The sequence below is a fragment of the Panthera leo genome, chromosome F2 (genome assembly GCF_018350215.1).
Source record: "Panthera leo isolate Ple1 chromosome F2, P.leo_Ple1_pat1.1, whole genome shotgun sequence".
Taxonomy (NCBI): domain Eukaryota; kingdom Metazoa; phylum Chordata; class Mammalia; order Carnivora; family Felidae; genus Panthera; species Panthera leo.
The window spans coordinates 38,622,486-38,694,574 of record NC_056695.1 but is presented as its reverse complement, the minus strand read 5'-3'; the positions used below and the strand labels follow the sequence as shown (position 1 = coordinate 38,694,574).

Sequence of the window (72,089 nt, the reverse complement as noted above, 5' to 3'; positions counted from 1 at the left end):
TTCTAACCACTGGTTGAATAAGCAACTCTTTCAAAACAGGTAAAAACCAAATCTCAAGCAACAATCAAAGGAACCAAGTTTACTGATGGGCAAATTATGATATATTATTAATTCTAAGTCCCAACATCCTCATTCTTATCAAAAGAATTACTTATAAGGCCAGTTGGGAGAAATAAAAAGCAGAATTTTCCCCAAATGTCCCCCAAATGTTTCCCAAATGTTGTAGAGAACCCACAAAGAGAGCTCCTTAAATGTTTGTCTTCCCATCAGAAAGCTGTTATAATACTCAATGCCAGATATTCAAACAAAATAAGCTCCTCCCAAATTATTCATAATTCGACATTTTCCAAATTCCCAGATATTAAACATCACAAAGATTCAATTAAAATCTGTTTACCTCCAAGTTTTCTTTTGGCATTGATTTATTAAACAAGAAACTGAGAAAGTCATTGAAAACAGTAGCAAAATGAAGTGCATTATTCAACTGTCAGCAAAACTGCCAGTTTTCTCATTTGTGGGGAAAGGGAATAAAAATAATGTAGGAGACAGAGTTTTCATTACTTCCATTAAACTGTTGCTTTTCTTGTTGCCAAATCATACTATCTGGAGGCAGTGCGTGGAAGGCGGAGTAGACAGGAAAGATCCACATCAGCAGCCAATACTCCGCCCCGGATGTTTCCACCCTCTTCTATTCATGGCTGCACGTGCAGTTCCCCTCTTCAGAGTAGTAAGATCAGTGGTGGATTTTCTGTTGCTGTCAACAGGGATAGCCCCGGAGGTTTATGTTGGACCCTGGAAATCAATGTTGGCGTTGAAAAAGATGTCTTTTAGACAATGTAGGGAGAAAAAAAAAGTCAGTTGTATCCTACGTGTATGTTGTCCAGTTTAAATAGCAGGGCACATTTTACCAGTGTAAATGCAACCATTGGGTTTCTCTAGTGATGACAAGGTAATTACTTAATCCTTGTGAATATCTTAAATCACTAGACTGAAGATGCCACTTTAATGAAACGACCCTTTATCTGGAAAGAAAGTGACATAACATAAAGTAGCCTTAAGAAGTGCAACATCTACACTTTTATGCAATGTCTTTGTTCTGCGACCTGATGCTTTCAAATCTGTGACTATACTCCTGCCATAAGTTAAAGATATAAGATGACTGTTGCAGTTAACTCTTGGTTATTCTTGAGAATAGGAGGGTATGGATAAATAAAACCCACAGATAACACAAAATGTCTCTCACAGTCCTCCCTCTGGGGAAGAAGCTGATGGATGGATTGTTACAAGGTCTCATTTGGAGCCTGAGCTGAGCTATGCTAATTGGTGAGCCAGGCTGCCAGGATTTGATTGACAAGAGGAAGAGGGATTTGGGAAGTATTCCACTGGGAGGCATTATTTTTATCTATTGCTATGTAACAAACTATCACAAATTGAGAGGTTTAAAACGGTACACGCGCACTATCTCACAGTTACCGTGGGTCCGAAATTCGGACACAGCTTCTCAGGTCTTCTGCTTCAGTTTCCACAAACCTGCAATTAAAGTGTCAGCCCGGGGTGAGGTTTCATCTGAAGGCTCAACAGAGGAGAGATGTGTTTGTCGGTTCAGTGGTCGTGGGCAAGATTCCGTTCCTAAAGGGCTGATAGACTGAGGACTTTAGTTCCTCACTGGCTATTGGCCACAGGTCATCTAATTTCCTGCCATGTAGGCCTCTCCGCATGGCGACTTGTTTCATCAAAGTTGCAAGCCAAGAAAACAATAAAATCTGCTAGCAAATTGGAGGTCACAGCATTTTACAGCCTCCACATGGAAGTGGCATCCCATTACCTGTAAGGTGTTCTATTGGCTAGACATAGACCATTATGTCTAGCCCTCACCCAAAGGGAAGGTATGACATTTGGGCATGAATAACAGCAGGAAGGCCTTACTGGGGCCAATCTTATCTGCCTACCTCAGGATGGTTGAGGACAGAGAGATTGGGATGCGAGGGAAGTTGTGTGTCTACCCCAGATGGTGGCTTCTGGACCTGTATGTCCCCACGTTCTGAGCTGAGGCCCTCAGTAGGCTGGAATTGGAGGGACTGTTTTCACCTAGAAGGATTCAAAGAAACCAGAGAGTTGTGGCTTTTTCTGCTGTGTGACAACATGTGACACTGGATGGATATAAAGAATATGCTCTTCTTTTCTGCATGCACCACAGCATTGCTTTGTCCTTATATAGCCTGTGTTCTCTACAGCAAGAATGCAGGGGGTGGAGCTTTAGTGCCTCAAGACTCTGAATTATGAGAAGTGCTGGGAGATTGTGTCCTTGGGTTTTTATGCAACTGTAAAAGGGAATGTTAAGCATTGCAAGAATGGATGACTCTTGTCTGAGCAGCCTTGTACATACTGGATCTGGATATGTGGGTGAACACTTAATTATTTTCAGGAATATATGTGCTCTGTTTTGTAGTTCTTCCATTTTCTTACCTTCCTTTCTTCCTTTGACTCAGTGATCACACTTTCTGGAGGTTTTAAACATCCTAATTTGTATCTAAAAATAATAAGGAATGGGGCGCCTAGGTGGCTCAGTCCGTTAAACGTCCAACTTCGGCTCAGGTCATGATCTTATGGTGCGTGGGTTCGAGCCCCGCGTCAGGCTCTGTGCTGACAGCTCAGATTCTGGGACCTGCTTCAGATTCTGTGTCTCCCTCTGTCTCTTCTCCTCCCCCACTCATGCTCTGTCTCTGTCTGTCTCTCAAAAATAAACATTAAAAAAATGAAAAGAAATAATAAAAATAATAAGGAAAGCCAAATTCTTAATTCTCTAAGTTAATTCTCTAGGTTTCACAGCAGAAGGCTGAGGGAGAAGGCAGGCTGGTGATGTCTGCTACCCTGACCTCTGATCTATATCCAGAGGCATGCTTTCACTTGATATTCCTGTATTATTTTGGATAGGTAAGTGGATATGTCAGCATACTAATACTGTATGTTGTGAACCATATCCTGGCCACTAAAATGTATCCATTTATCCACCCACATGCTAGATACACAAAGAGGGTATAAATGTTGATACCTGTCAAGAAATACCAGGCTAAAGCAGAAGGAGAGGAAGAGAAATGTGAAGAGAGTAGGTTTTTTCCTCCGATCGTGTTTATCAGATCTCTTCTGAAAGATACACTCCAAGGGCCACCACAGAATGTTCACGCACTTTGTTTCTCTTGAACAAAGCACCTTCAGACTCCTCCTGGAATGAAGGGAAGGACTACAGGAGGCAGAAATCTCAGATTTGTCTATTGAGATGGCTCTATAATTTATTTTGTAAATAGTTTCATAATGAGCTTATGATGGACTATGTTGTCTGAAATCCTACAGATTTCAGGATGGTGTTTCAGGACCACCTTATGTCTAATATTTATCAAAACAGGAGAGACTAAAGGATTAAAATGTCTAAACGTTATCACACATGTGTGTCTGCGGGCAAGACTATAGAACAGTTGTTCATATTGAAAATGAGATGAAAGATGTTCTAAATTTATCTTATCAGCGCTGTCTTTCAACATAATGATACTTACTTGACACTATCTCATTGCTTTTCAGCCAGTTGCAACCAAGTCTTCAAAAGACACACATTCATTCAGAAGTCATGGCTCAGAAATAGAGAGTGATGCCAAATGAAACAGATAAGTGTTCATTCACCTGGGAACCATATTTTGACTGTGCAAGTTGAAAAAAAAAAAGGAAAAAGCAATGTTCACATCAATTTAAAACTCATACTTAAAAGACCTCAGATGGAAACCATATATTTTTCCAATATCCATATATAAATTAATACGTACCATCTGGGTTACATCTGGCAACATAAAAATGTTGTCTTAAGAACACTAAAGGTGTGAGAACCATCAAGCAGAACCAAGCTGATTTGGCACATTTGTTCACGAAAGGAGGCAGTTCTTTATGCGGCAAGATTTAACCCAGAATGTAGAGGTTTAAGAACTCATCCCAACATACACAGTTTTATAAAGAATATAAAGAAATGAATTTCATTAATATTCATTAGATAACCAGATTGCCTTCTACATTAGAAGATTATAGATTTCATTTTTTTAATATTTATTCATTTTTGAAAGACAGAGAGAGAGAGCACAAGCAGGAGTGGGGCAGAGAGAGAAGGGAACACAGAATCTGAAGCATGCTCCAGGCTCTGAGCTGTCAGCACAGAGCCTGACACGGGGCTCGAACCCACAAACCACGAGATCATGACCTGAGCCGAAGTCGGACACTCAACCGACTAAGCTACCCAGGTGCCCCTACATTAGAAGATTATAAAAAAAGAAGAGTGCATTTTGGAAAATAAGTCTGCTTTGGGGTCTTTTTATCAAGGGTGGTTGGCACTCAGTTTAGAAATATAATATTGTATACAGAAATTGTGATTCTCCTAAGAAGGAAAACCAAGATTTAGCCCTCAGTCTGTCTGTCTACAGGTTTGTGCCCTATGCTATATGAAAGGTCAAAGCTTCCCAATATATCGTATATGCTGGCCATCACACTGACAGTCTCAATTTCAACTCTACTCTAGTACGAACATTAAGAAAAGTGTTTAATATGTTGCCTATATTTTACTGTTGTTTGGAAAGGAGCATTTATGAATAGGTTACTAAAATGAAAACAAGATTCTTTCCAAATTAACACATTACTCTCATTTGTTAGGAGATATCCAGGCTAAAAGCTAATATGCTTAACTAAGGGCCTTTATTCAATATGACTAACAAATAGATAAAATAAGGGAGAAAGAGGTCTATGATTTAATATACAAAGGATGACGCTAAAAAGTGCCTGGGTGGCTCTGTCGGTTAAGTGTCCGACTCTTGATTTCATGCTCAGGTCATGATCTCCTAGTTTGTGAGTTCGAGCCCCACAGCAGGCTCTGTGCTGACAGTATGGAGTCTGCTTGGGATTCTCACTCTCTCTCTCTCTCTCTCTCTCTCTCTCTCTCTCTCTCTCTCTGTCTTTCTGCCCCTCCTCTGCTTGTGCTCTCTTTCTCTCAAAATACATAAGCATTAAAAAAAACAAAAATTTTAAAAATTGAGTTAAAAGAAAAGAATGGTGCTAAATAATTATTCCACAGGGGCTGAAATTATGAATGGGAATCTGTTAAATTGCAAATGGGATAATAACTGTGATATTACTTATAACTGGAAGCACTTATTCCATAGAATTGGCAAAGTTGTAAGAAAAGCAAAACAATCAAGTAATAGAATATAATATACTCAGCTTTTTCAATCTGAAGGCTAGAAGGAAATCTTCCTGTTGGTCCATGCCTTTGTATCTGCCCTGCGATGTGGCCCTGGGTGACCAGCTGGAATTATACAGCTCTACAGGGTGGAGAGTGGGGCAGAGAGAGCAAGAAGCAGGGAGGCATCTGGGAAGTGCTGGGAACATAGCTCCTGGGTTTCCCTGAGCCTGTGGATCTGGCTGTATTTCTGGGACCCTCAGCTGCGTGCTCAGGCCAAGCCAGACTATTGGGGAGGGTCACAAATCACCTGCAGGAACTTCCTTTCTTTTTGTCTCCCCAGTATTTTTATGCAGGTTAAATCTGTTCACAGTTAGAGCCAAGGGAAACAGGAAAGGAAAAAGAAGTTAAAAAAAAAAAAAAAAGATATCATAGGAGTATCAAAAAGTAACCAATCCCCCTCACCTAGTTTGTGTTCGTTTTTTTTTTCAAGTTTATTTATTTATAATAAAGAGCATGTGAGCGCTCCTGTAAGCGGGGGAGGGGCAGAAAGGGAGGGCGAGAGAACTCTGGCTCCAGGCTCCCTGCTCTCAGCACAGAGCCTCACCGGGGGCTCAAACTCATAAACTGTGAGATCATGACCTGAGCAAACTATTCCCTGGCAACACGAAGCTTCCCAGGTGTCTCACAGGCTGGCAGCGCTGTGTGAAGGTCACCATAATCAAAAGCCTGAGCACCACAGCCATGCAGACTCAGAAACCCAATTTTGGCTACACCTTGAGAAGAACTGTCTTCTGAGGCAGACTCACATTAACTAAATTCATAAGCCTGACGAAGGCAACAGGAATGTCATTACAGGCATTCAAGAGCCAACAAGAGTCTTTCTGCCTGTCTGCATTCCTCCTTATTACCCTTCTGAGCGAACATCCTTCTACCCTACCCCTTGCACACTGTGCTCGGGCCACTCTGACCCCCATGATCTTCTTCAGACACACCAGACATGTTCTTTCTCCCAGGGCCCTTGTCGTTACTTGTCTTCACAACTGGATCCCTCACCTCTTATGGCCCATTTCACAAATGCCAGGGACTCATGTCCCTGTTTAAAATTCCATGTCTCCCCCACCCCACCCCATTCTCACTGCTTTCCCTTCTCTGCTTTTTTTTCCGTAGCACCATCTGATGCAATTTTATACTTTACTTATTCGTTTTGTTTGTTTTTATTTACTAGATATGAATTCTGCTTATTTACTAGAAGGTAAACATGACGGCAGGGGCCTTTGTCTCCTTTATTCATAGCTGTATCCCCAGAATCTAGAACACTGCCTGGAACATAATAGCTATTCTATTAAAAGTACATTTAATAAACCTAAAATGGGGACCCTCCCCAAACAAAACTCCCCAAAAGCAGTTCCCCTCCTCGATCTTACCGTAAGGATGGGGGGGGGGGGCAGGGAGGTATTGGTAAATTTCAAAGTACTCCTGGTACTCCTATGATAGGACAGGGTTTAGAGCTTTAGTTTTAAAAACAGCTTGGCGAGTGAATATGTTTGTGTGTAAATAAAAGCAAAAAAGGAAAAAATGCATTTAATTATTTAACTGACTTACAGAGAAATATATAACTAAAACTATGTTTATCAGGGTCCTCCAGAGAAACAGAACCAAATGGTAATTTATGTGTGTATGTATATGTATATAGGGAGAGAGACAGAGAGACAGAGAGATTTATTATAATTGGCTCATACAGTTATGGAAGCAGAGGCGTCCCTTGATCTGCCATATGCAAACTGGACAGCAAGAAAAGCTAGTGGTGTTATTGAGTCTAAGTCCAAAAGCCTGAGACTGGGGGATCGGGTAATGGTATGGGTCCAGGTCTGAGTTCGAAGCCTGAGAACCAGAAGCACTGATGTCCAAGGCAGAAGAAGATGAGTGTCCCAGCTAAAGCAGAAAGAGTGAGCTTGCCCTTCCCCTACCTTTTTGTTCTATTCAGACCCTCAAGGATTAATGGATGCACACATGCGTGAGGGTGATCTGTCTACAGATTCAAATGTTAATCTGTTCCAGAGACATCGTCACAGACACAGCCAGAAATAACGTCTTACCAGCTAACTGTGCATCCCTTAGTTATTATCCCTTAAAATTACACTGATAATTTTATCAGTCAGGTTGACACGTAGAACTAACCATCACACTATGTAAAAATATAAATATGACAACTTATGTTACGTGATATATGGCATGATAAATATGGTGCTTTGTTACATACAAAATATAAATAGGATACTCATGTACAGTTTGACTCCCGTGTTTACTCAGTAGACAGTGGAACGTGGTAAGAAAATTAAAAATTTGGAATTGTTTGGGGAGTATGCAACCAGGCTAAGACAATTGATTACACACGTAGTAGCAACTAACTCTCAAATCATAATCTTGGGTATGCTCCTCAAAATAAGTAATGTCATTTAATTGCATTTAATTTTTAGCTTGAGTCCCATTCTGTCTGGTAGCAGAATCACTTAATTTCTAACAGTTAAACATACTCGATTCAAGGTAGACTCAGTCAATCCAGAATTGTTCTTCCTCTTTTGTGGATTTCTAAGTCTTGGGAAGTTTACTTAGTGTCAGGGCACTGAGGGCAAGGGCCACCTCGTCTTGGCTCACCGTTTCCTACTTGGCTGGCATCGGCTCAGCCTGCCACATTCCCACGCCCCACCCCCACCTCCACCCCATGTATGCCTCACGGTAGCACTCCATGGCTTCCCTTCATCCTACTCTGGGGGCCTCTTCACATCTCCCAGCTTTCTTTCTAATACCATCGTGCTCTTCTGGAAGAGGCTCTGCAGGTACACAAGAAAAGTTCCTGTGCTCTCCCATACCGCTCTGGAGGCACAGCAGACTTCCAAGGAGGGTACCAATGAGGGAGTGCTGGGTAGGGGATGTCTTTGAACTTCTGTGACTACTCAAGCTACATTTCTTCTTGACTGCTCCTTCATCATTTTAGCGTGCAGAATCCCCTCAAATCTTGCCACTTTTCAGAGCCACAGATGGGAAATGGGGTACATGTTGATTTTGTCCTATAGCCCGAACCTACATGGTAATTAGTGGCGGAAATGGCCAGCTTTCCACCAAAATGGCATGCTTCTCCTTCCATAGTATGGAATAATTGCCGCGTCTAGACTGTGTAGCCAGGGGCTGTATTCCCAAGTTTTTGCATCAAGTTGCGGGTATGTAATTCAAATAGTTCTTGCCAACTGAATGAGAGTAGGGGTGACGTATGCCATTTCTACAGCAGGGTTTATAAAAAGTGGGGGTGGCTTTCTCACCTTCTCTTTTTTTCTTCTGCCTGTTGGATGCTAAGTTTCCAAGGAATTGAGGAAGTCCAAGATGGGAGGAGCTGGAGTACATGAGTCATCAGATGGACAACAGCTGCCTACCGATCAGACCAACCTGCTTGGACACTTGCATTAAAAAAATAAAAAATAAAATACTACTGAGGTAAGCCTTCAAAATTTGGTGATAGCAGCAAATATTACCTTAACAAATAGAGAGTTCTGTGGTCCTCCAGAACTAGGTCTGGGGATAGAGGGTAGATCCTTTCATAGCACACTCAGGGGTATCTGCCCTGTTTCCTTTCACATATATGCTGATCCTGGCCCATGGGATCTTCATCTCATCTGAATTCACAGGAAGAACTGTTTCTGGGTGATATTTATTCTTCCATGAATATTATTTAGCACAGGGCCAGGCCTGTCTGATGAAACCAAAGTCTCGTCCTTGGGTTTCAAATGTATGCTTAGCAATTTAAAGTTGAGTTTGCTTGAAGCTTAGTCTTTGCATTCTGACTGTTATAATTCTTCTGAGGCCCCGAATGCTTCTGGCTGAATGAAAGTTAGTGAGGTTAGCCTCTAGTTTGGGTAGTCTGAGTAGAGAAGGCGAACTTCAATTAAGATAATGTCTTCTTATCTCCTGTATTTATACAACATGACATCAAGATGGACTTTCCATAAGATTGTATAGGAAGTACGTAAAGTCTAAGAATTGAGATTTACTTTTCTCTAGAGAGCACCTTAGATGAGCTCTGCCAACATTTTCCTTGGTGGCCTTCCTTCATCTACACTTACTTGGCCAATCCTCACTTCTGACCAACGCATGATTTCTTTGGATGGCTCATGCTCGCAGACTGTCTTCACGGCTGATGGTTGGAGTCATTTGAACCTTTCAGGTGACCGCAATTATCCATGTTCTTGCCAATTGCGTATTTCTTTTAAGAAGCGTATGTTGGAGAATGACCAGCTATTCCTTAATTCTAAGATTTGGGGAATGGCATCTGTCTGCCCACTCTCCACATTCTCAAACACCGGGTTTTGGGGGAGGCCTTTCTCCTCTTGCTGTTTGGCAACCAAGTTACACTTTCTGGGAGGCCAACCGAATCCTGTCCCCCTAACCTGATTACCAGGCAAAATCTCTGCAGTTACAGAAGAAGGTCTTCCAAATGTGAATGGGTTGAAGAGTTGTGGATATATAGAATGCATTTTTGGAAAGAAAAGAAGTCGTGGCAGTAGATCCAGGCGGCTGAGATCCCATGCTGAGACCCTTGGCTGTTTCAAAACTACGCTTGCTATCACTCGGCACAAGGGTTCTGTTAGGACAGTGCAAGTTCGACATTCACAGAATGAAAGATATTTGTAGTTGATTTTTGAGTGCAGATGGTGAAATTTTGGGTAATAAGGATGATCTTTATTTCCATGTTCTTCTTTATAAGGAAAAGGTTCTACTAGATTCTCTCAGTGGGCATTCTACTAGATTCTTCTTGTTATGTTGACCAATGTCTTCCTATTCACTGTGGAGATAAGGCAATAAACTTAGTAGCGTATTAGGAATTGTTCAAATGTCTGCATGATTAACAGGAACTTGAACATCATGGACCTTATGGAAATGGATGTATCTTTTCTAGAACTGGGAGGCATCACCTCATGCTTTCCCTGTACTTCTCAGATAATAAACTGAGATTCGGAAAGGTAACACACTTTCCTCAAGTTATCCTTCTTTGTACAGAATGAGATAGAACCGTAAAGAAATGCATGCTAGCCAGGAAAGGATAGGAAACATGGAAACACTGTCGATGACAGGGGATGTGTTTTTAACATAGCAAATAAGACACACACACACACACACACACACACACACACATATTTGCTTCATTAGGCAAGAAGCATGGAATACCAGCATATTAAAATGCAAGAAACAGCATACAAATTTTCTCTATTTTTAGAATGCTGTTATTTGTTAGGGATACATGTTCAGAGGCCTTGGCAGCTAAACCACCTTCTAAATTGAAAACAAGTAAATAAATGAGGTGCTCAAATAGGCACACCAAAGCAGTTTGAATATTCGAGGCAAAAGTTGTAGAGATGAACCAGATTATAAGAGCTGCTAATATACTAAACTTGATGTTCACTGAGTTATTGCAACAACCTGATGACTAGTATACGTTTTGCCATTGTAAAGATGCAGAAACTGAGAGGCTCAGTGGGATTAATGGAACTTTCTACACAACAACTAAGCAGCAGGGCAAAATTTGAACACAATTTTGTCTCGCTCCAGACTCTTTCCTCCCACTATAACTCATGCCTTCTTAGCCATCCAAAGAAAAGCAAGTTTAGCTATTTTCTAACTTGCTTTGCCCCTTTCTGTCTGAATCTAACTCTTGCTCCAATGGCAGCTTTACTGCTGCACTTGTCCCAATGTTTGTTAGGACCCGTGTACACATCCAAGGACTCACTGCCCTCTAGTGCACATCAAAGGCGCTCAAATAAATAGGAAATCATTTCCTCTTGTAAATCTTGTAGACTAGAAGTTCAATACACAGACTAAGGGAATTTTCCATTGGAAAAAAAAAAACTTTCAAAATCCAGTGGTTCATAAAAATTAAAAAATTCTGCCTCAACCATCTCTTTACTGGTCCCCAAAGAGCCATAGAGTGAAAAGGTGTGGCCGGCAGTAACATACAGTAACTTGAAAATTATCTTTTGAAATACCGATCGCTGGTGATGCCCTTGCTGCTGCTGCCCCTTCTTTGGTTTCTTAGTGTGATATGCACGGCTTTGTGAGTGGTGCTAAAACTTGAGGTCGGGCTCACAAGCGAAACTCCTGTCTGGGCAGAATGAAGGCTTCCCAACCTTGCTTCCACACGCCCCTCACCCATTTCAAAATCTTCTCAGACAACGCCCCTCGGTCTCAATCAGCATCTTGATTTTTTTTTTTTTTTTTTTTTTTTTTTTTGCTAGAAGGTAAGCGGAGGTGGAAAAAAGACTGGGACCCACACCCTTTTCGTTCAGACAGGCAGTACGTAGTCACAGCGTGCTGGTGAGGTGTCGTACCTCTTGCCCAGTCAAGGAGCACAAGGAAGGATCATGCAAGGCCGTGGACCTCAAGTTGCTTACAGTCCAGTGGTCTTTTATGCTCTTTTTTCGGACTCACATTCCAGTGGTTGAACTGGCATCTCCAAGGTGGGATCAGCATTATGGGCTCGGGTAGATAATTCTGTGAAAGAAATGGCAGCGTGGAAATTCAAAGGCAGACACAGAAGACCGTGAACTCATGCAGATTAAACTTCCTAACTCCAGTGCTTTGGCATCTCAAGAATCACACACTAATAGCCAATAGCACGTTTCACATTCAACTGCTTTCTAGACGCTGGTGTCTGCTGGAAGATGGAGTTCAGAGGACAGACTTTTATCGTTATGACACATTTGTACAGAGACTCTTCCAGACGAGTAAACATTCCCAGGTTTAATTTGGTCCCTTCACTGACCATCAGCTTTAATTATGTCTCTGGACCATTTGCGTGGTGTGTTTCATGCAAATGCCCTTATTAGAAAACGAGGTATCGCTTCAAGAATCGATCCGATTTCCTTCTCTGTCTGTAGCCTATAGCTTTTGACTTCAGCCCACAAACTCTGTTCTCCACCCACATGTCACCCCCCGCCCCCCCATCACAGGGAAATAGAAGCTCTGAGTGCATGAATGTCAAAACAATGTGCTAATGTGGAATCCGGCCACCAAGTTCGCTCCGAGCACAGCTATTGCGAAATCCAATCTATTTTATCACTCTGTCTTCGTGCTGGATTTAGCAGCTTCATAATTCCACACCTCTGTCAACGAGACCCTCATTATGCAGGCTTCTAAACATTTTACTTGGGGAAAGAATAAACAACATATTTAGTACTAATGAGGTGAGATATTGCTTTTTTATTTGCATTACTGTTTAATGATTGTGATATCTCCAGCACTTTGAGCTCTGGAAGCTTGTTTTGATTGATGCGATTTTTCAGCGAGCATCTCTTGCAGACAACTAGTTACTTGCACAGTACAGTTTGTCACATGTTCTGGATGTGTGGCCTCAGGATTACAGCAAAATGGAGTGCCGTCTTCCACTCACTGTGGTTGCTATACAGGTAATAATGCTACTCATTTTGTTTATGTTTCAGCATAAACATTTAAAATGGAATGTTCACCAACCAGAGAAATTTAATCATAACATTTTTTCCGGTATTTTTCTCCTTCTCCTCTCTGCTGTGCAATGGCTGTGAAATGCCAACAATTTTAAATGTTTTCTCTGATCCTAATTCATCTTGATTCTTCTTATTTTAATGTGTCTTTCAAAGATCATTTACTACAACGAAACGTTCTTTGGTCTATCTTGTAAAATAAAGTTAAATACTCCATACCCGCTCTAAACAAAGCATGACCGATAGCAGCAACTGTTGGTGTCTAAATGGGGAGAGTTTGGGAGCAATTAGAATAATGGCAGAATTAACTTCAGGACAGGCCAAATGCAAAGGCCAGAGGAAAAGAATAGAAGCTTTGTGACCAGGCAGTGCCGGGTTTGAATCCCATCTGGGCTACTTAGCAGCCTGTCCCAGTTACTTAATAGGATACTCAGGTTCTTTATCAATAATGGGGATTTTTAAAAGACCAAGGAAGAGCATCTTTTCTTTCTCTCAGTGTTTAATCCTTGAACTTTGAAAACATAGGCTACTCTCCATTTATACCCAAACTTTAGTATGCCTAGGGGACATTCAAGAATTTCCAAACTATTCCTTTACCAGGAGGGAAAGAATCTATTCTATTATGAGAGGCAGTCCTCAAAAAAAGCAAGAGAGTCGATGCCTTGCAACATGTTCCTAAACCCCAGTGGAAGCCACGTGAGCCTACTAGAGATCTTTATCCAAAGGAAGAAGTAAGAAAGGCCTAGAATTAAGCTGGGAAACTCGTAGCTGGGAACCTCTTCCTTCAACAGATACTTTTTCTGCCTCTCCACGTGGAGTCTGAAGACCCGGATCAAATTCTGATTCTATCACTCCCCAGTCTATAAAAGAAAACTCTATCCTATTGACATCAAGTAAAGTGAGGTAACGTAATGGAGACTGCTTCGCAAATTCTAAGACACTTTTTTTGTATGCTGGGTACTGTGTTCACTAGCTGAGATGGAGAAAACAAGACGCTAATTAGAAATACAATTTAAAGTTATTTGTGGTTTTCCTTAATCAGTAAATGTAAGGCTGAGGAGTACTAAATTTGTTTTTTTTTTCCTAAATGCCTGCGGTGAGATGTCAATGTTGACATCATTAGACCAAGAGCCTGGAGAGCAGACCACACTCAAATATCTGTGGATCTCTTTAGTTACAACATTTATCCAGAACACCTCTGTGGCCCATCGGGTGTCACAATAGAGAAAAGAGGATGCTAGGAATTGAGTTAAAGGAAGGTTTCACAATGGATGAGCAGAGTTTCAGAAATGTTTTAAATCCTACGTGGATAAGACTTGGTGAGTCTGGCCTCAATGGGACATCAGAATTCTTCCCTCAGGAAAAAAAAAATTGATGGTATGAGTGCCTAAAGGAAATGATGCACATTTTTATTTACTGCCCAGAATCATTCTATTCCTCTTTATTTCTGCCATGTAATGTCACGAGACAAAATATACTCATCGATATAGTTAGCATAGAGCTAAAACATGATCATCAATTTTTTTTACTTGCTCGACCATTCTACATCACATCTTCTCCTCAAATTTGCCTCTAAACACGTGAATCACAGAAATGTCTCAAGAAGCACAGTCTAATTTCATTTTAAAATTAGCAATAGAAACCATTATCTGGAGTGCAACAAAAAGTTCTTACCAAAAAAAAAAAAAAAAAAAAAAAAAAAAACCCAAAAAAAAGCTTCTTGATTTAGGCCCGGTTTTGAGAAATCCCCAAATATAATTTAGACTCTTTCTCTGATTCGAATGGTATATTTATTTATTCCCACGTGTTCAGTGAATCCCTTCTGTGTTCCAGGCACGTGCTAGGGCCTGGGGTAATGACATGATGTGAGTCAGACATGATGCCTGCTTCTGTACACAGGCTGGGCTGCTGGACCCAGGGCATGGGGAGCCTTGTCAGAACCCCCACACATGGCGCGGAGGGGAAGCAGAAGCATGGAGATTTGAGAAAAGAGTGGGGAGGGCATGTATTAGGAAGACTGACTTAGAGAAGAAATGGCAGAGGTTTGAGGCCTCCCCAAACTCTCGCTGAAAAAGAATTTCAGATGTCATTGACTTTCCATAAATAACTGTTTATAGGTGAGTTTTAAGTTTTTATAGCTCCAAGGAGATGCCAAGTTTAATGTTTCATATTATAGAATACACAGTGAATTGCTGCATTAAAATAAGGATTGGCTAGAGATTCGAAGTTGTGAGGGCGCGTTTTTATGTCTTTATAATGTTTTGGTACACAGCAATCAAGCTCTGCAGTGAAAACAGGCTAAAGCACACCTTTTATAAAGGGAGAATTAAATAAAAATTTTGGTACTCAGAACTATAATTACAAAGGATTAGGTAGGTGTTTGAACTTGGACACTATGGAGAATTATTTTCACATATGCTTGGTTAAATACACGCAATGCTGCCGTAATTTATTGTGATTACAACCAACCTGGTGGGCATTCCATAAGCTAGAAATATGGGTTGAGGCACGACTTGACTTAAATCTTTTCCAAGTCAGTGGCAATGAGTTGCCACTTCTAACTCAGAGAAAAGACAGGAATTAGTTCAAAGAGATTACTCACAATCCATCTGAATGTTATTGTGTTAAAAACACATACTGGGAATTTACTCATTTTATGGAATTCATTTCTTTCCCTATAACATTAATCAGTAACAGATAGAGAATCTGGGTTCCTTTAGTAAAATATCACGTGTGTATCTATAAAGGCACGGAGAAGGCATGGAAATCAACTTTTCTGAGAATTAATTCCTTTCAACCCCTCCAGCTTCCATGCATTGTCCTTTTATGAGCCATCTTTCTGCCCCTGCCTGAGGCAGGGTCATAGGGAGATAGTGACACTCTCATGCCGAGAATAGCTGTACTGCTGTTAGCAGAACATTTTTCATCTCACACGTGAATCTTGACAAATATAGCTACTTACTGGTCTAGCGTCTCTTGATTCTCAACCCGCTCTCCATTTCTTTTGATGTCTACATACATCGAACCTTTCTTCTTTTTACCAGCGGTGCCCACTGGGGCTCACTTAAATATGCCCACATTTGAACCCAAGCCTGAGATGCAAGTTTCCATTCAGCCCCTCTTCTCTGTGATTCTCTGGATACCTGGGCAGGAATGATTACATGTTGCCTTTTGGAGGAAATAAACTAATGGTAAAAGGCTTGTACAGAAATTACAGGCTCCCACAGAAGTTAATACTTCTGTTAAGCCTGTTTTCTGCAGACAAATAGAGCTGCATACTATAAGTGGTGAGGAAAGTACCAGATCTGATGAGAATCATTAGCAATCTTTTAAATACACTAAATGCACCATGAATGCATTTCACACAAGTCAGTGTGATGTATTATAATTAAACGGGCAGAGCACTGCACACTTTGGGTTTAAAAAAAAAATCAATTTGCCCAGGGACGACTCATCGCATGTAAACTATGAGAGAAGAGGAAAGAGGGGAGAAATGGAGAGGAAAGCCCCTTTTTGGTCCTAGCTCAGTAGAAGTAACTACTAACTATTTACAGTGGACATTCATTTCTTGCTGACTTTTGGGGTTTAGGATGGGTATCTACACAGAAAATGCGTCTAAAAGCTGAATGTGACTTTCTGTCTGGTTTTAATTTATTAATGTGCATCAGTAGACTCACCTGTAGTTTGAATGTTAAGACCGTACACTGAGCTTAAATTGTTCACATGTTTTTCATACCCATAAACAACATAGGAGTCAGAATTAGACAAGTTCTTGGGATGATCTAGTCTAGATCAGATTGGGGTAAAGCCAAGCGACAAAAAAAAGTTGATTAGTTTTAAGTACATATACATGAAAGTCTAATTCCCTCGCTGTACATTAGATTCACCTGGAGAGCTTAGTTTTTGCTGTTGTTACGTTTGTTTGTTTGTTTTAGTTTAATTTGGTTTGGCTTTTAAAGTCCCTAATTCCTGGGTTCCATTCAAACCAATTTAATGGAATATCTGGAGGCTGGTCTCAGGCGTCAATATTCATTTAGAAACTCTCTAGGTGATTCAAATTCACAGGCAAAATTGAGAGCCACTAACCTAATGCTCTGCATCCTGAAAGTCAACTTCAGTCTTTTAGGGAAAATTGAGAAAAGTCATTGACTGGACATTCTAGTATAATATGAAATGAGGGAAGAATAATTACTATTTATAGTTACTATACATATCCTTCATTATGTTAATGAACTCATCCAATAAGCATTTATTAAGTGGCTACTCTGTGCCAAGCACAGGTACTAAGGGTAAGTGCAAACAGCAAACTCACAAGCAGAGACTAGTTCTCTGTCTTTTAAGGAAGCCTGAAACACATGACTCCTCTCTACCTAGGGGCCAGTAAAAGGAATCAGAGACAGTTCAAGGTCATTTCAGGAATTTCCCCGGACCTCTTTGCTTGCATCCTGGTGTTTCACAGATTTCATCTGCTTCGCTTGAGATCTTCTGCTCAGTGACTCCGATTCTGCCTGTGGAACTGTGACCCTGGTATTTACATATGATCTCTCCATTTCACTTTTAGATTCCTCTAGTACCTTTATCTTCACATTGGTGTCTGACTCTTCCTACTCCAGGCTGCCTTAGATAGGTTTTTGCTCTTCAAAGAATAATCTTTTTTATAGTTCTAGTTCACAAGTAAAACGGGAGAATTCTGATTTATGCATATTTACTCCTATATCCCAAGAAATAACAAGTTACATTGAAACTATTTTTAAAAAAAAAACAGCATTTTCTATGTTCCCAGTGTAAGAGACAACTCAATGTCAAGCATACCCAAATCCTAACTGATCAATTAAGTATACATTAAGTGCCACAAAGTTTCGGTCTCTTAAGAAGTGATTCTCAAATTTGGCTCTTGGTCAGGATCAACTAGCATTGAGTGTGTGGGCGGGCGGTTGAAAACAGCATTCTTAGGTACCGCTCAGAGTAACTGAATCAGAAGCTTGGGGGAAGGATGATGGAGGACGGACCCCTTGCTTTTTACAAGTTTGCCAGGTAACATTGAGGCATGATGAGGGTTAAGAACCGCAGCTCTAAAAGAACGTATGACAGTGGAAAGAAACCCATCTCCAGCAGCTTTTGTTAACTCACCGGGAACCCCAATAAAGTATGTGCCTTTCTTGTCTTCAGAGCCTACAGGAAGCTAATAAAATTAATTCCACTGACCTTTCATAGAGAAGAGGAAGAAAAGGAAACTCAACGAAAGTGCACTGATTTTGCCAGGGGGCCATGGCTTAGATTACTACCTCAAAGTTTCTGTTTGGCAGGTACTTTGCCCAGGCATTTTCATCTTTTAATGACATACTCTTGGTTGAATTATTTTAAAGACACTTTATTCTCCAAGACCATAACCATAAGCCCTCCCTTCAAAAACCATTCTTCTCCCCAAACTTACATGGCTTTTGAAAAGAAAAAGAAAACAAGGTAATATCAAAAACAGATCAAGCAAGAGTCAATAATGGATCAGCACTTTTAGTCTGAAAAGAAAAATCAGTGTCATCCACTTCTAAAGATTAACAGGTACCCTTTAATTTATCTTGAAAACCTGGCGACTAGTTGTATAACTCCATCACATCTCCCTAAAAGTATTTGTGTTCTCTGTGGACACAGTATGGGGTTTCTCAATCTTTCCAACATCTCTCTTTAATTACACAGCAGGCCATTGTGTGCTTCACTCTCATACACAGACTCTCCAGCTAGTGGTACCATTGTGCTGAACACAGTATGGGGCCTCTCCATTTCTGCAAAATAGCTTTCTCATAGAAATTTCATCCGTAGACTAATGGTTTCACTACAGATTGTCTTTCCCCAAGTGGAAATACCACATTTTTGCTGTTAGACTTTTTCTTCTTCCCTTTACCTCAGTCACAAATCCCTTCCTCTGCGGGGAAGTTTTTGAAAGAAACAAGTGCATTAGGGAACCAATATCCTCTTTTTGTAAGAACAGACTTAAGAAATGTTAATCCGTTATGTATCAGAAATTCCAAACCATTTTTCTTATCCTGACATAAAAATTTCATATTTCATTCCTTTAAAATTCTTTTTTTTTTTTAATTTAAAAACTAGGAAGTCTTCTAGGATTTTCCTAACTTGCACATGGCTTTAAATTTAGACGTATTCATGTTTGGAATCCAGTCTGAGTCAGTATTTTTATCCTGAAATTATAGAAGGGAAACACTTTTTTGAAAAAGCCATGAACAGGCTGGCTTGTCTAAAAACTCATCTTCACATTTTTACTCAAATCACCAGTGCACATGGCCTCAATTTATTAGCAGGAAAGGTATGGTTGCATCAGAATGTATGCTAGTACCCTTGTGTTTTTCAGTCATTCTTTTCTTTGTTAATCAACTACTGTTACAAGGCATTTTGCTACAATTGCATGTAGACAATACAAACATGAGTAGCACAGGACTGTCTGGGTGGCTCAGTCCATTGAGTGTCCTGATTTTGGCTCAGATCATGATCCCACAGTGGTGGGATCAAGCCTTATATCTGGCTCTGCACTGAGCATGGAGCCTGATTGGGATTCTCTCTCTCTCCCTCTGCCCCTCTCCCCTGTTCACACACACACACACACACACACACACACACACACTCTCCCTCTCTCTCTCTCTCAAAAACTTATTTTAAAGGAGTGCACATTGTTTCTGTCCTCAGAAATCTTGAAGTTTAAGTGGTGTGAAAGGGATGGAATTATTGAATCCAATAATGTTGTCAGAATCTGATAAACGTCACAAGAGACATACAAAGTGCTCCGCAGGTTCTGAGAAGGGACACTAAACACTCGATTAGGGTACAGGGAAGTCTCTGTTTTTCCACTCGTTGAAGATTGTCGACTCGACCATCTTTCGTGAATATAGTGAACAGAATATCTTTAAGCTGCAGACGTATTCCTCGGGTGCAATCCATGCCTGCTTTACAAAAGTAAATGACCTTTTCCCACAAAAGAACCGGGCGCACGTACACATGGCTGGCTCTATTCTCTGCTCAGGTCCCCGAAGGTGGGGCATGGATGGCTGAGGACAGCCTGTCCTGCTGGCACAGATATGCTGCTTTTAGTTTGCACCACGACTGTCACTTCGCATCCTGCCAGCTATCTTCACAGACAGGGAGGGACAGGCCAAATTATTCTTATCCAAATTGAATCTTAGACTTATTAAAAAGTAGGCCAATTTATCTTCAGAATTTCAGACTGTGCTTTCTGGATCTTCTTCGCTCCTATTTCATACACTCATTTGCACCAACTTGCCTCGGAAATCCTGGGATACAGCCTATTAAAATATACCTGTAGGTCGCTCCAAAGCACAGGAAGACATGAACGACTGATAGTGTGCAAACAGATGCTATCAGCAATTAAAAGAAATCACCAATGACAGTAAGAATCACTCATCACTTTCGCGCGGGGGGCTATCGTTTGCGATACCCTTTTGCCTTTCTTTTCTCATTTGCTCCTCGCAGCTGCTCCGTGAAGTAATCATGCAGGTATTATTGTCTGTATTTTACAGGCGGAGAAAACGAAGCTAAAAGAGATTGTGTGGTTGTTCAGAGCCACACAGTGATCCAGTGCCATTGCCCTCACTCAAACAGCAGCGCCGTGAGTCTAAATCCATTGCTATACACACAGGTAATAGAAGTTCAGGCACCCACTTTGTTCTGAGGGAAATAGAAGCTTTACCAGTTTCTGAGACAGTAGACCAGAAAGACGGCTGCTTATTCTGCCTTCGTATTTGACCGCCCCTGGCTATATTACCCGGGACAGTAAGCTTTCTGATAATTTTCATTTTTTCCATTAAGTTACATCTACTGTTTGTCATTCAGAATGCATTAAATCAGAAGAAGAAGAAAAAAACCTCATAGGAAATCAACATTTCAAACATTAAAATTCAAGACTGGAGCATGATTTGGACAAACTGAGGATGCCACGTGATTTCTGCTGGTACCATAGCTGTCACTCAATGGCTTTCTCAGGATTCTCCTCTCCAGCAGCAAAAAACAAAGTGTCTAAGCTCAGCCAAAGGAGGACCAACGATGATATGAAATGACAGAGCTTTCACTGCACGGGAGACAGCTTAGCTAGCTCTTGCATTGGACTCCTAAAAGATGCATATGGAACACTCAGTCTATGAAGGAAGCATGTGTGATCTTCAGGGAGAGCCGGCCAAAGTGCCAACGTGCATGGATTTTAGATAAGTCAGTGTGAACATGTGGCGCTGTGTGAATAAAATGTGATTGAGCCTGTATCATATTCTTACTTGACACATGAAGCAAAGCTTTTAGTTCTGGGCGTGCTGGTGATGGAATTTTGTTCACAATTGTCTCATGAGAGCTTGTTCAGGGATTTTAAAACCGAAATCTCTTTATCTTCCCCCTCAGGAAAGACCTTAAAGGGAGCACCATACACTTAATAGTGGACTCTGTCCCTCCAGGGTTGAGAACTCATTTTTTTTTTTCTCATCGTCAACCTAAAGAGCTCAGCCTGTTGAATACTCTGGCCGGTGTTACGCTTCACGTAGAGAACCTTTTCTTTCCACGGCCCAATCAAAAACACGGGACCAGGAATTACGTATTTCAGTGGCGACGCCACATTCTTGAATTACAATTCTCTGGTCAGACGTAATAAGGGGGATAATCGCGAGCACGTGTCTACTCCTCCACTATGTTTGTTCGTATCTACTGAGCTAAACAGATGGAGGGAGTGCCTATGTTTTTATTTGTTTCTATCTTACTTTGAAATCTCTAATGTTGTTGACCGATATAATTCTTCACCGTACCATTCATGGGTCGTCTCAGGGTCAGGGTGTCTTAGACTGGGTTCCCCAGAAATCAGGACCTAAAACCAAGTGGGAGTGCTTTATTGGGAAATACGATCCAAGAAGAAGAAATGAGAGACGGGGGAGTGAAGAAGGGAAGAAGGGAGAACCAATTCAAAGACGCCTCCCCGAGTTGGCCGTTGCTATGGTGGTTCAATGCCATACGGCCTCCCGAAGAGCTTTAGAAAGCACATCTCAGGACTCCTATTGGAGGAGGACAGCAGGAAGCTCCTACCCATGCGCTCCTGTCTCCCACCAGTCAAAGCAGCTCCAAATTACATGTGAGTGTTCCGAGGGTTTCCTTACTCCACGGCTGTACCACATGGTGGGCTTGCAGCGCCGGGAGGGTTTACCTGGACACGACTAGCTCGAGCCAAAGCAGAACCGGTTGTTCCTGTGGCTGCAACAAGAGAGAATCTGTGGTGGTGCCTAAGAGGGGTCTGATACATGAGGGCTCCATGATGGATGGAGAAACCACCTTCCCAAAGTTTATTTGTAAGGCTGCCCTGTGACTGTTTTCTTCCTCACACTGTTTAAATCTCTACACCCTTCTCTTTCTATAGACATATATAAAGACATCCTCAGGGTAATCCATAGAAGCCCGTTTAACCCACAGAGATAAACATATTCACTTTTTTCCCCCCCAAATGAAAAATTGTGCCGAACAATACCGCTATAACTCTATAGCACATTGTTTTAGCAAAACGATGCCCTTAGACATCTAGTAGCTCATGGAAAATGGCTAATGGTCTCAGCCGAACCAGGCTGACTTCAGAAATTCATTCTCACTAGAGTAATAGTGAATGATATCAGATCAGTATGACTGGTGGGGGAAAAAAGAAAAAGAAAAAAAACCCACGAGAGTGAAGTAGTGAGCGAGAAAATTGGCAAAGGTGAAATTTTCCTAAATTGCTTTGAACAGACTGCTTCCCAACTTCTTTCCTCTCACAGCTTTGCATCACATACATTGTTTCTATATTGCTCCTGCTCTGACCACAACTTTCCAGTCTGGGTCTGCAAGGCAATTCAAAAGAACATGCTGTAAATCAACAGTCTTTTATTTTTCATTCATTAATTGTTATGCCATTATTTGAATGGATAGAGAAGGAAAAATGGGAGAGAGTACTGAGCCATTTTGTACTTTTATTATGTTTGCAAATCAAGCCATTAAAATTGGGGGATACATCTATTTTTATTGCGACCAAACTTTATTCCTGAATTCTATGTCTTTCTTGTTTTTCTTTGCAGAATGGAAAAAAGTCTGAAAAGCAATCTGGTTTATTATTTTGAGGTACTTCTCAAAAATTCTTTTAAGAAGAGGTGATTTTTCTTAGGAATCTATCCACAATTACCCCAAGAGGAGAGACCATCTCTTTGACGTTTCGACTCCATGCTTAATCATTTGATTATGAACAAGCAACGAAAGCCATAAAAAAACGTATTGAAGAGTGAGTGATGTCAGTGCAAACAGTGGAGTAAGGAACTCCAAAAGTCCATCCCTCCAAAAAAGCAATGAGAGATGAGAAATCTGGCAAAAATGGCCAGAATCAACTTTTTTTTGAAACTCTAGAAACCAATCAAAAGCCTTTCATAACCAAGGCAAAACTGTATCAAGAAAAACAAAGTAAATCTTACTAAGAAAAGCGAGAGTTGTGACATTTAAATTTCCCATGCCCCATCTCTCACTCCCCCAGGGAAGCGGGGATCTTAGACAGAATAGCCTGCATTTCTGGTACACAGAGGGAGCAGAATGAACCACATTTACCAAGAACTGTGGTTGTTTGTTTTGACCTGTCTTGTGGCTCCATGGGAAGGCCAGCTCAAAAGCGATTACTTTATCATACCTAATTCAGGACTCCACAGTGCTGAGGGGGCATTTGTCAAAACATTTGTAGGCAAATGCATTAGCTGTTGCTAAATATAGCAATGGATAACAGTTGGGGCAAATGATAGACTAACCAAACCTGGGGAGGATAGTCTCAGGGATTAGGTGCTTTCAGGAAGAAGGCTATCAAAAACTCCGACGTATTCCTGGAAATCTAGAAGTTCCTACACATGCCCAGGCTGAGTATATGCACAGGGGGGAAAAAAAAAGCAACAACAACAACAACAACAAAATACACACACAAAAAAACAAGAAAGCCCTATGTTGTCACTTCTGGTTGACCTTCAAGCTTTGTGCGAGTCAGAAATGAAGTCTAAAGCAGAGTGGTAAATGGCCAATTTGTGTGTTGAAGATGTGTTGCAACACACACACAGAGCCTACCGGCCAAAACTGGAAGATATTTTTGTTTCCAGGTGTTTGAGGTAGTATCTGTCCAAACACTGGCTAACCCCAAAGCTAACAAAATAGAGACTTCAGTCATTCCCCACCACCAAGAATGTCGACTTTAAAAAACAGGTCCAGTAGACAAATCTAGAACCACCACCAAGGCAAGGTCAAAAATAAACCCTAGGGGAATAAAATAAAATAAAGGAAATAAAAGTTTAAGAAAGTAAACCCTGGGTAGGAGGTAAAATCTGTTTCCCAGAGTTGGCACATAATAATATTCAAAATGTCCAGCTTTCAACAAAAATATATGAGGCAGGCAAACAAATAAGACAGCGCGACCCACGTATAAGGGGGTAAAAAGCAAGTAATAGGAGTTTTCTCTGAGGATGCCCAGACCCTGGATTTACTAGACAATGACTTTAGAGCACATATTTTAAGTATGTGCCAAGGGCTAAAGGAAACCATGACCAAAGAGCAAAAGCAAACTATGAGAACCATGTGTCATCAAATAGATAATGTTACTAAAGAGGTAGAAACTAAATTATTGCTGTCCAGAGTCTGGGAAGAGAGGGGACTGGAGAGTGATTATTAGGTCCAGGGTTTCTGTGGGTGTGATGAAATGTTCTAGGATTAGTTGGTGGTGATGCCTGTGCAAAATTGCCAATATACAAAAAAAAAAAAAAAAAAAAATCACTGAATTGTATACTTTAAAATGATTAAAATGGTGAATGTGAATTATGTATTTTGTCTCTTTAAAAATCTAAATTTATTACAGAAATATGTCAAATATATTTTTTGCACTCTTAATTAACAGAATTACAATGCTATATTAAGTTATAATACATCCAATAAGCATATTTCAATTTCCATGAGTAAAGTAAATAACACAGTTCTTAATTCTGCCACACCTAGGATATTTTTTCTCAGTAAATATAAAGAAATGGATGCTAGGGTTGTTTAAAAATCCCTCCTAGGCAGCTGCCTGAAGAGAAAGAAAAAGTAGGCTTTTCTGTTTAGTATGAGAACCGGGCTATTTCTTTGAATTAAACAAATGTAAACATTTTTATCTCAAATCATTGGATTCCCAGGAATAATGGACTTTAACTATAGCTTCCAGTTATATTCATTTAAATTCAAATTTGGGACTAAAATCAAAACTCTTTCAAGTAAATTAAATAGACACACAAATTTATGTCTATGTCTCTAGCACTGGAGGTAGAGCTCCTTGATGTAATTAAATCCTTCATCATTTGGAGCCATTCTAAGAGTGCACTAATTGTACGCACTGAAACTTTCAGGCAATAAATCAGGAGCGAGGGCTCTCTTCCCCCAGTATGATTACAGCAATGCTTCAGCGGGAGTGCGCTTTCTCTCAGGGCTCGCTAATGCCTTCAGTTGTATCAAATTCCTTCTGAGCCAAATGGTAGTGGAATGTATGGTGCATCCTTCAAGATGCATTTGTTTGGGGGCACCTGGGAGGCTCATTCGGTTAAGCATCAGGCTTCCGCTCAGGAAGCATCAGGTCATGATCTCGGGATCCGTGGGTTCGAGCCCCGTGTAGGCGTCAGGCTCTGTGCAGAGGGCTCAGGGCCTGGAACCTGCTTCAGATGCTGTGTCTCCCTCTCTGCCCTTCCCCTGCTCACACTCTGTTTCCCTCTCTCTCAAAAATAAATATTAAAACAATTTTTTTTAATGCATTTGTTTCAAGGAGAGGCTGGATAAAACAACGTCGATAAAATAAACACTAAAACTTATAGTGTCTGATATTAACGATTTTTCATTACTATTCGTTCACCTGATGGGCACTTATTTAGCAGTCATTCATTTGTTAGCTAAGCGCTGCTCTTGACAAGGAATTGAAGTTTCACATTCACTGCTTTGGAGGAGGCCGCAGTATCTTGGGTGATCTAGAGACAAAACTACAAATAATGATAATTCAATGTTGGCAGGTCCAATGACAGAAACATGCCAGAGCGAGAACCCAGAAGAAGACCACACAGCATAACCTGGATGATGAGGGAAGGCTTCCTAGGGGAGTAAAGTCTGTTTCTCTGGGCAACACAGATGACTGGAGAAAGAGGAAAAAGGGAAAGGAATTCTGGGCACAAGATAATAATTCATGAAGATGCACAGGAAAGAAACAATGTGGAGTGTAAGTCAAGTGCAAGATGTTTTGCCTAGAAACGGTCAGATCAAGAAAGGCTTTGGATACCACATGAAGGAGCTTAGATCTGACCATATTGGTAGCAAAAAGCTGCTACAGAAGCAAAGTACAAGATGATTTGTATCTTGCACAGTACACTTTTGAGGGAATATGCAATTTTAGGGGACATACTAGAAAATGTTAGAGTGAATCATCTGTAGGACATATACTCTATGCATCGTAATAAAAATTTACAATTTCATGATATATCTTTATTGGAGAATAAAGAGGACTTTTTGGCACATATGGGTATAGGTTTAGAAACTGAGTAAGAATGACACTTGTAAATCTAAGTACTATTTCCTCAAAAAAGAATTTTTCCTGAGTCAAGAGCAGATATCAAGAAAGGGGTTAGAGTTTAAGCCTAGGATCAGGGTTTGGGTTCGACCAGTGCTATCGTGAAAGTCCCAGTCTTTTGCAAGACCTGAAAAGCAAGGAATCCTAACCCTCACATATTAGGTCCCCGATACTTGCCTTCAGTCTTATTTAGAGATTCCTCAGTTCCAAAACAATGTCCAAACCAACAAATGACATTTGACTGAACATTTTTCAGTAAACTTGAAAAGTTAAATAAAAAAGTGAAACAGAACAATCAATCAGATCACCGCAAAATCCAATCAGCACAGAACTTTTTGTTTTGCTTCGTTTCTAGACAAGTTTTTAGGGACTGTCTAGATTGACCGTCAATCTGATGATTGTAAAGACCACAATGCGTGGTAAAGACCCCAGTGCACAACCGTTCGCAATGCCATCAATTACTCTGCAGTAAATTGTGAATATTTACACAGATGGATATGTGTAAATCCATATGTGTAAATGTGTTTATGGATATGGCCAGAGGACAAAGCAGAAAAGAGTTGAGACAAATCCCAGATAAAGCATAAAAGCTGAGACTCCTCTTTTTTTCCTCCCTCTCTCTCTGAAAACTTTCATCTCGTAAATCGAAACAGTGTCTTATTGTCCTGAACAAAATCCCTCCTTTCTCAGAGGAAAAACACCATGAAAATTAACGTCCACTAACATCAATGTTTGTTTGAAGTAAAGAGTCTATTATAACTCCATTAGAAGAGAATTGCTTGTGGCACCAAATTACTGTGGGAAACCAGTTCATGCTCCGCCTTCCCATACACACATTGCTAAGACCCCGTAGAGAATCCATTAGTGGGACCCAGAGTTACACTAGCCTATAATTTTTCTTTGCCTTGGGAAAACAGTAGCCTGTAATTTTTCTTTGCCTGAGGTTTTAAAAAGGCCGTCCCTGGCTGTCTCATGCATGCTGTCAGAGTCCCCAGTCCAACTCATATCCAAGTTACCGTCTGGACACCTTCTCAAGAAAAGAAGACTCAATGGAAACAGCTTTTCTTGTCTTACGGTTTGTCTAGTGAGCAAAGAATCCCTTTTAGCCCAGTTCTCTTTCTTGATTTTCCATTGCAAATTTGATTTTGATTTTATAAAATAAAGTTCGCAAATATTTGGTTTTAGTTTAATATTAGATCAAGTCTGTCATCAAAAGTTTGCGTTTGATTTTGTAAGCTTTATACTGATACGAAAATCTACACTGTGCTAAAACAGATTCTTGGTCATTATGGAAGGCCATATTTTTATGAGCATAGTGTAATGCTGAAATATATTATACCAAAGTATCTCAGCCTGACGTTACTTTAACAGATGGCATTTATCTCGTTATGGACACAAAAAGTTAAAATAATTGTGAGAGTAGGTCAAACATGGATTATGTTTACTCAAAGATACAATAATTTCTTAATTGTTCAGGTTAATGGAGAAAAAATAGACATAAAGCTTAGATAAGGACAGTCTCTATATTAAAAGGCATAATTTTAATTCAGTAATTTTATAAAAACCTCCCCCCAAATCTGAGTAGAATTATTTGCATCTTCTCTAGGTTAGTTCTTCTAAGAACTTGGACTAATGATAAAGCAGCAATGTCTTCCCCAGAGGGAAGTTTTAGATACTTTAATATTATACAATGTTGCTCTTTTCACCTATAATGATTTTTACATAGTGGGGGCGGGGATAGGAGGAAATATCACCAGACACATTGCTTTAGCTGTGGGAGTATTACCACCTATATAAGATTGCATCTCCCATGACCATTGAACCTTGCATAGCTTCTCCTTTTGAGCAATATGGTCTTGTTATTCAGGATGCAGGTACTGATTTTATAGTAAATAGACTATGATTGTAAAACCAACAATGGAAAGGAAAATTCTAGAGAATTTACATATTATCATGTATTCAGCCAATGAATAGTTAATATCAGAAGCGTTTGTCATAGCGCATCACTCCATTCTTCTGGAACTACATCCTTCTCTTGACTCTTTAGGTTCTCTTCCTACCTGATTGCTCACTTACTCTCCTCTTTCTCTCTCGTCTCCAACTTAGCTTTCCAAACTGTGAACAATGGAATGTCTTAGGACTCAATCTTGGTATCACTTTTTAAATCTACATACCGAGAAACTCTTGGCGGCCTCGTCTTGTCCCATGGTTTTAAATACCACCTTTATGTTAAAAACCCTCAGGTTCACAAACCCACTCTGATCTCTCCTTGAAATGTATCCATTGGCTCATATCTAATTCTCTTCTTGACACAAATTCTTAAGTGTATGAAAGGCATCTCAAAATCAACTCTTCTAAAACTTTCTCCCTGTAAACTTACTTTACCTTCATTTGCCCTGTATCAATAAATAGCAATCCCATTCTTGCAACTGTTCAAACCAAAAGTGTTTTTGTCCTCCTTATTCCCTCTCCTTTCACAGCCCAGATCTGAGCCGTTAATACAATCAGTTTTACTTCAAAATATTTCCAGAATCCAACCTTTCCTCACCAATACCATTCTTAGCCCCTAGTCCAAGCCACCATTATTTTTTTTTTTTGCCTGGATATCACAGTCGTCTGCAATTATCATTACTGCTTACTCTGCTATTGTTTATTTCTTACAAAGCAACCAGAATTGATCTCTTTACCAACAAGCTCAGATTCTTCAGCTCAAATTTTCCTGTGTCATTTCATCTTATTCAGAATAAATCCCCAAGTTTGATTGTCACTTACAAGTGCCTACATGATCCGGCCCTGTTCATTTCTCTGGCCTCATTCCTACTAACTGATTGCTCTCTCTGCCCTGCTACTTCACTATGTTGTCTTTCTGGCTGCTCCTGGAATGTTCCAAGCCCATTCTCACCTCATGGCCTTTGCCGTGGCTGTTGTTTCTGTCTGGAGAATTACCTGTATCTATGTATTCATGGATTAATAAATATCACTGCATCACTTCATACAAGTTTTTATTCAAATGTTACCTCAAAAGGAGAGACCCTCCCTGACCACTCTGAGTGGAGGGGCACCCTCATCCATTCTCTGTCCATATTTGTTTAACTTGTTTATTCTACCTAACAGTACTTCAGAGCACTGACATTATATGGGTTCGTTTATTTATTGTCTACTGCCCCTTACCTGGAAGTACATTTCTTGAAGGCAGAGATAGTTTTATTCTCTAAAGAATCTTCATCGACTTGGGCAGTATGTAGTAAGTCCTTCGACAATATCTGAGAGTCAACGAATTTGTTATGCCTTCTACTAGGGAACATGTTTTCCTGACTTCATGTTAAAAGTAATTTTAAAAGTTTTCCCTGTTTTGGAGAAAGAAGTGTCAGCTTCCCAAGCTGTCTTTCAATTTCTCAAAAACCTGCTTAAAATATAAATGATTACATAAGCTTTAAAAACAAGCCTGCTACTTTGGCAAAGAAACAGCCATGGAATCTCTTGCCATTTATTTGCTAGTGCTGAATTTCTCTTCTTCAAACTATTAACTCACTTTGCTGGTAAAAATATTCTGATAGAATCCCTCTCAGTCTTCAAACATTTGTTCAGTGTTCTGGTCTGTGACTGCGGCCATGTGTACATCTTAGCATTTGCTCTTGAAAGCTATTTAAAACAAAAATTAAAAAATAGAATAAAAAAAAGCTTCTATGATTTGGGGGAAATATCTTATTTATGTGGGCACTAAGACTGAGCAGAGACGAGTTCTCATCCAGCGTATGGTCCTTGGATTAAAGGTTTCAACACATTATGAATTTCACTTAAGGTCAATTTTATTACTTATTGCAACCAAACAAGGCAAATACATAGACATCTCCTTGTGAGATACACATTCTACAAGAATTCGACTTGAAAGAATTTCCCAAATCCATCCAGAAGGTAAAAGGGATAAAAATATGTGCAAGAGTTTTACATTATCACACACACAAAAAAGATTCTGTAAAGCATTTGGGATTTTCTCATAAGGAAGTTGAAGGCAACGCTCCTAGAATTCTCTGTCCCTTGGATATTCTTAGTTACAGATACTCTTACTTGTTGATGGCACCTCCCTGGCATTCATCACACTGTTAGAACTCTATTCTCCCCACTTTTGTTAAGTGTGGGAAAAAGCAAACTTTGACTTCCTTTCCAGGGTTCAAATATTATGTACTGTTTATCAAATAGCCGGCTTCAGCACATATTTTCCCCCAGGTATGTTTCAGTCAAACCTAATATATCTGCTTACTGTTATCCATCACAACAATATACTTGGGTTTTTTCCCATATATACATTTCGGAATCAAACATAATTTGGATTTGGCAGATGGTGAGTGGTATGTGGTCCAGATTTTTTAGAGTGCGTTCTTTTGGTGGTGGAGGAACTAAAAAATCCTTCTTATTGAATGTTTCCCAATAATAATACCTTTTCCGATATGCCCATGTAGGGACATGCTTTTCTGGCATAGTTTCTTTGGCATGTTATGAATTCATGTGTAATATATGGCAGCAGTACACAGCAATATGTTTTTCTGCCTTCCTGATCTTTGCCCATTTTGGTCAATAATTTTACTTCTATATGTATTATGTATTCCCACTATACGTTGTTACTCTTTTTGCTTTCCTCAGTCAAATATATCACAACGACGTTTTGAGACAAGAAGTAATCTTTTGTGTTTACCCACAATTTTACTATTCCAGGCTATTCCTTTCTTTGGGCAGATATGAGTTTCTATCTGAAATCTTTTTCCTTTAGGCTGAAGAATGTTTTTAAGTTCTTTTAATGAAGGCCTCCTTGTAACAGATTCTCTCAGACTTTGTTATTCTAAAAAGGTCCTATTTTACTTTCATTCTTGGAGGTTATTTTTGCTGGATATAGAATTCTAGGTCAATTTTTTTTAATCTTTCAACTCATTAAAAATATCATCCCATTTTCTTTCTGGCATGCATTATGAGTAATGAGAAGTCAGTTCAATTCCTTATCTTTGCTCCCTTATATGTAATGTATCATTTTCCTCTAAAAGCTTTCTTGTCATTATTGGTTTTTAATAGTTAGATTATGATATGTCTATGCGTGGTTTTATTCATATGCATCCAGTCTTGGTTTCATTGAGCTTCTTGAATTTGTAAATTTGTTTTATATCAAATTTAGGAAATTTTCAGCAGATTCATTCAAAATTAGTTTATGCTTTTTCTTCTTCTCCATCAAAAACTTCAAATACATGTGTGCCAGAGAACTTATTAAGTAGGCCACTGAGTCTCTGTTTACTTTTTCTGTTTATTATTTTTCCTCTCTGTACTTAAGTTTTGAAAAGTTCTCGTGCACTGATTCATTGTACGAAACATTTTCTTTTGTGGTATCTAACATGTAGTTACATCAGCCAATGACTTTTTTTCTCAGATCTCTATTTTTCATCCCAAGAAGTTTCATTTCCTTATTTTGCCAATAGGCTTCACTTTTTCTCCTAATTATGTTTATATTTTCTTATAAAGTTTTGAGCATATTAAGCCTATTTTAATTTTGTTCTCATTCCATCACTCTATATGAAGGTTCAGATATTCTAGCCCATGGGACTGTTTTATAAGGTCCATGAGCTAAGAATAGTTTATATATTTATAAATAATTATAAAAATGCACACATAAATACACAATACAACATAACAAAGAAAAACATGTTACAGAAACTATATGAAGACTTCAAAGCCCAAAATGTTTATTTTCTTGTCCTTTACAGGAAAACATTGTTGTCTCAACCTACATCATTTCTGAATACATTTCTTTTTTTTTTTTTAATTTTTTTTTAAGGTTTAATTAGTTTTGAGAGAGAGAGACAGAGAGACAGAGAATGAGCAGGGAAGGAGGAGAGAGAGAGAGAGAGAGAGAGAGACAGAATCTGAAGTGGGCTCCAGGCTCCAAGCTGATAGCACAGAGCCCGACACAGGGCTCGGACTCACAAACTGAGAGATCATGACCTGAGCTGAAGTCAGACACTTAACCGATGGAGCCACCCAGGTGCCCCTGAGTACATTTCTGCTGACTGACTTATCTTCTGGCTATGGGCATCATTACTTCTTCAATGTATAATAATCTTTGATTGCATGCTGGGTATTACATTACTTTGCTGGTTGCCTGGATTTTGAAGTCTTTAATTTAATTTAATTTAATTTAATTTTAATTTTAATTTATTTTTGAGAGAGAGAGACAGAGACAGAGTGTGAGCAGGGGAAAGGCAGAGAGAGAAGGAGACACAGAGTCCAGAAGCAGGCTCCAGGCTCTGAGCTGTCAGCACAGAGCCCGATGTGGGGCTCGAACTCACGAACTGTGAGATCCTGTCTTGAGCAGAAGTCAGACACTTAACCTACTGAGCCAACCAGGCACTCTTGAAGTCTTTTCAAAAGAATATTGAGTTTTATTCTGAAAAGTAGTATTTTTATTGGCCAACCATTTGATCATTTTGAGAATTATTTTACAGCTTGTTAGGGCAGGTTTAGAGTAACTTTCATCTTAAAAGTAGTTTAGCTCTACTCGTAAGGTATGGCCTTCTGAAGTCTCTCTTGAATACCCCAATTAGTCAATAAGTTCTCTCCATTCTGGAGAGTCAAATTTTGAATGTCTTCCAACTCATTGTGATCTCCAGTAAGTTTTTTTTTAATATCTTATTCTCTATATGGTGTTCTTTACTCAGTCTGATTAATACCAACATAATCTTTAGTCAAAGACTTTGACTAACTTAAGCACACCAACTTAGTATTTAGCTGAAGTCAAGAGACTTTATTGATTTCTGCGGTTCTTTGTTGACATAGCTTTCTCTTAACTCAGAGTCTGCAATAAACCCATCTCATGTTAATATGAATAATGCATTTCTATGAAAATATCTGAATTGTCCAAAACAAATTTCTTAAAAAAACTCATATTTATAACCTTAAACTACTATCTTAGATAATTCTAGAAAAACACAAGAATATGCAAATACACATTCCATTAACCATCATTACAAAGATGTAACCACATATACTATAATCTCTACATTTTTGAGAGAATGAAGGTCAAAAGTTACATAGAGTACTGGGGCACCTGGTTGGCTCAGCCAGTTAAGTGTCTGACTTTTGACTTTGACTCAGGTCATGATCTTGGAGTTCATGCGTTCCAGCCCTGGGTTGGACTCTACATTGACAGTGCAAAGCCTGCCTGGGATTCTGTCACCCTCTCTCTCTGCCCCTCCCCTACTCACTTTCTCTGTCTCTCAAAACAAATAAAGTTTATATTTAAAAAAAACTACATAGAGCACTAATTTTTTTTCATTTTACTGAGATTTAATTCATGTACCATACAGTTTATTCATTTAAAATATATAATACAATGGTTTTTAGTACATTCACAGAGTATCTATCACACAGTATATCTATCACCACAATTAATCTTACATTATTTTCATTACTCTAAAAAGAAATTCCACACTCCTTAGCCACCACACCCCAAGCTCCAATCCCCTGCATTCCTAAGCAGCCACTAATCGACTTCCTGCCTGTATAGATTTGGCTACTAGGGGCATTTCATCAAAAAGTAATCATATATATACATATATATATGATACACACATATATATATATATATATATATATATATATATATACACAGAGAGAGAGAGAGTTCTTTGTGACTGGCTCCTTTCACATGATGTTTTTAACTTTTATCCATGTTGTAACACTTATAAATATTTCATTCCTTTTTATCGCCAAATACCACATTTGTATGGCTAGACCACATTTCATTTTTTTCATTAATCTGGACATTTGGGCTATTTTTACTTGTCAATTATGAATAATGTTGATATAAACACCTTTATATAAGTTTTTTGTATACATATGCTTCCATTTCTCTTGGGTATATACCTAGGAGTGGAATTGCTGGGTTATATGGTAACGTTATGTTTAACCATTTCAGGAACTACCAGACTGTTTTCATACTGGTCACACAAATCTACATTTCTGTTAGCAATGTATGAGGGTTTTAACTTCTCTATATCTTTTACAGCCCTGTCATTATCTTTCTTTTTTATTATAGCTATGCTATTGTGTGTAAAGTGGAATCACACGTGGTTTTGATTTGCATCTCCCTTATGGTTAATGATGTTGAACATCTTTTCTTGTGCCTACTGGTCACTTGTGTATCTTTTTTGAATAACCATTCAGATCTCTTATTCATTTGTTAATTGGGTTGTTTGTCATTTTATTATTAAATTTTTATAGCTGTTTGTATATTCTATGTACCAATCCCTTATGAAATATAAGATTTGCAAAAGTTTTCTCCCATGATGTGAGTTGTCTTTTCACTTTCTTCATGGGGTCCTCTGAGGCACAAAAGTTTGTAATTTTGATGATGTCCAGTATATCTATTTGCATACTGTGTATGTGGTTTTAGTGCCATATTTAAGAAACCATTCATTAACTCATCACAGGTCATGAAAATTTACATCAGTATTTTTCTCTATGAATTTTACAGTTTTAACCCTTACATTTAGGAGAATTGATTTTATATATGGCATGAGCTGGGGCCCAACTTCATTCTTTTGCATGTGGATATCCAGTTGCCTTATCACCATTTGTTAAGAAAACGATTCTTTCCTCCATTGAGTTTTCTTCGTATCCAAAAATTGTTATTTTTTTATTTTGGATCCCCCAAATTATCTCAATAACCTGTGACTTTCCAGAAAACACTGAGAACCGCTATAATGAATAGACACATATATTTTTATTTGATATACAATTCTCCCAGAAGCCATTTTAAAAAGTAAGCTTTCACTGTGTCCTAAACCCTTCTCCACCTGAGTAAAATGGTTATGTAGGGTAGCACAGTTAATAACATATAATTGAACAAAATGTGCTTGCTAGCCAAATGAACGGTCATTGGTTTTTTAAAAAATATTTAAACACATCTTCATCACCCATTGCCTATCTCAAGCAGGATAAGACTGAATATGGCCTTAAAGGACCCAAATATCCTTTCATACAATTTGGGTTTCACTCACCCACAAAAGATAAACTTAAAGCTTTACCGTAGTCCCCCCCCCCCCCCGCTTATCTGTGGTTCCACTTTCTACAGTTTTAGTTACCAGCAGTCAACAATCTTTTGAAAGCAGATGATCCTCCTTCTGATGAATTGTCAGAACGTCATCAGTAGCCTAACGCTACATCACAGTGCCTGTATCATGCACCTCACTTCATCTCATCACGTAGGCATTTTGTCATCTCATATCACGAGAAGAATAAGGGTGAATACAGTGCAATAAGACATTTGAGAGACCATGTTGATGTAATTTTTGTTACAGTGTATCTGAATAATTTTATATTTCATTATTAGTGTTGTTAACGTCTTACTGGGCCTAATTTGTAAATTAAACTTTTTCATAGGCATGCATGTATGCCAAAAACAAAGTATGTACAGGATTCAGTACTATTTACGATTTCAAGCATCCAGCGGGGGTCTGGGAATGTATCCCCTGTGGATAAGGGAGGACTACTCTAGTATAAAATCCTGAAAGTCGTGAGTTGAGGTTCTCAGGATAGACAGACCTCTGCAGTTGAATTTTGTCCCACAACTTACGGTGCGCCTTCAGCTTATTTCTAAAACTCTTTAAGCTTCAATATAAATGAAGACAATAATCTATCATCTATAAAATGAAGATGATAATAAAGCTTCATTGTATCGGTGTAAGCACTTGGCACAGATTTGGACTTACAGTAAAGTCTCAATGCATGTTCGTTATGATTAACTAATAAAGAGTCACCGATTACGCAAGACACTATTAAGCACTGGAAATAATAACTTAATTAAGACCCAGTCCTTGGTTCCAAAACAAGGACTGACATATGTTGTCTTTACCAGCCTCTTATATATTTGCTTCCTTCCTGGGAATGTTTTTACACTTAGAGTTATCCTCTTTGACCTTCACGTACTCAATGGTTTCTTTGTTTTAATCTGCTGCTCCAAAGTACAACCCCAGAATGAAACACAAGGTAATCAAATATCATCATCTACATTTTAGCTAAAACTCATTTACACCAAAGTGTGTATTAAGGTTCATGCAATCATTTATTTCCTCATTTATTCATCATTGAAACCATCAAAAGTTATTGAGCACTTACTAATGCTAAGCACTGAGCAAGAAAATGGCAAAATAAATAAGACATGATTCCTAAACCAAAAGGAAGAACATAGGTTATGAATATTAATAAGAATATAAGAAATATAGTTACTTAATAATAATTATAATAAATGCTATAAATGTTCAAAGAAAGATATGGCAAATATGTTTGAAGGGATGATGTCAACAATCTACATGATAGTTGTCATGGTCTGTGTTTCACTGAAGACGTCATTTTACAAGATTAAAAAAAAAAATAGAAGAAAAATTACCACTAATTCACAGTTGAGACTACATTACAAACAAACTATTTTGCTTAATGGATCGGGCTTTCTTTTTTAATTACTTTTTTAACGTTTTCATTTTATTTTTTGAGAGACAGAGACAGAGCACGAGTTGGGCAGGGGCGGGGAGAGAGGGAGACACGGAATGTGAAGCAGGCTCCAGGCTCTGAGCTGTCAGCACAGAGACTGATGTGGGGCTCAAACCCACAAACTGTGAGATCATGACCTGAGCAGAAGTCCAAAGCTTAACCGACTGAGCCACCCAGGCACCCCTGTTTTTATCTTTAATTTCTTTCAGTTGAATAGACTGTTATTCTTGTTTAACAGTCGTGTTTTTGAATCATTATAATCATTTGAAAACAATTAAAGACTCATGTCATATAGACTAACTCTGAATTAGTTTCTGTTGATTGTCAGTAGGTTAATGATCTCTCCAGCTTATTGATCAGGTTCTCACCAGATTACCTGCAATTTTATGCATTAACTTCTTATGAAAAGCACCTGTGTTTAGTGTAATATCTTCTTTAGCAATGCCATTCTCACAGTTATTCATTCTTTGAGTATAAGTTGAGTAAGACCAAGTTGTTTTCTAAAACCAGAACTGATTCCACTTTGTCCAACAAGAATAAAAAAAAAATTTCAGAATATAAATAGTTTAAAGATACTTTTTTCTACTGTAAATGGCACACAGATGGTGCTTAACTGTTCTCTGAATCAATTCCAAAAATGTGCAACATCCTTAATAGAACTGAAGATGGTTGAGGTTCTATGAAAATCTTTAGAACTTATAATGTTTTTCTAGATTTTAGATTGAAATTTTATTACTGGTAAAAAGTTGTTTGGAGGAAAATCCACTTTTATAGTGAATGACTTTGAATGACATTTAACAATGTCTGTCTAATAAAATATTTTAATTTTCCTTGTACATTATTGCATGGATAGTTAAGACTCTAAAAACCCAAATACTTCCGTCTTCACCCCCACCCCCTGGCTAGCTTGTGTGCTCACAGATGGAGCTTTTAACAATTTTATTTGGATTTCACTCTTCCTTGAAAGATGTATCATTCTGTTTCCAGAACTCTCTCTCTACATGTTTTATTTTCTTGCATTTAATTATTCTCTCTTCTCTTTCATATTCTTCTATTTCATGCCTTTTCTTTCTTCTTATCCTTATAATAGGAAATGATAAAAGCAAAGTAAATGAGGGAAAAAAGAGTAAAAGGAGGAAGGACAGGATCTGTAAATCACAGGATTCCTACAGAAAGCCTGACATATCCCCAGGGGCTCTCTTACGCAAGCGCATATCCACATCTATAAAATAACCTATATGATATGTCATCTTCCCGTTATGGAGTCAATGAGGACTTGAAAACAGTCCTGGAAAGTCTTGGGCTCAAGGAAACACAGAAACACATATCATTCAAATAGAATAGTACATCGTTAGAGAGTGTCACCATTTCTCAAATGAACGTGGAAAGCCCGAGTGCCCACAATCAAATAGCCGACTCCTGCTTGGAACATTAAGAACGTTCACAGACCAGCAGAGCTGAAGGTGGTGCTTCTACTTGAATCGCCTCTCTAAGGTCCCTGAAAGAATGTTTAGCCACTGAGGATGTTTCTGTTCAATACTACTGTGTGCCAGTCACTTGACTTGGTCCTACCTTGCGGAGACAAATGACAAATGGTCCCTGACTACAAAAACATATAGAATGGAGGCAATTGCATACACAGTAACAAAGAATCTATAGGGTCCAATAAACAAAGAGGTATTTATTCTGCCTGTGGGCTGAGATGGAAATGGGCAAGAGCAGTTTGAGAGACTCAGAATATCTGAAAAGGGCGTAAAGATTGAAGAATGCCCCACTACTAACAATTACTATGGATAATAATCACAGTGAATTGGTTTGACTTGGGGATGATTGCTTACATACTGTAAGGACAAACCCAAGCCTGAGTATTAACTTTTTCTTCTGGCAAGACAGAAATGTACAACCTTAAGCTATGCTTGAAGATGCTCTGATGGAATCTTTCAAAGAAAAAGAAAATATAATTAACAAGCTAGATGTTTTACTCCATAATTTTACTTGTGGCAGGGTTGGCACATTCAAATTCCCATAAGGGCCAAACAGAAAGTGTAAATGAGTGAGTGGAACAGGGTAGAGATTAAACACATATGAATAGAGTTCATTTCCATAAAGAAAAACACAAAGCCATTTCAGCCTTTCATTTTTTTTTTTCAACTTTTGATAAATACACAGGTTCAGAGAAATAATTCTCTGACATTTGCTCTCAATTTGGGAGAACACTAGGAATTATTAGGAACTGGGGCAAACTGGAGAGCCCTTGAACTGCCCCATGAGGGTAGTTGCTACTTAACTTCAGCCAGTTTTTGCCATTCCAGAATGTGGAACAAATATCAACAGATATTTGAGTTATTGAGAACTGGAAATATTAATTGTATGTGAATTATCCTAATTTTTATAAAGCATAATTTACTTAAAATGTAAGTCACTCTTGTGCAAGTCAGGGAGCATTGGCTACTTTATGTGGACATGTTCCCAACACCATGGTCAAGATACAGAGCATTTCCTTTTTGCCAGAGTGTTCTCTGATGCAGCTTTTCCATCTACCCTCTCCCGCCATACCTGGCCCTTGACATTTATCCACATGTCTTCTATCCTTATAGTTTTTCCTTTAAAAATTTTTCTTAGAAAAGGAATCCGTATGAAGTCTTGTGTGACTTGCTTCTTTCACTTAAAATGATGATTGCTATTATTTTACCCATGATGTTTCATGTTTAAGTACGTACATTTATTTTTATTTCCTAGTGGTATTCCATTGTAAGGTTATACCATAACTTGCTTACCATTCACCAGTTGCTGGATATCTGAGTCGTTTTCAACATTTGGCTATTATGAATAAAGCTGTTAAGAACATTTTTCTACAGGTCTTTGTGTGCATTCATTTACATTTATATTTCAAAGTGGAACTGCTGGATTTTATGTGTGTGTTTCATAGGAAACTGTTTTCTAAAGGGGCTGTGACATTTTTCATTCTCACCAGAAATGTTTAGGAGTTCCAGCCGCTCTAGAACCTTTCCAACCCTTGATATACTTATTCTTTTTTGTCTTAAATTTTAATTATTCTCATGTATTTGTGTTGGCGTACGATTATGATTTTATTTTTTACATTTTGAAATGTTTATTTATTTATTTCGAGAGCGAGAGAGCAAGGAAGGGACAGGAAGAGAGAGGGAGAGAAAGAGAATCCCACGCAGGCTCTGTACTGTTAGCACAGAGCCAGATGAGGGGCTCAAACCCACAAACCCTGAGATTATGACCTGAGATGAAATCAAGAGTCAGACACTTAATGGACTGAGCCACCCAGGCACCCCAGTCTGCATTTCATAATATGCATCTTTAACTTATCATAGTTCTCCTTCAAATAATAGTGTACTGCTTTCTGCACACTGGAAGAACCTCCTAATAGTATGCTTCCTTTTCCTCCCTCCCACCCTTCGCACTATTTTTGTCATATATTTCTTTTACATGTGATATAAAAACCATAATATTTTTACTATTCCTTTTCTTATAGAATGTCAATGACATGTGAAAAAGATAAAAAATAAGTGAAAAAAGTCTTCTCTGTTTATTCACATTTTTATCATTTCTGGGGATAATTCATTCTTTTGTGTAGAAACAGACTTCCAACTGGCTCATATTCGTTATGCCTATAAAACTCATTTTAACATGTCTTTAGTACAGGTGTGGGGATAAATTTTTTCAGTTTTGGTTTTTAATCTGGAAAATTATTTTACCTTTATTTTTTAAAGGGATTTCTGTGAGGTACAACATTCTCAGTTGACAAGTTTTGTTTCTTTACCAGTCCAGATGTCACGTTCATGACTTTTGGCTTATTTACTTTCTAATAAGCAGCCTACTGTGATTATTAGCTTTGTTCTCTATATGTTTCTTTCTTCTTCTTTTTTTTTTTTTCCTGACTGCTTCACAGTTTTTTTCTTTCCTTTTGTTTTTCAGCGGTTTGACTATGATGTGCCTAGGTGTATTTAGTGTACTTAGTGTTCTTTGAGATTTTTTGAAATATTGATTAATTGGTGAAGGGTAGCATAAAATATATAGCACTCTGAAATATACCACTGGATATATTATTTTACGCTGTAAACACTTGAAAACCAGCAAATTCAAGGAGAGGCTTTCTCTCAGATCCCCCAAAAGGAACTCAGTTGTCATAGATTCCCTTCCCTGAAAGTTTCATCAACCAGGGAGGACCGACTCACCGCAGGAGAGGAGATTAGAAGTCCACACCACACCCAGACAAACTTCATCACAAACTATCATACCTACTATCTATTCTTCTAGGAGCCATTCGTGTTTTCCCAAATCATTTAGTCTCCCCTAAGAGCCCTACATTCCCTTCCCTATTAAGATGTCATTTCATCTTAATTCTAAAGCCACCTCTTGAGTGACTCATTTTTTCTGGGTTATTTCCCACATATATATGAATTATACATGTTAATAAACTTCTGCATGTTTTTCTCTTGTCTTTTATTACAGGAGTCTCAGCTACAAACTCAGAAGGGTAGAGGAAAAAGTATTTTTCCTCCCCTACATCGGCTTCAGTCAATTTTGGAGAATTCTTGGCCCGGATCTCTACCTATATTGTCGTAGTCCACTCATCCCTCTTCATTCTGGAATACCATCCAGGTATTTAAAGAGTTTGATAATGTCCTACATATGCACGAATGCCCTGATAGACATTTTATAGAAATAAAATAGATTTCTTTAGTGAAAATATGCTCTATGTCCAGAAATTACTCTGCTAAATATTTTAACTTATTAAGTTTACCAATATGCACTTCCATGGTAAAACGATAATTCAGCTATTATTAAATTTAAGTCTAGGGGAAAAACAGAATTTCACATTTGTTTTATTCAGGGGGCTGAAATCATTACCTTTTGTATTTTCTGTGAGGGAGAATATGATCGTTTGAGATTTGCACAAATTTCCTGATTACAGACAGTGGCACAAGGAATAATCCAGACTGGACTTCAGCCAAATACATGGAAATCTAAGGCAGGGTTTTCTGACCCAAATGACTCTAATTTGCTTTTAGACATTTGGTGTTTTAATAAACAAAACATCCATTAATTTAGGCCATCTGGGAAGTACTTCTGTGCTTGGGCCATGAAGTCAGGAATCTTTCTGCCCTGCTATCTTTAACCAGATTATTTGTGGCACTGAGGTTCAGACACTCAGCATTAGGCAAGATAGTCCCAATATATGACACCAATCTTTTTGATAGCGCCCATTCCAAATGATCTTTTAGATACATGCTAGTTTACATTAAATCTCATTCTCTCCTTCCTTCTTTCCTTCCTCTTCATTTTTCCATGTGTTGTCCACTCTAAATTCTTGCCAAACAAGTATTCTTACATCCCTACACAGGAGAGCGCTGTTTTTAAACTTCAGTAAGTTTAAATTTAAGTAATTTTTTCACTTAGACTTATCTTATGCAATTATAGTCATCAAATCAGTAGTTCTCACACATCAGTACACCCTGGAATCACCTGAAGAGCTTGCTTGTTGAACCAGATTGCTGGGCCTCGCTCTGAGGTCTCTGATTCAGTAGGTCTAGGGGTGGGGCTTGATAATTTGCATTTCTTGCAAGTTCCCAGGTGATGCAGATGCTGTTTGTTTGGGAATCCCATATCAAATTGTGGTTTTGCTGGGCTAATTATGTGTAAACACGAACCCATATGTTTTCTAATATAATAATGGATGTTCAGTATGTAACTATGAAAACCAATGTTTGCTTTGTGAACCACCAAGAAATTTTCTCACCTATCCCACCTTTTCTGGAAGAATTTTCTAGCAGATCTCACTGGATTCCCCTGATGAATTACCCTCTGTCTGGTTATTCTTACTTCTCCATTTTCTTTTACTTGTACTGTAAATTCAGAATGCCTATACTGTTAGCCGACGACATATAAAATATCACTTGGCATACCCTATACTTCCAGCATAGATATAAAGGGGTTATCAGATACCCATTAGTTTTGGCGGGGAGGAAGGTTTGTCTCAAGGAATCAAGGGAAAAGTGCCCACACAACATTCATTAGCACAGAAAGTCTGGTATTCACAGTATAACTTCGGACAGCTCCCGACCCTCCCTTTTCCTGATCTTTGCCCCTAAATCTGGCTGAATGACATTTTTTCTGAATCCCAGAAAGCCGTGTTCTCTTCATCATATTACTTGCAAACCAGTATTTAGTAAGTAATGGGTTTGGAGAACCGCATTTAAGGATGGATGTTTATTGATATACATTGACACCGATGAATATAAGTGCAGATTCAATACATAATATGACAAGGAGATTACTGAGATATCATCATTATTTTTTCTGTTATTGTTTAATGATCATTACTGTCACTAATGCTCTTAACAAGTCAACAATGACAAGGTCAGCAAAATCAGAAAGGAGATGAAAATTCAAGACATTTTCTAAAACCGCCTCTCAGCTCTTTAGGTTAAGACGCTCGTACTATATTTTCACAAACAAAATGAAAATGCACACCTTGCTTCCTTTCACCCTTAGGAATTCCCTTACAATGCCGTTCTCATCTGGAATGTCTTCCTTTCTCACCTCTATCAATTCAAACTTGACCTTTGCTTTAAGGCGCAGCTGGAACACCACCCCTCTAACAGAGCCTTCATCAATCTTTCATTCCTGGGAACACCTAAAGCAATTATGGAATGTACAGTTTAGCACTTATATTCTGTCATGTATTTTTCAACATTGTTTAATAAAATTTTCCCCTCAACTGAAAAGAGTGTCCCTTCCAGCCCCAATAACTGTACTATTTTCCCATTGGTTCATCTTTGATTGTATTTATATGTTCTAATAACTCCTAAAGAAACATCTAATTATATTGCTTTTCTTGTTACTTAAATCCATTTCTTACCTTACTCATAGTTGAAAATCGTCGGAGTCAAAATTTTGCTATTAATTCATTGTGCGATCGTAAATTTTATATATGTGTGTATCTTACCTCTTGCCTTCTTCATAATTTTCGTTTAATTTACTATGGCCAATACAATGTAATTTTACAGAGAATTGGTCATTTTAACTCAAAGATTCGAACACGGAGTCCTAGTTTTAGATTAGTTGCCTAAACAAATAAATAGGCTCTTAATAATCCTGACTTCAAAAGTCAAGAAAAAAGCACCCCTAATTTTATATCCATAAGAAAGAAATTATAAAGCATGATATAATTTTCCTGCTTCGGGGGAAAAAAATACATAATAGCTAGCATCAGGAAAGTTAAAGTTGTGGCTACAAAACATCATGTAACTAGTTTATTTGCATTTTTCTTTTGTCAACAGCCATTTGGCATCTTGTAGACAATGCTAATGTCTATACGATGCCAAAACATTTACCGTAACAGTCAACTGACACGTGAGGGGAAATCAACATGATTTCTTTCATACCCTTGGTGCTAAATCACTGGCTCAACTTATTTTTTTTAATGGAACCAGCCATATTAACTGGAAGTTTATATCCTAGTCTCTCCAATTTAGGCTAAGAGTGAGGAAAACAGGGATATTTCTTTTGTCTCTGCCAGGAGGCCCTTTGCCGCTCTGTAAAACCTACAGAGGAGTCCTGGCTAAGGGAGACAGGTCGGGTCTAGGGGCAGCCTGCTGAGGAGGAAGGGGAAATGCATTATCGATCACAGAGATTGTCTCAAGAAGCTTCTACCCGCACAAATAAAAGCTCAGCTGAAAACTGTGGTGATACTGAAAGCATGGTAAATTGATTCAGAGGAGGGGACAAACCACTTTTTGATCAGAAAAGGCCACCATTCAGCATTTTCCCTTTCCTTAAAGGTACAGAAAATAGTATTAAACTAAGCAGTAATAAGTTATGTCCTGCCATATTCTAATTACACCATAGTTGTTTTTTCCCCCCTTGCATTTGACGATAATTCCAATTCGGACAGTTTCCACTGAGGTGTAAGAACATTCCACTGTAACCTGTAAAACTTATTTTCCAAAAAAGTTCTGAGGTAAAACAAGTACCTGATACAAAAGGGAAATAAACCTTGGAGCCAGAAGCCTTGGATCCAAGCCTCCTTCCTTATTAACCGGTTCTGTTTTACCGTTACCTAGTTATGTCAGCTTGGCCCGGCTGCTTTCATTGCCTGAACTTAATTCTCTCATCTGTAAGATATAATTACCAATAACCATTTTACCACTCTGTGGCGAGAGTAAATGAAATAACACATAGACATATTCTTTGTCAACTAGAAAAAGCCAAAAAAATAAAATAAAATAAAATAAAATAAAATAAAATAGTAAAATAAAATAAAATATAAAATAAAATAAAATAAAATATAAAATAAAATAAAATATAAAATAAAATAAAATATAAAATAAAATATAAAATAAAATAAAATATAAAATAAAATATAAAATAAAATAAAATATAAAATAAAATAAAATAAAATATAAAATAAAATATAAAATAAAATAAAATATAAAATAAAATAAAATATAAAATAAAATAAAATATAAAATAAAATACAAAATAAAATAAAATATAAAATAAAATAAAATAAAATAAATATAAAATAAAATAGCAGCAGCCCAGATCACTGACTTCTTTGTTGTTATTCATACCATCAAAGAAGAAAGGGCTATAGAGCTGTCACACCTTGTCATGTACTTTTCATAGCTGCACCAAGCTTTATCAGTGTCCCTAAAAATATGGGTGCTTCAAGTTCCCACCCTCTTATGAATATTTAGTGGCAACTTGAATAAAGCAGCTGCATGATTAATTTAATTTTTCTTTTCTTTTGAAAGTTAGTGATGTGTGGGCAGAATGCATTTGGCCAGTGAAAAGTTTTTTAAAAAGTGCACAAGACGTAGAGTGCCAAACAAAGGTGGCAACCACCTAAAAAACTAAACCAACTGACTCCAGTGTAATTCAACCTGCAGTGGTCGACGACATTGTCAGATCCATAGAATCTGGAAAGCTGGAAGAAAGAAATCGAGTTCTCCTCCTCTTCCCTCATGAGATAATCCCCTCTACAGTTTCATGACCAGCTAGATGCTCTTCATTACATCCTAGTCAGGAATTTTCTTCTCCCCTCTATAGCTAATGTGTCAGCTGATCTCACTGTCATCCCTTAAATGCACGACAATTTTTCTAGATTCCTTCTGAAATTTTTTTCTAGGTATCACAAATTATGATATCCACCCCTGGCATGAGATATCAGAGAATCTTCTAGGGAGAAGGAGCAAGGGGCATGACTTTCAAAGTACTAAATATTTTCAAAAGTTCGTTCAGCCAAATGGAGATTTACACAATCCTAAATACATATCATTTGTTTATGAATGTTTCCAGGTCCCCATACAATTTTTTTTTTTACCAAATGGTAATTTTTTTAGCAGATATTCTGATACTCTCACCATACTAGTAATTTTTAAACTGTATCTTTTTATTAAGGTTGTGATATTGTAAACACAGCTTGGCTAATTTTACACATAAAATTAATGCATACGTAACCCATTAACTTAGATTCAGAAATTAATTCATAAAAATAATGTATTTTCAATTTTAAGTTCTTACCATTCTTTAAGTGCTCTAACATCACTGCTCTTCTTGTTCTACAGCCTTTTTGTCAAATGTAATCAGGGACTTTACCTGAAATATAAAGCCATAAGTTTTTCCACCCACAGGTGGAAAATTGAAGACATTTGTTTTATCAGGAGCTGGATAAAGAACAAGAAAAATTGAAAAGAGAAAAAGGAAAATTGAAAATGTTTTAACTCATATTCTCCAGGCTGCAGAAGACTGTGACTTCAAAATAAAGTACTTCCTTTTTTTACTGATTTATTTTGGTACAGGCACTCATCCTGTTTGACTCAGGAATGCTAGGCTTTTATTAGATTTCCCACTCCCAGGTACCTCTGGGAATGCTGAGAGCCGTTGTTATATGTTCTCAAAATCTTTCCTGGTACTCAGCAGTCACTTGGAAAAACCAACATCTTAACTCTGGACCCTGTTCCCTGGCTCTGAGTTGAGTTTCACTTCATGTGTGTTTCAGGGTGAGGGTGTTTCTCCCTCTTCTTTAGCTTCACCCCAAGTACAGTGACAACTTCAACCTTCAAGTCCCTAAAGAACAACGGGACTATATGATGCTTAAGAAGACTATTCCTAGAAGCAACCAGAGAAAGGAATTATAATACAGAAGACTTAGAATCGGTTGTAGTTATTTTCAGAATCTATAGTCAAGGGTCTCTTGGCACCATTTTTCCCCCTTAGATCTTACCCTGCCTCACTGCAGTAAAAGCTCAACATCCCTGTCATACTTCTCCTCTTCTACTTCATAGAGTCCTGCTTAAGTCTTGGTGGATAGGCAAGGTGAACTTTCTAAATACACCTCTTCTCCTGTAGTCTATATGCCAACTCAATGAGGCCAGAGAGAAAAGATATGACCTTTCCATCCCTCTGACTCCCCCAGGAATCCTCAATTTCAGCCCTGACTGACCTCTCCTTAGCCTGATCCATGGGGAACATGCATTCTCTTTGGGAAGAACGCTATCCCCCACCCACAGGTGGGCTTCCCTCAAGATAATTCCACAATTCAAAGAATTCTCTGTGTATTTCCAAAAGTGCGAAATGCTAAGAATTGAAAAATGTCGATGGAGTCAAGGAAGTTGAGATTAAGCCATAAAGCTCTAGTTTCTGTTTCTAGCATTTTGTGAGTAAATGCTTGCACAGGAAAACTCACAAACACATACATCCCCTAAGAACACATGAAGAAAAAATAATAGCCGATCTAAGTCAGAATCATATTATCAAAGAGAACATTTGCTATCCCAGTCTTAAGTATCATCATATGGGTTTTTCTGATTTCAGGATTTTCTCAGAAAGAAAATATAGGTAATTTTCTGTCTGAATAACTTTAAAAATCCCACAAAACTGCTCAGAGTAGACAAAAGGATCATAACAAGAGGATAAGGAGAAAAACAAAAAACAAAAAACACCTCTACCCTAGAAGGTAGAAATTAAGTTCCAGTAACTTGTTTAAGACAATTTTTTTAGAACAATTCTAGATTCATGGCAAAATTGAGAGGAAGGCACAGACATTTTTCCTACACCTACTGCCTCCACACATGCATAATCTCCCCCTTTATCAAGTCCCCCAGCAGAGTGGTACATTTGTTATAACTGATGACTCTCCACTGACACAATATAATCACCCCAAATCCACGATTTACATCAGGGTTCACGCTTGCTGTTGTCTATTCTATGGACAATGTATAATGTCCAATATTCTATTGGACAAATGTATAATGACATATATCCATCATAATAGTATCGTACAGTTTTCCCACTGCCCTAAAAATCCTCTACCTAGTCATCTCTCTCCTCCTCACAATCCTTGGCAACCACTGATCTGTTTACTCTCTCCTTAGTTTTACCTTTTCCAGAATGTCATAGAGTTAGAATCAAGTATGCAGCCTTTTCATATTGGCTTTTTTCACTTAGTAATATGCATTTAATGTTCTTCCATGGATTGTTAATTATAACTTAGTGAACATTCTATCTTATAATTTTCCTAAAGTGTGTGAACAAGTTTCTATATGGATATGCGTGTATGTTGTGTTATACTTACTCCAGATCCATAAAAATGTAGGGCAGTTTAATATTTATTTTACCACTTGCTTAAAGTTTACTAATTTCTTTATAGCACTTCCTAAATCTAAACCTTTAAAATCACTGAAAATATGTTATACTAAACTTCCAAGCAGTCACCAGCTCCATTTTCGAATAATGTCATGTACCAGGCTTTTAAAGTGTAAACATATTTTCAATATCTTTGGCCCTTTGTGGTCGATAGAATCCTATGATAACATCAAATGAGTAACACTCTAGTATAGCAAGTGTGGGCAGGACCTAGAACTGGCTTCTGACCAACGGGATATGGAAAATGCAATGGGATAGTCATGGCCCTGGTTAGGTTACATTTTATAGCAAGCGTGGATGGACATTTCAGATGTAATTAGGGCCTACAATTAGTTGGCTGTAAATTAATAAAGAGAAAGATTTTATTGGGTGGACCTGACCTAATCCATTGATGATTTTGAAAGAGGGTTTAGAAGTCAAAAACTCTCTTTCCTACCAACCTCGAACAAGCAAACTACCGTGAGTTTTACTGTTGCAAGAAAACGAATTGTGGCTAGGGCCACATAAGTTTGTGAAGAGGACACTGGGCCTCAGATGAAACTCCAGCCAAGGGAAGCCCTCACTTAAGCCCCTGTGAGATCGTGAGCAGATAGTCTAGCCAAAGTGGCCATTCCCAGATTTCTGACTCATGGAAACTGTGAGCTCCTAAGTGTGTGTTGCTTAAGCTACCGAGTTTGTACTAATTTGTTACGCAACGATAGAAAACCAATACTTCTTTAATCAGAAAACATTTATTAAGCACTTACTATGTGCCAGGAACTACTCTAGCATTGGGGGTACAACCCTCAAAAAGACAGGAAAAGTCCTTGCCCTCAAGAAAATTCTATTATGCGCTGAAGGAGTGGGTCACTGCCGTACTCCATTTAATACAACCAGCCTTTTCTCTTTTTATCTGAGTCATGTCAGTTAGTTGGATGTTTTCTGTTTCATTAGGATAACACTAGCTGCTACAACAGAGAAATCTCCATACGTCAGTGTTTTAATATAATACAAATGTATATATATATATATTTTTTTTTTTTTTTTTTCTTGCACAACAATTCTGTGAGAATGTTTGGCATATAGCATTCCACATGATTCAGGACAAAGAATCTTTCCATACTCTGACACCACCATCCCCTCCAGGTCTCATGGTATTTTGCTTACAGATTAAGCAAACACACTTCTCTTTCCCATGGAGAAAAGAAAAGTGAAAGTAGAGAAGGCACATTTGTTTCTTTATCAGTTCGGCTTGAAGTGGTGTACCTTCACTCGTATTCCATTTAGAAGAGTTCATCTCATGTAGTCAGCTGCACAACGGCTTCTTAGCAAATAATCTCCGTTATGGAAGGGGAACATGGATATTTGCTAGACAGCTGGATGTGCCTGCCAGAAATCTTAATAGCTTGATATTTGGCCTCAGGTAGACCAAACTATATTATGGTCATTGAATGGATGAATGAATGTGCTTAGGTATACATTTGGGAATGATGTAGTATGCGAATTGAGCCCATAGGGTATCATGAACATCTTGTTTTGGTTTGTGCAATCTTCCTTCTCACTTCTCGTAACACAATCTTTGTGCTTTGTCTAGAGCCATAAAACCCACTGCCAACCACTGACAGGGGAACGCACTGGCCAGGCCTTGTCATTCCAAGTGGACTGAACCAATCTGGGCCAGTCAGGGTTCTCCATGGGTTTAATAGTTGGAAGGATGCAGATATAGGGCTACCAGCAGTTGTCATGCCCTTCATAAGAAGAGCGTTCATGAGAAAGAAAACCTGAGAGACCACTAGTGAAGCCCCAACCCAATGTTATTTTATTTTCTCATTTTCATTTATCATACATCATTCGTACTTATATTTTACCTGATCTGGTTCCTAAAGAATGAGCAGCAGGGAGAGACAGGAATTAATTAACAATGAAGACAAGTGTGTGAATAATGCAAGGGAACATGTATAGAAGATGGTGGCCTGACTGGATGACAGAGAGGACAGAGGCTTAAAGGAAGGTGCAGTTGCTCAGTAAGATGGGGCCATCCCAGAAAACATCTTTAAAGCTGGAAAATTAGTGTGAGGTTTCTTCTGTGGGTGGTAGGTAGACATTAAAAATTTTGAAAAAAAAAAACAGTTATATTGGATCATAAAACTAAATTAAGAATCCATAAAACTTCAGAGTTGGAAAGACATAGAGATCATTGTATCAAACACTTCTATTCTCTCTATAATTAAGTTCAAGGTCAAAGTTGAAAGTTGGATGATTGGAAATTTACCTTGGGGGAAAATGAAAAATGGAATAGTGCAGGGTGATGTCACAGTAGGCTTGAGTTAGGAAGGCGGTCCTGAAAAAGCAAGGATGATTATTAAAAGCATTCCATAGACAGAAACAAAGTAAGGAAAAGTTACACGCATGGAGACTTTAATTAAGGAAATGGAGAAAGATGCTACCGCTGACCAAAACGAGGAAGTGGAGTGAGAATGCCAGTTCAAGGGAAATACCACCAATTCTCTTTTAGATGCACACGTTTGGAGTATGTTGAGTTTCTGAATATAGCATATCACTCGGGAAAACTTTCCAGTAGAACTAGTTACAGAGCACATATTATGGGCTAAGTACTGTGATAAATGATTTATAGATATTATCAAATTCGATCCTCACCACACTTCTTGGGGGTGTTTAACAAGATGGTTTAGCAGCTTTCCCTAAAGTTCCCCAACTACTAAGGGTCAGGGCTGGGAGTTTCGCCAAGACTCAGCTGTTTTCCAGGCTCATATTCTTGATAGTGATGTCTCCCATTATTCTGCCTTCCTGAAGTTAACCAACATGACTCCGTGACTACCTACATACAGGATCTGAAGAAGGTGAAAGGGATAGATACTCCCAAAGCATAGGTGTATATATAGATGCTTAAATTATTTATATAGACGTAACGTGGTGGCTTTGAAAAAGACATGAGTCACTTCTCAAGTTGTGATAATAAAATGAGAAAAGCGTACAGAATAAAGGCACAGTCTTAAACACCCACATCCACAAGAAAGTCCTCACCAGCAAACAAGAGCTAATAACAGAGCAGAAAAAGCAATCTCAGAAAACAGAAGATTTAGAAATGGCAGGTTTTAAAGTCTGTAATACCTTAGAAACCAAGGAAGAGGTTAAAGAAGATGGATTTGATTACTTTGGTCAAAAGCAATAAAAAAAAAAAATCAAGCTAAAATTGTGAAAAATAGATTTGGCTATTACTGTACGTAGTGATCTTAGAGGGTATAGTCCCCTATTAATGCAGAACTAGTTTGGGGTGGTTAAATAGAGAATTCGAGGTACGGAAGTAAGAACACTAGGTCTAATCCTGTTTCCACGTGGATTTTTGTCTTCATCTGTCTCTACTTCATATAATCCTAACCGCATATAATCTATATTTCTACATTCGATACTGTATCAGCATACCTATTTCATTCGGACTTTGATCCTTTGCTATTTGGTCCCCTCAACGATTCTCAGACCAGCCATTAGTTCACAGGCATCTACATGTTCTAAAAAGAACATATATTGCTGTCTGTGTTCTAAATCACAGTGACTTAGAACAGGCAGAAATCCATTACAGGGGAAACCAGTGGGAAAGAGCTGTGTCGTGATAAAGGAAAGCGGACAGCCTTGATAAAGCTTTTTAAAGGAATTCCTTCCTTTCCCCACTGTTACCTGTCTGGCCGCAAATCACTCACAGCCAGACGCAGCGAGGCTTGCAAGAGCTGACTTACTGGCAGAGACCAAACTGTGTCACTTCTCAAAGTGGGAGTAGCCAGACCTGCTGCAGAAGCAGCCTTCCTTCTAGATTTCAACATGGAATTTTTATGTGGTTGTGCGTGCTCCTCTTCGGTGTTATAAAACAGTCAAGCAAGATGAATATGGCTGGTAATTTATACTGGAAACTTGCATTGAATTATACTTGGATGACTTATTAAATGAAGGATATTATCAATATTACATCTGTCATAAATGAAAAACTCCACGTTTGAATGGATCTAATCCATTCATTGTTTTATGAGCACGCTGGCCTCCAGAGAGAGTCACAAATCCAAATGATGTTCCTGAGTGATGGATTTTATGTTCTCTTCTCAGGCATGGCTGAAAAATGTGCGAAATCCTTATGTAGAATGAGGGTTCCCCTCTGGCCAAGCATCGAAAGAGTCTTTTACAGAAAAATTTCACGCGACTATCAGAAAATGTTTCTGTCCAGCTTCAAAGATTAGGAAAGGCAAGGTGGTGAGTGGCAGATGGGTATCTCGGCGTCAGATAAACAGAACTGCATAAAACCTCTTATTTACTTAGTAGTCCCCATAAAATCATTTGATACAAGAGCCTGGATTTGGAAGTCTAGGCTTCCTCCACTCAGTGATCATTGTTTAATTCACCCATTGTGTTTTGCAACAAAGCTCAGGAAATTAAAAACTGCAACAGTTTCCTCATTTCCTTAAGCAAATTCCCTATTATATATGATATTTTGCTTTGATTTGTCATGCTTAATCTCTCTTTGGTGAACTGTAATATCTTCCATGAAAGGCAGGATCCATTTTGTGTAAACTCAAGTCTAAAATAAAAATGGCTGGCTGGCAATGTTCTTTAGAAGCTTTACACATCCTCTCTTATTTAATCCTATAAGGCCTCTATAAGATAGGTTATGTTATTATACTAATTTTCAGGTAAGAAAACTGAGGAATAGACAGTGTTGTCTGTTTCTCTCAAAATAAATAAATAAACTTCAAAAACATAAAAAAATAAAGTAAAAATTGCCTCATGTTAAACACTGGGCTTCAGAACTCTGGAACTCTCACTCTTAATCATTGACTATAAGTCCTCATAAAGGCACTTTAGAAGAAAATCTCCCAGTGTGAATATACATTATGCTACTGATTGAAAAGTGTCTAGTGTAACAGATGAAAAAGGGATCTCAACAAAGCATATCTTTTTGAAATTTCATAGTAGGAATGAGGAGTAGTAACTAAAAGCTTCAGAAAGAATAAACATCACCTACTCAGAAATGGAGAATCACATGACGTAAGGCATTTTAAACTAAGTTTCATTACTAGAAAGAAGATCACAGAGAACATTCTCAAATTTGGAAGAAGTAAATTTTAGCCTAGAATTTTATGCCCAGTCAGTCTTTTAAGCAGTAGACGATAGAATGAAGACATTTACAAACAAGTATGATCTGTGAGAACTTACCTGCTATGAATTCTTTTTTAGGGAGCTCCTTCCGAGTGAACTGCAGCAAAAGCAAATGAGCAAACCAAGAGAGAAGACACCGGATTTGGGAAACCATGACTGAGATACAAGAGTGCGATAATACCAGAATCATGTCCAGGCCCTACATCCTGAGGAATCCCGAGATCTCTGAGCCAAGACTGAAGCCAAATAAGGAAAAGCTTCAGGGGAACGTCATTAAGGAAAAAGGTAATTCATTAAAATTTTTAAATGGTGTCGTGTTTGTAAAGAAAAAAAGAAAGATGACTCTTTTAAGTCACTGACATGGAGAATGGAAGAGAAGGGATATTTCAGAGAGAGGAATTAATAGTTTGATGATGAATATACTGGGGAAAGAATTAACAATGGGCAGAAGTAAGAAAAAAGAGATTTTGAAACAGATGAGAGAATGTATGCCATGTTTCTAAGATGACGATGTTAGAAATTTATTTTATCTTTCTGACTAGGCCACCTCCAAAGTGTCTTTTTTCGACTCTCCATTATCTGACTGGGAAGATACCTTTTTTTGTGGGTGATGAAGAGGAGGAGGGATACTAAAAGGGCTTTCTTCCCCCATCCCACCTCCACCTTTAGGGAGTCACCACGGGAAGTCAACCAGATGAGAAAGAGACTAGATTTGTAAGCAGAATTGGCCAACCTGACCAAGATCTAGAGAAACTTTTTATGCAAGTTTCCAAGTCTACGCTGGTATTGCAGGGGTCAACTGGGGAAGGAGGTGAGGAGAGACACCTTTAGCAAAGGAATCAACATTGAAGCCTGGAGGAGTTAGTCAAGCCAAAGTGAGCAGTAGGGAAAACTTTCCAGGCTGAGGGAACAGCTTGGCAAGAAGTGAGAAGACCATATCACATTCTGGAAACTGATAAGAAGTTGTTCCATGTGACTAGATTGTGAAAGATCTCAGTTCATGTTTGAAAAAACACACCAAAAAGGAGGAGAGCAGTTCAGAAAATCCTTGCTGGAGGGAAGGACCTTCCAAACCTGAGCCAGTCAATGTGAAACGGTTCTGAATCCATGTCCAAACACGAGGAACTGATGTCCCAATATATCTAAAAAATAAGAAAACAGAACAAACGCATGTGAGTAGAGAGGTAAAATTTTATATATAAATCCACAAAGCGAGAAAAATAGTGGAAAGCAAATGTGATCACACTGAGTAAAAAGAATTTCCATTGTGCTCAGACATGACGAAGAATCAGCTATAGGTCTGGAAGCCTGAAGTAACAGGAAGAGCGTTTGTAAACTACTTTCTCGTTATGACAGTCATGAACATTGGATGTTCCTATTCCAGATGGTAACGCTGGTTGCCCCCAGGGTGCGTTGGGGCTATGGCTCCAGGTGATGCCTGGGGGAAGAGTGTGTACAGGATGGAGTCAGGAAGTGAATGCCCCTTGCACAGTCTCTGTTCAGATCAACGTAGCTGGGCCAGTAAACAGGGACCTGAGGTGAGGCTCGCTAACCTAGAGGAGACCATTTGAAGTCTAGTCAAAATAGCAATCGCTCAAAGACAACCACTGCCCTCTGAAATTTGAACAGTGACAGGAATCAAAATTAATTGCGGACATTTAGGACGTTTTCTGATCCACACCAGTATCACATCAAAAGCGTTGTGTTTCTTACTCTAGGGGTACACGAGCATGTGTGTTTTTCACACAAAGGTTGTATTTGCTGCTTATGCTTTTCTTACTAACCATGTTCCACATATTTTGGCTGCCTCTGTATTCTGCTACCATTCCATAACCATGAGAGGAGAGAATAGAAGAAATTATTCAGGAAGTGAGTCAGCCGTCATTTTGACAAAGTACACTTAAACGTCTTATGGGAGCTCCTTCACCCTCCAGAAGGAGACACAGACTGTGGACTTCTGATAGCAAAGTCACAGTTGTGGGGAATATAGCTTTTAGCAAGAGGAAAAGGCTGAGGCCTAGAGAAAAGAAGGCCAGGAGGAAGCAACGTGGGGTTTTTAGGAGAACAGGAAGTGTTTGAGAAGCACATGTGGGCAATGGATTTTGCTGGATTAGAAGTTCGGGGACAAACGTTTATACGAAAAATAACACGCACATTTATCTGTAATACAATCTCTGCATATATCCCCTGAAAATCCAAGTGGTTGAGGATTCTGTGGCGTGAGGCCTCAGTCATTTCTCTTTCCCTTAGGGACATAATTAATACTCATTACCACTAAAATAAAATAACTAATAAATACTTTTAAAGTACTCACTAGATATCTATATACAATGGCTTCAAGATAGAATATATCTCTTTGAAAGCACAGAATTCTTTTGTAAAAGGAGAATAATGAGGGTATTTTTCAAAAATTAAAAAAAGGGAAGATACATGCAAACTCTACTACATTTTTCTCTTATTACAAGTAGATTATGAATTCCTTTTATAAAATTTAGAAAGTACAGATTAGCAAAACTACACCCAGGTTTTCCTACAAAACAAATTTGAATCACCTCCTAAGCATACCATGAATATACTTACTTATCACTAACTGGTCTCCACAAAATCATTTTTTTTTCCAATATATGAAATTTATTGTCAAATTGGTTTCCATACAACACCCAGTGCTCATCCCAAAAGGTGCCCTCCTCAATGCCCATCACCCACCCTCCTCTCCCTCCCACCCCCCATCAACCCTCAGTTTGTTCTCAGTTTTTAACAGTCTCTTATGCTTTGGCTCTCTCCCACTCTAACCTCTTTTTTTTTTTTTTTTTTCCTTCCCCTCCCCCTTAACTTTCTGTTAAGTTTCTCAGGATCCACATAAGAGTGAAACCATATGGTATCTGTCTTTCTCTGTATGGCTTATTTCACTTAGCATCACACTCTCCAGTTCCATCCACGTTGCTACAAATGGCCATATTTCATTCTTTCTCATTGCCACGTAGTATTCCATTGTGTATACAAACCACAATTTCTTTATCCATTCATCAGTTGATGGACATTTGGCTCTTTCCATAATTTGGCTATTGTTGAAATTGCTGCTATAAACATTGGGGTACAAGTGCCCCTGTGCATCAGTACTCCTGTATCCCTTGGGTAAATTCCTAGCAGTGCTATTGCTGGGTCATAGGGTAGGTCTATTTTTAATTTTCTGAGGAACCTCCACACTGCTTTCCACAAAATCATTTTTAATGATGGTTTACCATTCCATTTTATGAATATTCTATAATTTATATTATCAGTTATCAGTGGTTGGATATTTGGCTTCCTTTTGCTCCCTCCTCTTCTTCATTTATTGCTTTTAGAACAAATAAGGCTGGTTTTTGATATTTCTTACCCATTTTTAAAATTTTTCAAAGCTTCAAAGGAAAAACAAGGGAAAACACTGTATCTCTATATACGTGGGTACATGATCTGTATGCATTAACAATTAAAAAATAAAATAAAAACGGCCCTTTAAAAAATTGCCATTGCCTTGGCCAAGAATTAAAACACTTAAAATGGGGCTGCCTGAGTGGCTCAGTCGGTCGAGCCTCTGACTTCAGCTCAGGTTATGATCTCGCGGTCCATGAATTCGAGCCCTGTGTCGGGGTCTGTGCTGAGAGTTCAGAGCCTGGAGCCTGTTTCAGATTCTGTGTCTCCCTCTCTCTCTCTGCCCCTCCCTGCTTGCTTGCTTTCCCTCTCAAAAAATGAATATTAAAAAATAATTTAAAAATACTTAAAATGATTACAAGAAGAAACGTAACCATTTCTTTTGGTTAAAATGCTAAAATCAATGTACGCAGTTATCTAGTGGGGATGAAAGTTGCGTGTGACAAGAAATATCTGGTCTATGTGAAGATCTATCAAACATCTACAAAGGGAAAGAAGACTTGATTGACATCCTCAATTGACATCCCACATTCAGATTTATGTTATTAAAATAATAGATTACTTAGGGTAGAGAAGGAAGTGTCATTTTTTTTTTCCAAATTCAGTCTGACAGGGAGGTGTTAGGCCTAAGAGCTTATAAGAAACCTTTAAAAATTAAACTTATTTTCATTTCTGCTTGAATAAAAAGTTATTTTGAAATACATCTCTTAGATGTGCAATTGTACAATGTACCTGCCTTCCACTAGTTTTTAAGTTTTATTTTATTTATTTTGGGGGGTAAGGGGCAAAGAAACAGAAGTGCAAGCAAGAATCATCCGCCCTGTCAGTACAGAGCCCCATGAGGGGCTCAGTCTCAAGAACCGTAAAATTGTGACCTGAGCAGAAATCAAGAGTCAGACACTTAACCAACTGAACTACCCAGGTGCCCCTGCCTTAAAATTATTTATTGACTTAGGATATATCCCAAACTTGGTAGTTTCTTCATGGTCTAATGTTAATGAACTCTCATAAGTAAAATTTCTGACTCAGTAGGAAGCTGGGCTTCTAGAATATGAATTCAAACACTCTCCTTTTACTCGTCAGCCTATGGTGTTTACACATATGGGTACATCTGCTATTGCTCTAAGAGTGCATTACACCCTCCTGCTTATCCTGCTCTCTCATTAGACAGGAAACTTCTTGAGGACTGGAACCTTATCTTTCATGTCTTTGGGTCTTCGTTTTGTTAAATAAATTAATCGTCAAATTGCCTCTTTGTTGAGTTGGCAGGCGTACATCTTCAAATACATTTGGTAGAAAGGACACTGGCTTCTGGAAGAATATAAAACTATTCTAGGGGCACCTGGGTGGCTCAGTCGTTAAGCGTGTGACTTCAGCTCAGGTCACGATCTCGAGGTCCGTGAGTTCGAGCCTCGCGTCGGGCTCTGGGCTGATGGCTCAGAACCTGGAGCCTGCTTCCGATTCTGTGTCTCCCTCTCTCTCTGCCCCTCCCCCGTTCATGCTCTGTCTCTCTCTGTCCCAAAAATAAATAAACGTTAAAAAAAAATAAAAATAAAATAAAACTATTCTAAATGTTCTGTTTTGTACTTTGTCACCACTTATTTATCTGTTCTCAAGTACTCATGGCTAAGGTATTTTAGGCAAGAAAATAAAACATGACGTGACAATGAAAACAGCTTGAGATTAAGCTGACCCTCACACTTATCCCATGAAAAATAAAACTGAGCCCTCCGTATTCGATCTAGTTATTGAAATGGATGACAGATAATCCCACAGTAAGATGATACTAACAAATAAATTTTAGGCTTCCATGTTGAGGTGGGAAGATTTTCTATATTTCTCTCAATCTCCTTTCTGGTGTTTTTAGAACTCATCTTCTATATTTGGGTCCATAAAGTTGGGAAGTTCAATGACCCTGAAGAATAAATGAGCAAATAATAAGGTGAATGTGAGACTTGGTAGACTATAATTGAAACCCTTTTTTCTTCTAAACATAAGAATTACTTTTACTCACATTTTCCTTTAGACACAGACTATTAAACTGTACTTGAACTCCTTGTTTTAAAACATATATCACTACTATCCACATCAGGCTCTTTGCTAAGAAGTCTGTACTGTGCCAATAGCAAAGATGATATGCAGGACAGGGTTGAATATCAAAATGTGTCTCTTTGTTGACAACATTTTGTGCAGGTTGAGTCACTCATACAAAAGGAAATTATTTACTTCATTTCTATTTATTTACAATATCTTAGAAATGATTTGATGGCAAGCCATTGTCACTAAAAGAGAAAGAGTGACATCTGGTGGAATAACTTAAATTTATCCCAAAGTCCTGTCCTTAACATTTCTACTCTCTCGAAATAAGTGTTTAAAATACACGTTCTCTTCCTGGAGAACAAATGTGTCTCTATGATGGGAACTGGCACCTGCTCTGTATCTTGATATGATTTTATGGTACCAATACCAGTAACAAATTCCCTTCTGAAAATAAAAATATGGTGATTCCTCAGTAGCTGTCCATAACAATAAATCTTTAAAAAAAAAGAAGAAGAAAGAAAAAAAAACTGATTATAAGAATTTGAATCCTCTACCCTTCTAGCTATTTGAACAATGCAACTTGAAAGCAGCAAGCTATAAGCTATGTACAAAAGTATATAAACATGCTCATATATATGTATGTATATTATATTTTTATATACAGATCTTCCTTAATGATGAGGTTTTGTCCCAATAAACTCACGGTAAGTTGACAAAGCACTTAATACACCTAACCTATTGAACATTACAGCTTAGCCTAGCTTCGGGTTTAGATGCTCAGAACATTTACATTAGCCTAGAGTCGGACAAAATCATCCAACACAAAGCCTGTTTTATAATAAAGTGCTGAATGTCTCATGTAATTTACTGAATACTGCACTGAAAGTATAAAACAGAATGGGTCATATGGGTACACAATGTAAGTACATTGCAAGTACTTACATTGTAAGTACATTGTTGTTTATCCTTGCGATCACACATATGACTGGGAACTGCAGCTAGCCCCTGTCCTGCATCACGGAAGAGTATTGTACCACAGTTTGGTAGCCCAGGAAAAGATCCAAATTCGAAACTTGAAGCATGATTTGTACTGAATGCATATTTCTTTCTCACTATCGTAAAGTTGAAAATTTATAAGTCAAACCATTGTAAGGCAGGGACCATCTATACGATGTATTTAGTATAATTATATATGTGTAATATATAAACATAATTGTGAGTAAAGGCAATATGGAGGAAAGTGCAATATGATTTTATAATGTTCAAGAGGGGTTGACCCAGACCATCATAAATTTATAGGTCTTCAAATGCCTGTGGAGCATATAATTTTTTAATTAAATAATAAATGAATATGAATAGTGAACCACGAAATAGCCATAAATTACAATGTCCAACACCATACAGCAGCCACAAAGGGTTAATGTTTCCATGATTATTAATTGTACTAGATGTCCTGGAATGTGAGTTATTTGCAAGAATTGTGTACTACAAATTAAAGCCAATGGTCTCTGTAGGTTACATGGAGTGCAATCTTGAGAGATAGTCACAGTCTTAGACTTCGATTCCCACAGACCTGGGTTAAAATCCTGGTTCCACTAGCTGTATAAATTGAACAAGTTACATAATGTCTCTGTATCTTACGATCTCAACCAGAAAAATGGGGACAAATATCAATGGAGTTGTGGGTATTAATTGAAAAATATACGTAATACATTTCAGCAGGGTGACTAGAAAACAGTACTTATTTGTCATTGGTATGGTTAGTCTATTAAACCCTTTGTGTTTCACATATTTAACTGTAATATACTGTGTGACATAATATGTTATATTACAAATTTATTGTTGTGTAAAAGTTTCTTGGAAGGTACTGTTTTATGTTAATAAGAAATGTCAGAACTACACAGTATTTGAGAGCTTGAAGTTGAGAAAAAGGAACTTGGAGCAGACAGATAATGCAGAGGATATTAATAGTAAATTATTCTCAAACAGATAAGATACCTCATTCATAAAATAAAAAACAGAATGCTGTAAGAACAGAATTTTTAAAGAATGAGGAATAGCTCTTTGGAATTCAAAATACAGTAATGGAAATAAACATTTTGATAGACTAACTGAATGATAAAATTGTGGAACATTCCAGAATATAGAAAAAAATTCAAAGAGATGACCAATAAAAAAGACAACATAAGAAAAATAGAAGATGCAGGTACAACATTTGGCTAATAAAAGTTCTAGAAAGGAAATGAAAAAACAGACATCCAAAATTTGTTTTCAAAAAACTAATGAAGAACATAAAAATTTCCCAGAATTAAAGGCCAGTTGAAGTTGCTAAAGTCTCCCATACAATGAATTTAAAAATTTGCACATTAATGAATATCATTGAGAAATTTCAGACTAATAAGAATAGAGAGAATTTATTGAAAAATTATCAGAAGGAAAACCAACAAACAAATTTAGAATATACACAGACTTCTTAACAATAGTTGTTGAAATTAGAAAACAATAGTGTAATACATGCCTTGTTATGTACAAGGAAACCAACCCCCTAAGGCAATCAGCAGATTTCTCAGAAGAAACTTTGCAAACAAGGCTAGAGTACCATGACATATTCAAAGTGCTGAAAAGAAAAAAGCTTACAATCAAGAATACTCTATACAGCAAGGTTATCATTCATATTTGAAAGAGAAATAAAAAGTTTCCAAGACAAGCAAAAGCTAAAAGAGTTCATCACTATGAAACTGCCCTTAGAAACAATAGTGAAGGGATTTTGTTAAGCTAAAAAAAAATGGCACTCATTAATAATAAGAAAGCACACAAAAGTAAAAAAAAATCTCACTGGAAAGGTAAATATATAGTAAAGGTTGTGGATTAATTACTTATAAAGGTACTAAGAAAGTCAAAAGACATAAGTAGTAAAACCGACTAAAACTACAATAACTAGTGAAGAGATACATAAAATAAAAAGACATAGAAAGTGACATCAGAAAAATAAAATATGAGCAGGTGAGTAAAAATATAGAGTTATGGAATATATATAAACTTCAGTTTCTATCAACTTAAAATAGACTATTGTAAACATAGAATGAAAAATGTGAACTTCACCATAACCACAAAGAAAAAATTTATAGTAAATACACAAAAGAAAATGTGAAAGTAATCTAAACATAACACAAAAAAATCATCAAACCACAAAGGAAGAGAGAAAGAGAAAAATAAAGGAACAGAGAGAAACTATAAAAACAACCAGAAAACAATTAACAAAATGACGGTCAATACATATCTATTAATAATTACGCTAAAAATAGAGTAAATTCTCCAATCAAAAGACATAGAGTGGCTGAATAGCTTCAAAAAAATGGGACACATCTATATACTCTCTACAACACACTCACTTCAGGAGCAAGGATACAAACAGACTAAAAGTGAAGGGATGGAAAAAAATATTTCATGCAATGGAAATGAAAAGAAAGCTGGTGTAGCTGTATTCATATCAGACAAAGTAGACTTTAAAACAAAGACTGTAATAAGAGACAAAGAGGGACAGTGCATAACGATAAAGGGATCAATCCAGCAAGAAGATATAGCATTTACAAATATATATGCCCCCAGCAAGAAGATATAGCATTTACAAATATATATGCCCCCAACATAGAGAACCAAAATATATAAAGCAAATATTAACAGACCTAGTGGGAGAAATTGACAGCAATTCAAACATTTGTTTTGCCACAGTGGTATAAAACTAGATATAAATAAGAAGAAGAAAAATGGAAAAAGTACAAATACATGAAGATTAAACAACATGTTCCTGAACAACTACTGGGTCATAAAATAAATCAAGGGAGAAATAAAAAAATTACCTAAGACAGATGAAAAGAGAAATGCAACGTATCAAAATCCATGGGATGCAGCAAAAGCTGTTATAAAAGAGAAGTTCATAGCAATACAAACCTACTCAAGAAATGAGAGAAATATCAAATAACTTCACATTGGAACTGAAAAAAGAGAATAAGAAAGTCCAACTTTAGTAGAAGGAAGAAAAGAATAAAGATCAAAACAAAAATAAATAAAATAGAGACAAAAAACACAATAGAAATGATCAATGAGACTAAGAGCTGTTTCTTCGAAAAGATAAAGATTGACAAACATCTACCAAGAAAAAAGAGAGAGAGTTCCAATAAATGAAATCAGAAATGAGATAGAAGTTACAATTCATACCACAGAAATATAAAGGATCATAAGACTACTAGGAATATGCCAACAAATTGAACAATCTAAAAGATGTGAATAGATTTGTAGAAATTTAAACCTTCTCAGAGTAAATCATGAAGAGATAGAAAATCTGAATAAACAAATTACTCATAAGGAGATTGAATCAGTAATCAAACATGTCCCAACAAACAAAATCCAGGATCAGATGGCTTCTCACTGGTAAGTTCTACCAAACATTCCAGGATGATTTAATATAGCTACCCTTCTCAAATTCTTCCAAAACATTGAAGAGGAGAGAAATATCCAAACTCATTTTATAAGGCCAGCCTTACCCTGGTACCAGAAATAGACAAGGACCAAGGACAAGCTGAAAGCTTTTGTTTGAAATCAGGAACAAGACAAGGATGCCCATTATTCCCATTTTCATTCAACTTAACATTGGGTGTCCCAGCCACAGCAATTAGGCAGGAAAAAGAAATAAAAGGCATACAAATTGGAAATAAAGAAGTAAAACTGTCACTATTTGCAGATGAAATAATACTATATACATAAAACCCAAACTTCACCAAAAATCTGTTAGAACTCATAGATAAAATCAGTAAATTTGCAGGATACAAAGTTAGTAACAAAAATCTGTTGCATTTCTAGAAGTAAAAACAAACTACTAGAAAGAGAAACCAAGAAAACAATTCTATTTCAATTGTATCCAAAAAAATAAAATACCTAGGAATAAATTTAACTAAGGAGATAAAGGATCTATACACTGAAAACTGTAAGACATTGATGAAAAAAATTAGAGACACAAATGGAAAGATATTCCATACTTATGAATTTGAAGAATTAATATTGTTAAAATGTCCACTATCTGGGGCACATGTGTGGCTCAGTTGGTTAAGTGTCTGACTTCAGCTCAGGTCATGTCTCATGGTTTGTGGGTTCGAACCCTGCATTGGGCTCTGTGCTGAACACTCACTCAGAGCCTGGAGCCTGCTTTGGATTCTGTGTCTCCTTCTCTCTCTGCCCCTCCCCGCCTCGTGCTCTGTTTATCAAAAGTAAATTTTTAAAAAATGTCCATACTATCCAAAACAATCTACAGGTTCGATATAACCTGTGTCAAAAATCCAATCGCATTTTTCACAGAACTAGAACAGATAACTTTGTAAGGAACCACAAAAGACCCTGAATTGTCTAAACCATCCTCAGAAGGAGGATCTCAGATGTATCACTCTCTTCGATTTCAAATTATACTATGAAGGTATAGTAATCAAAACAGTATGGCATAAAAACAGACACAGAGCTGCTCTATTCCACAGAGCAGTGGAACAGAATAAAGAGGCCAGAAATAAATGCACATACATACGGCCAGCTGATTCACTACAAAAGATGCAAAGATATACAATGGTGACAGGATAGTCTTTTCAGTATATGGTGCTGGGTAAACTGGACAGCTATATGTAAAAAGAAGGAAAGCAGGCTGGAAGGACAGAAGAAATTGGACCACTATTTTACACCATATACATAAATTAGGACTCAAAATGGATTAAAGATTTGAATGTAAGATCTCAAATCATAAAATCCCAGGAAGAAAATATAGGTGATAAACTCCTTAACATTGATCTTAGCAATTGTTTTTGGACCTGACTCCAAAGGCAAGGAAAACAAAAGCAAAGCTAAGCTATTGGGAGTTTATCAAACTAAAAACCTTCTGTACAGCGAAGGAAACAGTCAACAAAATGAAAGGGCAACCTGATCAATGGGAGAAGATATTTGTCAATCATATATCCAAGAAGGGGTTAATATCCAAACTATATAAAAAACTCACACAAGAAAATCCAATTAAAGAATGGGCAGAAGAGGGGCACCTGGGTGGCTCAGCTGGTTAAGCATCAGACTCCTGGTTTCAGCTTAGGTCATCATCTCATGGTTCGTGAGTTCGAGCCCCAAGAGGGTCTCTGTGCTGTCAGGGAGGAGCCTGCTTAGCACTCCCTCCTGCACTCTTTCTCCACCCCTGCCCCGCTCACTCACACTCTCATTCTCTTTCTCAAAATAAATAAATAAACATTAAAAAATAAAAGAATGGGCAGAGGATCTAAATACACATTTTCCAAAGTAAACATACAGATGGCCAACAGGCACATGAAAAGATGTTCAACATCACTAAGTATCAGGGAAATTCAAATACAAACCACAAGGAGATATTATCTTACCTCTCAGAATGGCTACTACAAAATAGACAAAAAATAACAAGTATCGGTGAGAATGCTAAGAAACGGGAATCCTTGTGCACTATTGGTGGGAATATAAACTGGTGCAGTCACTATGAAAAACAGTATGGAGTTTCCTTAAACAATTAAAAATAGAGATACTATATAATTCAGTAATTTCATTACTGGGTACCTATCTGAAGAAAATGAAAACACTAATTTGGAAATATATGTACATCCCTATGTTCATTGTAGCATTTTTTACAATAGCCATGATATGGAAGCAACCTACGTGTACAATAGATGAATGGATAAAGAATATGTGCTGTGTGTGTGTGTGTGTGTGTGTGTGTGTGTGTGTATAATGTGGTGTGTGTGTGTGTATGTGTATGTGAGTGTGTGTGTATATATATATAAATATATATATACTATATACTATATACTATATACTACGATGGAAGACTACTCAGTCATAAAAAGAACAAAATCTTGCCATTTGTGACAATACTTTCTGGTTTTTTTTTTATGTTTATTCATTTATTTTGAAAAAGTGAGAGCATGTGCAGGCAAGGGATGGGGAGAAAGAGAATCCCAAGCAGGTTCTATGCTGTCATCACAGAGCCTGCTGCAGGGCTCGATCTCACGAACCTCGAGATCATGACCTAAGCCAAAACCAAGAGTCTGATGCTTAGCCAACTGAGCCACCCAGACACGCTGAGGGTGTTTCTTTTAAAAAGCAGAGTATGCATGATATTTTGAAATAGAGAGGCATACCAGAAGAATAAATGAAAATAGTCCTAAGAGGTTTACTTCTAGTGAGCAAGTATTAAGGTGGGGTGTGGGAAGATAACTGTAGTTTGTTTTTAATTATGTGTTTTATAGTATATTTTTCTCTGTAAACTGTGTGTGTGTGCATGTGTGTGTATTACTGTGATAACTATTTTTTTTAATTTTTATTTTATTTTTTTTCAATTCTTTTTTTTATTACTTTTTATTTATTTAATTTACATCCAAATTAGTTAGCATATATTGCAACAATGATTTCAGGAGCAGATTTCTTATTTCCTCTTACCCATTTAGCCCATCCCCCCTCCCACAACCCCTCCAGGAACCCTCTGTTTGTACTCTATGTTTAAGAGTCTCTTCTGTTTTGTCCCCCTCCCTGTTTTTATATGATTTTTGCTTCCCTTCCCTTATGTTCATCTGTTCTGTGTCTTAAAGTCCTCATATGTATGAAGTCATATGATATTTGTCTTTCTCTGACTAATTTCACTTAGCATAATACCTTCTAGTTCCATCCACGTACTTGCAAATGGCGAGATTTCATTCTGTTTGATTGCCAAATAGTACTCCATTGTGTATATATACCACATCTTTATCCATTCATCCATCAATGGACATTTGGGCTCTTTCCATACTTTGATTATTGTCGATAGTGCTGCTATAAATATGGGGGTGCATGTGTCCCTTTGAAACAGCATACCTGTATCCCTTGGATAAATACCTAGTAGTGCAATTGCTGGGTCAGAGGGTAGTTCTATTTTTAATTTTTTGAGGAACTTCCATACTGTTTTCCAGAGTGGCTGTACCAGCTTGCATTCCCACCAACAATGCAAAAGAGATCCTCTTTCTCCGCATCCTCGCCAACATCTTTTGTTGCCTGAGTTGTTAATGTTAGCCATTCTGACAGGTGTGAGGTGGTATCTCGTTGTGGTTTTGATTTCTATTTCCCTGATGATAAGCGATGTTGAGCATTTTTTCATGTGTCAGTTGGCCATCTGGATGTCTTCTTTGGAAAAGTGTTTATTCATGTCTTTACCCATTTCTTCACTGGATCATTTGTTTTTTGGGTGTTGAGTTTGCAGAGTTCTTTGTAGATGTTGGATACTAGCCCTTTATCTGATATGTCATTTGCAAATATCTTCTCCCATTCTGTCGGTTGCCTTTTAGTTTTGCTGATTGTTTCCTTCACTGTGCAGAAGCTTTTTATTTTGATGAGGTCCCAGTAGTTAATTTTTGCTTCTGTTTCCCTTGCCTCCAGAGATGTGCTGAGTAAGAAGTTGCTGCGGCCAAGATCAAAGAGGTTTTTGCCTGCTTTCTCCTCGAGGATTTTGATGGATAACTATTTATTTTTAAACAAAATTTCTTTCTTGGGGCACCTAGGTGGCTCAGTCATTTAAGCGTCCAACTCTTGGTTTCAGCTCAGGTCATGATCTCACGGTGGTTAGATCGAGCAGAGTCGGGCTCTGTGCTTGGGATTCTCTCTCCCTCTCTCTCTGCCACTCCCCTGCTCAGGCGTGCTTTCTCTGTCTCTCTCTCTCTGTGTGTGTCTCTCTCTGTCTCTCTCTCTCAAATAAATAAATGAACTTTAAAAAACAAAAAGAACATTTATTTCTTCTGCTGACCTGACATATGCCTTCTTACCTTCTGGTCCTAATTACAGTCTCCAGAAGAAAATAATAATAATAATAATAATAATAGTCTCTCTTCACCGTAACTATCTTTCAAGTACTTTAAACCAGAGCTCGTGTTCTTCCTTCAGTTTTCATTTATAAGATAAGGGTAAAATTGCTCAGGTCATTCAACCACACCTCACATGAAATCATTCCCTTCCCTCATCTGATTGTTTTCCTCTGTACTCAAGAGAGTGGTGTCCAGAACCAAGGCTGATACTCTGGATATAGTCTAGCTAATTTGCAGCAACGCTATCACTACTTTCATTCTGTATATTGTGATCCATTAAGGCAACAAAGATCACATTAACTTTCTTAGAAGTTAAACTGCATTAATGCTTCGTATTGAAATCTTAGAGCCTTTTCCACACGTGTGATTTTTAAGTCACCTGTCCTATATTTACATCTGTGTGGTTTTCATTTTCGTGGAGGACCTTACATTTCTATCTATTAACGTGTGACTTATTAAAGTCCCCGTATTGTCCAACTGAAAAGAAAATATATTTGGCTTTTCATTTACTCACAGAAAATATTAGCTATTTCTTCCAAATTTGTGCCCCTCATATATTTGATAACTGTTCTTTCATTCAGGTCTTGAGTAAAACTGACGAACCCCAGCCAAGCTCAGAAGACCAAGCCCTTCAGCCACCAGAACGTGCGTTTCAGGTTAACAGCCATCTATTAATCAGCCTTACATTACAAGTTGTCCGCCCATTGGAAGTTCATCAGATCTAACCAAGCACCAGATACTTCAAGTACACGACAGTCCTTTCTATCTTAGTTACTTATTAGCCAGGTCATTAAAAAGATAAATTAATACAATTAAATCTATTATTCCTTTTTCTGAACGTGCATTATTATGAGATAGGTAAAACCGGCTATGATCCTTCCTACTTCAGTAGGTATTCAGAACAGAGACATCATTTGACTTATCTAAGATTTTATAGTGACAGACCTGGGCCCAGGTTTTGATTGGGGCTCCTGACGTATAGCCCTATTCTCTGGAAGTTGGCCAGTGCCTTGGGATATAGTATGATGGTGGTCGCTGTTATCTTAGCGTCAGGTTTTAAGCCTAAAATTTAGCTTTACTTTTCTAGCCTGAAATCGCACCCAGATACGAAATAGTTCAGTCCTGGAGGTCATGCCATCGATATTCAAATTATAATGGGCCGGCCCTGCCCCCAACAGACCCAGCTCTTCCTGACAAGTGACTGAGGATACAGCTTTAAGCCTTTAAATATTCCTAGGCAAAGAGTCTGTGCTTTGACATTTGCATTTGTCTCATTATGTTTGATTGGCATATTGAGATCCATAAGCTTGTGGTTAATATATTGCCAAGGATTCTTAATTAAGCTGGTTGTGCAAAAAAGGCATCAGAGTCTCCTGAGAAATGTATAATCTTTGCCAGTCATTCACTCTGAATTTGCCTCGCTGCCCCGGTGGCGTAGCAGTAGCACCACAGGGAGAATTGGAGCCTTGACATAACAACCGCGGGCTTTCATAACCTGGTGCTGCCATTTGAGTTGGGAGGAAAGGGAGGCTGTTACCACAGAGACTGGGGGGCAAGCAGGATCTCTAAGTCCGTGGTCCCAGTAGACGCATGAAGCAGCACAAAATCTGGGACAGGCAAACTGCCAGTCGTCACACTCCAAGGAATTATTAAACATTAATGTGTGCACTTTCTCCTTACTTTTTCTTCCCCGTCTTTTCATGAAATTGATCATTTGGGAAGCCAAAGCAGGAAAACAAACCTCTCCTGAATCAAAACCACCTGTAAACACCTCCCAGGCACCCCCACCCCGTGTGCTGCGAGGCAGTGGGTCTCAAAGTCTGTCGCCCAGACCAACAGGATCTGTATATCTTGACAACCTAGAAATGCAGATTCTCAGGTCTCAAACAGTCCTGTTTAATCAGAAGCTTTGACGAGCAAAATGGGATCCAAAGGTACAAATTTACAGTTATAAAATACACAAATCATGGGGATGTCATGTACAGCATGATGACTATAGTTGATAACACTGTATTGCATATTTGAAAGCTGCTATGAGGCGATCTTAAATATCCTCATTAGAAGAAAAAAATTGTAACTATGAACGGTGACGAATGTTAACTAAACATGGTGGCGATCATTTCACAATAAATATAAATCCTACCATTACGTAGTATACCTGAAGCTACTGTAACATTATGTATCAACTATATTCAGTAAAAAAAACAAAACAAACAACAACAACAAAAGAAACAAGCAAACGAACAAAACAAGCCATCCACATTATTCTGATGTGCTTCAGTTTGAGAACCGCTGCTATAAAGGAACCACTCGGATTTTCGAAGGTCGGAACCTTTCAAACGAGATGATTCTGAGCAAAGCAAGGACAACTCTTGGGGAATCCCAGTCTGAGGCTACTCCCTGGCTCACTTTTTCCCATTATGCCTGCTTGGATGTCACTGCATTGACATCCCCTGAGTGACAAATGCCACAGGGTCTCCAGTGACCATCAGGTGTTTTCAGGAGTCCCCTTCAGGAAGCAGCATTCCTACAGGAACGTGATGCATTTCTCCCTATGACTCATTGCCTGCCAAGGTAACTTCCCCTTTTGCTTTCAGCCTTCTTCGCTCTGCCTCGCGACTGTGACACTTGGGAGAAAATTAACTTTTGTTGACTCCGGACATTATGCACTCATCTCTTTCCTACCTTCCCACCCCTTCCTGTTCAGTCTTCCTCCAGGCATCCCCCTTACGGCCTGACTTGAGCAGGATGCTGCAGTTTAAATGTGGGTCATGCATTGAGCAGTGTGCCGCTAGAAGCCAGTGCGATCTGCTTTGCTCACACCCTGTTGATTTCAAATGATCCCACTTTCAATTCTATTCCAAACCTCTAGGTGATGCCTCCCTGGCACACAATGGCTGAGACATCTCAGCACTGCTGTGCCCACTGAGAATCCGTTAAATACAGAGAAGAGTTACTGGGCTTTAGTCCGAGATGGGTTTGGTGAAATTTCCCCTATTTGTTGTATACACATAATATCCCGATAGTATGTACCCCTGCACAGAGATTGCTCTATTAGGAGGCATTCGAGGGTACATGCTGTAACAAATGCATTGAAATCTTTTCGATCTGTGGATTCCTAGGTTGTTTATCTTTTGCTATTCGCTCCGTGTGCCTAACCTTTGCCAAACAATCGCAGAGCTGTGTGCTGGCCACAGGTTTTATTTGCTGCCTTTAGTCATTTTCGATTTCTTAGCAGAAGCAAATACAAGGGTAAAAGTCAATGGAAAGCAGGTTTAGATAAGCTCCATTCCGTCCATACACATTGCCAAGAATCCCTGAGTGTTCTTGGGGCAAGGAAGGAGTTTCTGTTCTGATTTGGAACACCATAAATCAAACAACTACAGTTCAACCACCCCCAAGACTGCTGACACGGCCCCCTCCCAATATTTATTGCCAAATGTACGAACTTACAAATGCCAGCATGAGTGTGCTGCCTGCACCTGGCAAATTGTTTCTGGTTTGTCAGAAAATCCAGGGGCTCCTTTTGTTTGATGTTAGGCTTGTTCGGTTATTGTTTCAGTGCCGTTTGCATGACAATCATCTCACAGCGTCAGAGAGGGTGGGAATCACCTGGAGAACCTCCAGGCCTCCTGTGGCATAGTTCTTTTCTCTATAAACACAAACTGACAAGCCTCTCTTCGTATGTGCCAACAGTGAAACATTTCAAAGACAGAGGTGGAGAGCGAGAAAGTGTTTTCCAAGCCATCTGGCATAGTTGTTATTTACATGGGTGAGAAAACAATGTGTCTGATGACCATGTCGCGAGCATCCTGTGTGCCACTCTGCTGGGGACAGCGGACACAGGTCCTGCCTACAGGAAGCTTACATCCTCTAGCACCATTTAGGGATAATAAAGGGAGATGGCTGATGAATCTGACTCTATTATGTCACTCCAGGTGTTCCAAGCGGCTTCTCCTCGCTCGTTGACAAATACGGTTGCTTATTCCGAGGTCTCAGAAGTTTTCAGCTGTTCTTTGCACTGAGCTCTGTGGGAAGGAGCGAGGGATTGTAGCCCAGCTAAT

The 72,089-nt window shown here is 38.2% G+C and overlaps 3 long non-coding RNA genes across 3 annotated transcripts; 1 reads left to right on the top strand and 2 right to left on the bottom strand.

The window, feature by feature from the left end:
• Positions 1 to 479: 479 nt before the first annotated feature.
• Positions 480 to 3,220, bottom strand: LOC122211202. Its single transcript, XR_006198555.1, has 3 exons — positions 3,053 to 3,220; positions 1,950 to 2,088; positions 480 to 792 (listed from the first exon to the last, which is right to left on the bottom strand). It is a non-coding gene; the product is annotated as an uncharacterized LOC122211202 (long non-coding RNA).
• A 39,918-nt stretch (positions 3,221 to 43,138) lies between these two features.
• Positions 43,139 to 52,128, bottom strand: LOC122211201. The gene is made up of 5 exons (XR_006198554.1): positions 51,977 to 52,128; positions 50,805 to 50,873; positions 46,430 to 46,504; positions 44,878 to 45,018; positions 43,139 to 43,538 (listed from the first exon to the last, which is right to left on the bottom strand). It is a non-coding gene; the product is annotated as an uncharacterized LOC122211201 (long non-coding RNA).
• On the top strand, positions 52,124 to 68,837 carry LOC122211200. Its single transcript, XR_006198553.1, has 3 exons — positions 52,124 to 52,441; positions 53,774 to 53,980; positions 68,607 to 68,837. It is a non-coding gene; the product is annotated as an uncharacterized LOC122211200 (long non-coding RNA).
• Positions 68,838 to 72,089: the final 3,252 nt, after the last annotated feature.